Here is a 60868-nt window from a genome sequence, read left to right on the forward strand (position 1 = left end):
CTAGTGTCCAGATATAAGTGAGTATATACCATTTGACTCTTTCTGCTTCTGGGTGAACTCACTCATGATAATTTCTAGTTCAATCCATTTGCCCACAAATTTTGGGAATTCCTTGTTTTTAATAGTATTCCATAGTATAAATGTACCCCAATTTCTTTATCCAAGTTTTCACATCACATTAAAAATTAGGATTTTAGGGCCGTGCGGTGGAGGTCCATGCCTTTAATCCCAACACTTGGGAGGCAGAGGCAGGGAGATCTCTGAGTTCAAGGCCAACCTGGTCTACAAAGCCAGTCCAGGACAGCCAGGGTGACACAGAGAAACTCTGACTTTTAGTTCATCAGTTACTCTTTTGTTTTGTTTTTGGGGTTTTTGTTTGTTTGTTTGTTTGTTTGAGACAGGGTTTCTCTTGTAGCCTTGGCTGTCCTGGACATACTTTGTAGAACAGACTGGCCTCGAACTCACAGTGATCCTTCTGCCTCTGCCTCCCGAGTGCTGGGATTAAAGGCGTGTGCCACCACACCAGGCTTCAACAGTTACTTTTATCTAAAGAGATTAGGACAGAAGGTGATTTTTTTCCCCCAGTATTTTTCTTGAGGCCCTCATAAATCTGATTTCCTTTGTGAAGTTTCCCAGTAACAATTGAAGTGAGTGAGTGAGTTTTTTTTTTTTTTTTTTTTTTTTTTTTTTTTTTTTTTTTTTTTTTTTTTTTTTGGTTTTTCGAGACAGGGTCTCTCTGTGTAGCCTTGGCCATCCTGGACTCACTTTGTAGACCAGGCTGGCCTCGAACTCACAGCGATTCGCCTGCCTCTGCCTCCCGAGTGCTGGGATTAAAGGCGTGCGCCACCACACCCAGCTGAAGTGAGTGAGTTTTGAGCTGACTAGATTTTAAGGGTTTTGCTGGTTTTGGTGGTGGTGCTGTTGGAGACAGAGTCTCAATAATTTCTCAGTATCCTCTACACATTTCTAATTTACTGTTGTGTGGCATCAGTTCTCCTTACAGTACAAAAGGAAATGCACATATTTACAGAGCCCTCACTAGGTACCAGGTGCAGTCCATGACTTTTTGTTTTTTGTTTGTTTTTGTTTTTTTTCGAGACAGAGTTTCTCTGTGTATCCTTGGCTATATCCTGGAGTCGCTTTGTAGACCAGGCTGGCCTCCAACTCACAGTGATCCGCCTGCCTCTGCCTCCTGAGTGCTGGGATTAAAGGCGATTAAAGGCGTGCGCCACCACTGCCCGGTGAGCCCATGAGTTTTACACAGACTTGTCCAGTCTTCCCCACAGCCCCACAAAGCAGATGGGGTTTCATTCTTCATGGGGAACAGTCAAGAGAGCTAGTACACAGTGAAGTGACCCAGCTGCTATGCCACTGTTCTGGAGTTTGTGTGCCACATATCCTGGACTATTCCAAGCTGAACTCCTTCTGCCTCTTGCATCCATGCTGAAGGGGTGGGAGAGAAAATATGAAGCTCACATTATTGCATGTTCCACCGCAGGTAGTTATGGAGGGGCAGCAGGGATCACCAAGCTCGTGGGTTATATCCATGTCTGTGGTGCTACTGTTCCTCCATCAGCCCCAGATGCCTGACAGGCAGCAAGCAGCATTTATTTCCCTGGTGTTATCTGCTCCTATTGAAGGGATAAACATTTCAAGTGAGGGAGGGTGGCCCCTGCCTGCTGTTTTTCTTCCAGATACAACAGACTTGCAAGAGAGTGGACACAGAAATACGCTGTGTAAGTGTCTCCAAGGCTCCATGGGACACACTGTCGAAGAGAAGCATGCCAGGCAGAGTGGCCTTCATGTGAAGCTCTGAGCGATAGGCTAAGGCACTCACAGAACATCCCCTGTTCACACACGCGTTGGCCACTCACTTCTCTGGCTGCCGCATGTTGGTGCCACTTTGAGGCCATTGTGGCCTGGGGTGCCACACCATCACTGTGACGATCTTCAGTCTTCCTGGATACACTATAGTCACCCTATGCCCCAGTCTGTCCGCTTGCCTCTGGGGAATCAGCCATGCATGCCTCCTGTGCTTGTCCTCACCGTGGCGCTATGCAGGGTCACAGTCTGCTCCCTAGCCACGTGCCCTTTACCTTTGGAGCACAGCGCTTTCCTGAGGGCTCAGGGCAGAATGGACTTTCTTTGTGTCCTCCAGGTACACCCTGGAGGCTCCTGGAGATTGGACCGGCATCACCTGAAAGTGCTCCTGCTGTCTCCCACCACTGCAGTTCTCTCCCCATGGCAAACAGCAAGCAAGGAGCATCGGGGTACACACAGCATGTAACACCCTAGGGGAGAAGATGAAATCCTCAGACAGGGGAAGACTGGGCCTATGCTTTCCCCACCCACCTCCCACAGGGAACCTTACACGAAACTCAAGCATAAGCCATCCACAGACTAGAACACAAGGAAGGAGAGGGACTTTAAATGCCAATAAAAAGGAAATTCCCCCCAGAAGAGAGAGTTCACGTTTAAGTCTCCTTTTTTTTCCCCCTCTCCTTTTAAACAATTAACTTGATGGGCTCTTCAGAGACTTGATAGAGCTTTGAGATTAGCCACCTAGGAAAATGCAAGAATGAGTGCATCTGTGTGTGTAAAAGAATGTGGTTCTTGGGCTGGAGAGATGGCTCAGAGGATAAGGGAACTGACTGCTCCTCCTGCAGCCCTGAGTTCAATTCCCAGCAACCACATGGTGGCTCACAACCATCTATAATGTGATCTGATGCCCTCTTCTGGCCTGCAGGTGTATGTGCAGCCAGAGCACTGCATACATAATAACAAATAAATATATTTTTTAATGTGGTTCTTGAAGACAATCTTTTATGTAGCCTGAGCTGGTTTGGAATCCCGTCTCAATCTTCAGAAATCTGGGCTTACTAGCAGGTGCCACCACATCTGACTAGGAAAGACTTTCTAGAAAGGACTAGAGGGAGGAGAGAGCCAAGGAGTTTACAGGGAGGCTTCTTTGTGTTGTTTTATTATTTATTTATTTTGGTTTTTCAAGACTGTATTTCTCTGTGTAGCTTTGGCTGTCCTGGACTTGCTTTGTAGACCAGGCTGGCCTTGAACTCACAGCGATCCTCCCGCCTCTACCTCCCAAGTGCTGGGATTAAAGGTGTGTACCACCACATCCAGGTGTGTGTGTGTGTGTGTGTGTGTGTGTGTGTGTGTGTGTGTGTTAGATGAGCTCTCACAGTACAGTCCAGACTGGCCTAAGTCCATTGGCCTTGGTCCCCTAAGCACTGAGAGAACAGGTGTACCCGTGACATCTAGCCTTAGCTTAGTCTCCTGACTTGGTTATTATAAAGGTGGTCTATTCTCAGGGTGAATCAGAAATGAGAAGAAAGAGAAAAGCTGCCCCTGACAGACTGGGTGAGGCCTTTGAGGGCAAGGAAGAAGAAGTCTGCAGACCTAACCCTTGAGAGTCAGCTAAAGGAGATTGGTTTGCTCTAAAAACAAGTAGCCAGTCATGGATCGCACACCTGTAGTCCCAGCATGCATGGGGGAAGTGGAGGAAGAGGTTCAAGGGCCAACCTCAACTACTCTTTAACCAATGTCAGTGAGAGTACCATTTTGTGCTCATTCATGCCACTTCCACATTTAAGATTTCTTTACCAGTCTTTGGGGGCTCTTAGTCTTTATTCCTTGCTTCTCAGCCTGTTGAGACTTGCTCTTTAAATTTCTGTGTTTTTTGTTGTTGTTCTTTGTGGGTTTTTGTTGTTGTTGTTGTTGTTGTTTTGAGACAGGGTTTCTCTGTATAGTTCTGGCTGTTCTTTGTACACCAGGCTGGCCTCCCAAGTGCTGGGATTACAGGTGTGCGCCAACCCTGCCCATTCTTGTTTCTTAAGAATGTTTCTACTGGGCTGGAGCAATGGCTCAGAGGTTAAGAGCACTGTCTGTTCTTCCAGAGGTCCTGAGTTCGATACCCAGAAACCACTTGGTGGCTCACAACCATTTATAGTGAGATCTGGTGCCCTTTTCTGGCCTGCAGGCATACATGCCTGTATAAATAATGAATAAATAAGTAGCTGTTTTAACTGAAGTGTTCTGCAAAGTTGTTACCACATGCTCTCTTCCAGGCTGCCACACACTGTGCTGTGTGAAGTCAAGCACTCTGCACGCTGTAGATGATAACCCAGCCAAGAAAGAGGCAAGCAGAGGGAAAAGTCCTGGCCCAACATGGATTATAAGGATCCATACTTTAGTCTTTCAAGCATAGTAGTTTTGGGGTTTTTTTGGGGGGGGGTTGGGGTTTTTTTTGTTTTTTCGAGACAGGGCTTCTCTGTGTAGCCTTTACTGTCCTGGACTTTCTTTGTAGACCAGGCTGGCGTCGAACTCACAGCCTCACAGCGATCCACCTGCCTCTGCCTACCAACTGCTGGGATTAAAGCATGTGCCACCACCGCCCAGCCCAAGCATAGTAGTTTATAACTCCACACATAAGGTTTTTCAGATCGAGAATGTCCCTACACCAGTCTCCTCTGTGCTGGGGCATAAGTAGTGGAAAGAGAAAAATTCGCCCTTTGATGTTCCCAGTGTAAATTCTCACTAACTGATTGCAAACTTAAAATGAGCTTTTATACCAGCCAGAGCATTTGGACAGCCTTGTCCTTGGGCAACTCCCTTGGCTTCTCTGCCCCTGAGAAGGACACTTGTTTGTCCTCTCCCAGGGCTTTGGTCAATTTAGGGAATAAGTTCTTGAATCAAAAGCCTTATTTTGAAAATAAACCATTGTGTGGGTGCTCCTGTGCCACCCACATCTGTAGATTTTTTTTTTTCGAGACAGGGTCTCTCTGTGTTCCTTAGCTGTCCTGAACTCACTTTGTAGACCAGGCTGGCCTCTCACTCATAGCGATCCACCTGCCTCTGCCTCCCGAGTGCTGGGATTAAAGGCGTGCGCCACCACACCCGGCCACATCTGTAGCTCTTATACTCCCAAGTCCAGTCCTAGATCAGTAACTTGACAGCAGATCTGTAAAGGGTAAGGTGATCCATGCCACCTCCCAGTGGACCATAGAAATCAGAGCTGTATGGGCTCAAGACAGGGTTTCTCAGGCTGTGGGGTGGATATCCTACACATCAGATACTCACATTGGCTTTCATCATAGCAAAACTGCAGTTATGAAGCAGCAATGAAATGCTTTGATGGTTGGAGGGGGGTCACCACAACTGTAGTAAGGGTCACAGCATTAGGAAGGCAGAGAACCACTGGTTTAGGTGATCTGTGAAGAATATTGGGGCTGAGGGGATGCTTTAATGGGAAAGTGCACTTTAAAAAACATTTTTTAAAAATTTGTTCACTTAAGCCGGGCGTGGTGGCGCACGCCTTTAATCCCAGCACTCAGGAGGCAGAGGCAGGCGGATCGCTGTGAGTTCGAGGCCAGCCTGGTCTACAAAGTGAGTCCAGGATGGCCAAGGCTACACAGAGAAACCCTGTCTCGAAAAACAAAACAAAACAAAACAAAAATTTGTTCACTTTACATCCCAATTGTAGCCCCCTCCCTCGGAGAAAGTGCGCTTTTTGCACAAGCTTGAAGACCTGAGTTCAAACACCCAGCACATGTTTTAAAAGCTGGATTTGGCTCCGTATATAATTTCAGTACTGTGGGGTGGCAGAGACAGGAGCGTCTCCATGGCTTCCTGGCTGCCAGCCTAGCTTCAGGTTCAGGAAGAGACCTGCCTCTAAGGAAAGAGGTGGAAATGAAAGGGCAGACACTTGGCATTGTTCTCTGGCCCCCCAGTAGCATATACTCCGAGCCATGTCCATATACTGTACTCGCGCGCATGCGCGCACACACACACACACAATCAATGTTACCTCTCGTGTTAGATTTGGGTTTGCTAAATGGAGCTGAAGTTTCTTTTTTGAGACAGGGACTCACTCGGAGATACCAGAAGAACTAAAATTGGATTTCAGGGTAACTGGGGCAAAGGTTAAGAAACAGGCCTACAAGAGATAATCTGCCCAGCTGCAAAGAGCAGCCTCACCAGAGATAGTGTTGCTTAGTGACTGACCCAAAGGGTCCCACTGCAGAGAGAGTTGATAAGAGACCCAGTTTTATGGCCACATTCCTTCCTGCCCTAGCAACCGACTTATCCTGTCGGGGAGAACAAAAGAAGTTAGGCCATGGGTGGTCTTGGCACCCTTTTCTGCTTAAAGGACATTGAGAGGATGAAAGGACCTCACATCACAGCCTCATGCGCTCCTGAGACCCAGCATTTGAGGCATTGGGTGCAACCCAGCTCAGAGATGAATAAAAGATTCCTCTTGTATTTTACAGCGGTTTCATGTGTTTTCTGGTTTTTTTTGGGGGGGAGGAATCAATCTGGGCATAGCAACTTGTAGTCAGGAACTCACTCTGTAGACCAGGCTGGCCTCAAACTCACAGAGATCCACCTGTCTCTGCCTCCCAAGTACTGGGATTAAAGGTGTGTGCCGTCACTGCCTGGCCACATCACGCCCACCTTTTTTTTTTTTTAATACTTAAAACATTTAAAAATTTTTTCTTTTATACAGTATTCTGTCTGCATGTGTGCCTGCACACCAGAAGAGGGCACCAGATCTCATTATAGATGGTTGTAAGCCATTTCTCCATCTGAGCCATCTCTCCAGCACACACAACCAGCACTCTCCTCCCTTGTCTTTTTGCTGTTGTTGTTGTTGTTTTAATATTATTTGTGTGATTGTTTAAGTGTACCATGACCATGTCTGGTGCCAGAAGAGACCAGAAGAGGGCATCAGGTACCTAGGTCTGGAGTTACAGAGAGTTGTGAGCTGCCATATGGATGTTGGGAATTGAATCTGGGCTCCCAGGAAAAGCAGCCAGTGCTCTTAATCACCAAACCATCTTTCCAGCACTCAATCGCCCCTCCCCCTCCTTCTTTTGTCTTTGAGAAAGGGTCACTCTTTCTTGGAACTATGTAGACCAGGTTTGCCCCTGCCTCCCCAGTGCTAGAATTAAAGACATGTGCTGCTGCACGCGCCTTCCAGCTCCATTCTTGCAACATTTTAAATGTAGTAACTTCTTCAGTGTTCTAGTTTCATTCCTCTTGCTGTGATAAAAATACCCTGACTGAAAACAATTTAGAGAAGGGTTTATTTTAGTTTACAATTACAGATTATGGCCTTTCATACGGAAGTTGAGGCAACTAATTTTTGAACTATCTGTCAACTTCTTTATTTTACTTAGATGGTCTAGATAATGCCCAGGCCGGCCTAGAATTCAAGCTTCTGCCTCTGCCTCCTGAGTGCTAGGATCACAGGCCTGTACCTCCACACCGGACACCGCAGATTATTTATTTATTTATTTTCCTTTTTTGGTTTTTCCAGGCAGGGTGTCTGCGTAGTTCTGGCTGTCCTGGAACCTGCTGTACAGACAGGCTAGGCTGAATTTAGAGATCCACCTGCCTCAGCTTCCCGAGTGCTGGGTTAAAGGCCAACACCATCACGCCTGGCTATTTGATTACATTTCTGAGGTGCACGTGCATACATACACAGGTTCAGGAGTACACGTTTAGAGACTCGGGAATCTACGCCTGCGCTCAAGCAAAATACATTAACTAAAGAAGAATGAAAAGTAAAAAAACCAAAAACGAGCGCGGTGCTCGAGGCCACGCCCTGGGGACTGCGGAAGAGGACATAAGGCCACCCCGCCTCCTATCTTAATTCACCAGCTTCCATTCCATCGCAAGGCCACCCGCAAACGAGCACCCAAATTCTCTACTTCCGCTTCCGGATTCCTGGGCGCGGCTTCTTTGCGTCAGAGGCGAGGCTTCCGGCCTCCGGGGCGGGGCTTCCGGCCGTCAGTGGAGGCCGGCAGAAAGCTGAAGCTGCTGCCTCTCTGGGACCGTGGGGCGTGCCATGGCGGTGAACCTGAGCCGGAACGGGCCGGCGCTGCAGGAGGCCTACGCGCGTGTGGTCAACGAGAAATCCCCGACCGACTGGTAGGCAGTGAGGCGGGTCCGGAGAGACGCCGGAGCGGGAAGGTGGGGTCGCGGCGTGGCCGTGGAATTACAGGATCACCTACCTGTCCACTTCTCCGCAGCCTAACGAGATGCTGCCCTACCCTCGCCACCGCTGTCCCCCAGCGAGTACCCCCCCCAGGTCTCTTCCCTGCCACCTAGTGGTCGGCCCTGCCCTGGCCGTCCCTTGAAGGTCTCTTATCTGGTTGTGCTTGCTGTCCTCCAGGCTCCCTCCATTTCTCGGACTTTGCTGGACAAAGGGGTCCCGCGCAGCTCTCCAACTCGCTAGAAAGCTCTCCAAACTCTCACGCCCGGGTCTTCTGAACCCTGAGTTCAGGAAGAGGCCTTGAAAATGGTAGAACAGTGGGGTCGAGGTCATGAGCGCAAGGATGTTCAGCCGTCCGGGTCCCTGGTTCTCTGATCACGTTTCTGCATTATAGGAAGGGGACTGAAAACGGTGTACTGTCACCTGTTTGAGAAAAGACTCTATCTTCTCCCCACCCTAGGACACCCTCTGCTAGGCTCATTGTATAGGTTTCATCCTGCTTTTTTTTTTTTTTAACCCGAGCTTTACAGTACTGGATCTGAAGTTTCTGGAGTGACCTGCCGAGCCCTTCCTCTCTTCAGCTTTCTGCTGCATGCATACTTGTTTATAGTAATTCTCTTTGACTTTCCTATGTGCTTAAATTGTTTCCATTAGCCAGTTAGCGCTTCTATTTCAGAGAAATCTATTAAGTGTGGCAGGTGAACAAGTTCTGGGCAGTACAAGCCGGACCTTGGAGATGGAGCTCTGGTGGGACTACCACTACCCTGTGGTCAGCACTGAGGGACACCATTACTGAGTCTGCCTGTGTCGAGTCTTCCCTGGGGACTTGCCCCATTGCATGACTCTGACCAACTGTCTCTTCTCTACAGCATTGTTTCCCCTCCTCAATCTCCTGGCCCCTCAGTCTCCTCAGGAACCCACTGTTTGGGGAGTGGTACCCCACAGCCTAGCTAGCAATGCACTTCTTCCATCCTTCAAATTCTTCACTGAGCTAGCTAGCTTGCTTGCTTTTGAGACAAAGCCTCAGTATGTAGCTCTGGCTGGCCTGGAGCTCACTGTGTAGACCAGGTTGGCCTTGATCTCATTTGTCTCTCGCTCCCAGGTGCTCACTGAGCCTCTTACTAGAATCATCTGTTCCACTTTGGTCTGACACTGTCCTGCCTCAGCAGCTCACTGTCCCTTCCGAGGGTGCAGAGCCTTCTCTTTCCACACAGTTCTCATCTGCCCAGGCAGCCACGCTACTGCCCAGCTTCCCAGAGTACTGCAGACCATGCCGCTCCAGTTGAACGAGCCTCCACCCTCATCGTCACAGCCATTTCAGTAGTTCCTCAGCAAGCCTGTGTGGCAGGTCCCCACTCGCTAGCTGAGAAAATATCTGGGCCATCTAACTTCCCTGCCCAGAACTGCAGTGGCTTCCTGTTGCACTTTGAGTGAAGACCAGACTCTCGCCTGCCTGACCTGGATCCTGTTGACCCTCCTCCTTACCAGTCTGGCCCCACCTGTTGACAGCTCTTGTACCAAAGTCTTTCTCTTCCTCAAAACTGCAAGCTAGTTCCTCATCGGAGCCCTCGACCTTGCTTCTTCCTTGCATGGAACATACTTCTACATCATCTTGGTGGCTTCTTGTCCTTCATGGCTCTGTGCTGGGGTTGTCCTCTCAGGCCTCCGGAATTCCTGTACATGGACCACGTGCAAGCCTGGTGCCTTCAGAGGCTGGAAGAGGATGTGTGTGTGTGTGTGTGTGGGTCCCCTGAAACTAAAGTTACAGTCACCTTGTCATCTCTCCCACTTTCACTTCCTCGCTGGGAACCCTCATGGATTGTGTGCCTGTGCGTGTCCTTACCTCTTCCGTACCACGGTGGGGCAGGCCTGTTTCTGTCCCTAGCGCCTAACTGTTGTGTTCTGGGTGGATGGATTAAGCCGTGTAGAAAAAGGAAGAGATTGTCAAAAATGAAGTAGTCTTCAGTGTGAACAAACAGTTTGCACAGCGCTGGTCCCGAGGCACTGTAGGCCAGAGCCATAGCTTTAGTTTCTCATGTATAATGTAGCATCAGCCTCCTCCAGAGAGTGTGGCAGGACCTGTGCTCATCCGGTTCCTGGCAGTACTTTAGCAGCATGTGTTTGTCTCTCCCGTTGGAAGGTGAGCTCTGTGGGTAGGAGCTTTCAGGGACCAATCATAGCTGTAGTCCTGTCAGCAGACACATATCTGCAGAATGACTGGGTGGTGCTTTCTTGCTGTACAAAGCCCGGTGCACCATGCTTTTTTCACATTGATTTGAAAGAAGGGTAGAACTCTGTTGAAGGTAAGAAAAAGCCTCTGAATTGGACATTTTATTTTGGGGTGGTGTGTGTGTGTGTGTGTGTGTGTGTGTGTGTGTGTGTGTGTGTGTGTACGTGTGTAGATGCATTCACAGGTACATACAGGTGTAAGTGTGTGTGGAGGCGAGAGGTCAATGTCAGTCTTTCTCAGTCATTCTCTGCCTTACCTTTTTTTTTTTTAAGATTTATTTTCTGTGTATGAGTGTTTGCTTACATTTATGTATATGCCCCATGTGCGTGCCTGTGCCTATGAAAGCCAGAAGAGGGTGTGGGGTCCCCTAGAACTGAATATACAGACAGTTGTGAGTCACCATGTACGTAATGGGAAACAAACATGGGTTCTTTGCAAGAGCAGAACGGGCTCTTAGCCACTGAGTCATCTCTCCAGTCCTACTTTTGTTTTTAGGAGGAGATAGGGTCTCATTCAACTTGGATCTCACTAATTTGCTAGGCTGGGTAACCAGGAAGCTCCAAGACCCATCTGTCAGCCTTGCCAGCACTGGGGTTATGAGCACTGTGCCTGGCTTGTACGTGGGCACAGTTCTTCATGCTTTGCGTAGCAAGCACTTGAGTCACCTCCCCAGTCTTGATATTTTATTGTTTTGTTTGAGCCAGAATCTCACCATGTAGTCCAGGCTGGTCTTGAACTTGTGGTGACCGTGCCTCGCCTCCTAATGCTGGGATTACCAAGCATGTGGCACTATGCCTAGCTTGAACTGAAAAACATTCTTTTATTTTTTTGAGTCAGGGTTTCTCTGTGTATCCCTGGCTGTTCTAGAACTCACTCTGTAGACCAGGCTGGCTTCAAACTCACAGAGATCCACCTGCCTCTGCCTCCCGAGTGCTGGGATTAAAGGCATGCGCCACCACGCCTGGCTCCTGAAAAACATCCCTGAATGTGGTTTCGAATAGAACACAGGAGAAAGTGAGGTGGGTTGGAGGTCCAGTCTTGACACCAAGCAGGAGGGCTTTTCTTTGCTGCCCGCTCCCTTCTGTTCTCTGCTGTTTGTCCCAGCCCCTGCCCTGACAGCCAGGGCTCACCACAGTCAAGAGGAAGGGACTTGTCTCTTCCTGAGAGCTCTACCAACTCAGGCTGAATGCAAAGGTGCCTCCCAAGGCACTGTCCTCGTTGGCTCTGGGCCTCACTATAGGAGCCTCTGTCCTGGGAAGCAGCATCTCCTGTGTGTCTCACTGACTCTGGGACATGCCTGCTCACAGTGCTGACGACCTCTTAGAATCTAGCCTGGAGCTTCTGTGAGACAGTGGACAGCTTTGCTGTCACTTGGGTCAGTCCCTGTACCTCGTGCCTGTTGGCCCTGCTGAGGTTGTTAGTGTTGGTGCAAAGTTCCTGCTAATGTCAGGGCTCCATGTTGTGCCCCTAAGGTGTGCTTGCCTGTGCCAGACCCCCTCTTCCGGTTGTCCTCTTTCAGTGGCCTTTCTTCTGGCCAGTTGTCTCCCATAGCCCAGACTAAGCAGACTCACTGTACTTCCTCACTGCTGCTAGAGAGCAAATGTACTGACATTAGCATGTCCGTTGGCTTTCTCTCTTACAGGGAGTCCCCGTAGCTAGCCTCAGAGTAGCCTGTTGAGCAGAGCAGGACACAGTGGAGCCTGTGCCTGCCGTGGTAGGTGCAGAGAAGGCACAGAGCCCTGGGTGCTGGTCGCTGAGCCCACTTATGTTTCCTTTCAGGGCTCTGTTTACCTATGAAGGCAACAGCAATGACATCCGTGTGGCTGGCACAGGGGGTGAGTATGAATCTAAACAGGCTCTCAGAACCCAAACGGTATAGAGTGTTAGACCCAAAGGGGAGAGGTGTGACTAGAGCAGGCCATCGCAGCTGACAGGGGACTGAGGCACACAGGCGTCTCCTTCCTCAGTTCAGCTACAGTGACCCTTCGCCCAGTTGAGTTTTCCTGCAGACCTTTTATCAAATCAGCTCCCTTAAGCGCTCCTCCTGATCTGAACGTGGACCATCATCAACTAGGATGAGGAGCAGTGCCATGTCAGCCACAGCACACTGATGCATTCCACATATTTGTTAGTGAAAACATTCTCTGGCCAGGCTAGGGCAGTGGTGCTAAGAAGCAGCTGCCCTCCAACTCCAGGGCTGCCCCTGTCCAGGGCACTGCACGTTGAGAATGCCAGCCTTGAAGCTGGCCCAGGTGAAGACCCACATGTGTATTCTTTGATTCTGGGCAGCCACATGCAAGGGCCTAACCCTCAGTAGGGAGAGGCAGTGTGGCTGCAGGTGGCCATGAGGACCTGGCTTTGGTGGTCAGCATGTCTGCGCAGACATACCAGCTTTTGGTCACCACTGGGAGCCAAGATGCTTGTGGTATGGGGCACACTTGTCAGCCGAAACCCTGACTTCTTCCATGCTCAAGGCTGGCATGACTGTCCGTGGGGGCCTTCCTGACACCCTCTACTCACAGCTCCAAGTGAGAGCCTGGAGCGTGCTCCCTGCTCAGGCAAATGAGAGTGTGGCTTTAGTTACTATTGTTGATAGAACAATCCCTTTTCACTACGAGCTATTCTTGCTGATGCATCCTCTTTCCAGAATTGTCACCAAATAGTCATTTCATATGACACAACAGGAGCCTGCAAGTTGCAGATATCAGCATTCTGAGCTTTCTGCTGGACCCTGTTGCCACCAGAATGCTGACTGCCCTGGGTTCTGTGGAGCCCGGGAGCTAGAATGCCTGGCCCAGCTCCTCCTATGACTTGGGAAGTTTAGAGATCACAGTGACAGGAAGAATGGCTTAGGGCAGCTCGTCCTGACCCCAGCTTTGACAGTTGACCTAATTCTTCAGTTTTGCAGTGTTCCCAAATGTCTGACTCTGGTGGCCCTGGAGTCTGAGTGGACATGTCATTGGTGACAAGGAAACACTAGTAGCCTATTGTTCCAGGCCTTCCTTGGTACAATTGCCATAGAGATCTTCCATTCAGAAATCTGGTGATAGGCAGGTAAAGTGGTGCACACCTTTAATCCCAGCACTCAAGAGACAGGGGGAGGCAAATCTCTGAGTTTGAGGCCAGCCTGGTCTACAGAGTGAGCTTCAGGACAGCCAGAGCTATATAGAAAGACCTGTCTCAAAAACAAAAAAGAAGAAGAAAAGGTAAATATAGTAAAAATAGCAATAAAAAAATTTTTTTTCCAAGCCAGGCGAGGTGGTACACACCTTTAATCTCGGGCAGAGGCAGGTGGATCGCTGTGAGTTCAAAGCCAGCCTGGTCTACAAAGTGAGTCCAAGACAGCCAAGGCTACACAGTGAAACCTTGTCTTGAAAAACCAGAAAAAAAAAGAAGAAAAAACTTCTATTTCCTTTCTTAGTTTAGAGAAGTGGTTTTTTGTTTTGTTTTTAGTCACCTAACATGCTTGTCAGCAGTGTACTTTCTTGGGTCCCACCAGCTCTACTAACTCACCTGAGTGAAGTTGGGTCCCAAGAACCTGGTCATTTATATTCTGTTTATTTATTTGCTTATTATTTTTGCGGTGCTGGAAATTGAACCAGGACCTGATGCATGCTAGCCAGGTGCTCTGCCATTGTGCGCACTCATGCTCAGGAGTTTGATTTTAAACTTGGGTCTGAGGTAGGTGGGGTGAGCACTGATGGAGAGGTGGACCAGACACTGGTGGGCAGGGGTGCAGGCTGCCTCTGACCCTCCCTGTAACTCTGCAGACGGAGGCCTGGAGGAGCTGGTGGAGGAGCTCAACAGTGGGAAGGTGATGTATGCCTTCTGCAGGGTGAAGGACCCCAACTCCGGCCTGCCCAAGTTTGTCCTCATCAACTGGGTATGTGGATCCATCGCTTCTAATCCCATTGGGGAAATCCCTTGTCTGCTTTCCTGCACGCTGTTCACTACGTCAGTAGAACTGGGAGCTGTAAGTGGTGGAATGAGCAGAGTAGACTGACCGTTCATTCACTGTGGACCGAGGAGTAAACGGCTTTGCTTGGAATCCACCCTCCAAGCCCAGAATGATCCCTGCAGAATGGTGTAGGAGTGATTACAGGGAAATCCTCACCCTGTCCCCTTCTTAGTGATGGCTCTGATGAAGTGGGGGGGTGGGGTGGAGGGGGGGCTGAGGTTCAGGGGCCTGGGGAGTACAGGGATAGGAGCGCCAACAGAATAGATCTCCTAGTTGGGAACCAGAAATGCTTGAGCAATGCTCCCATGTGGGAAGCCAGCAGCCTTCTTCTCAAAGAACGTCCTGAGCGCCTTGGAAAGTATGAGGACTGATCTCATCTATGTGAGTCATTGGGAGAGTGGCTCTGGCTCTGGCTTGGAGTCAGGAAGAGGGAGCATCTCTTAGGAGAGCTAGGGGAACTGTTGGGTTCCTGGGACATGGGGGCCAGGCAGTGGCTTTGGAGGAGGCCTGGATCATGCTGTCTGTGCTTGTGTTGCAGACAGGCGAGGGTGTGAATGATGTGAGGAAGGGAGCATGCGCCAACCACGTCAGTACCATGGCCAACTTCCTGAAGGTAAGAGCCGAGCCAGGCCTTGCAAGGGTCTTGCAAGATCCAATACTATAGACTCCTGAGTCCAGGTGACTTGGAAAGGAGCTGGAATAAGGAGCAACCCCGTGATTAATGTTCTGTCTGGCCAGCGGTATGAGCAGAGCCACCTCAGGCTGGCTTCATGGGGCAAAACGAGCACCACTCCAGCACTGATCCAGGGGAGGCCCGAGGCCCGGCTTCTGTTTTGTTACGGTTGCTCTGTCTGAATGCTGTAGCAGCATCTGGCACTGTGATTCCTGCCTTTAGTCCCAGCACTCAGGAGACTGAGGCAGGCAGATTCTTTGAGTTTGAGGCCAGCTAGGGCTACACAGTGAGACCTGTCTCATAAAACTAAAAACGAAACAAGCAAACAAAAACCAGAAGAGTTAGGCAGCCACAGCAGGACTTGGAGGAAGGAACAGGCTGCTGCTGCCCTGCCCCGTGCCGCTGCATCCCTTTCCTGCCCACTAATGCAAATGTCCTTGTCACTTATCCTGCAGCCGTAATTTTTTCCAATTTCAGAGACATTTCCACCAAAGTTAATTTATAACTCAGTTGTCAACTGGCTTTTCACATTCCCAAGGTTCCTGGCAAGGAGACTTGGGACTGGTTTCCATTTCTGCCAACATGACTTGAGGCATACCTTAGTTTTTCATCTGCTGGGTGCAAGGAGCTTCTAAGCTTTTAAGATTTTTGCAGTGCTGAGATCAAAGATAGCTTCTCACCTGCTATGCAAGTACTGAGTTTATGTCCTCAGCGAGCTTCCAAGCACAGTAGATGTATAACAGCAGTTAGTGAGGTCACAGGTCAGCTACTGAGGAAGGGATCAGTGAGTTTTCACTGACTAGATGGAAGGTGCCCGAGTATCTGAGTGTTGAACTGTAGCAGCAACTGTACAGCAACCATGGCAGGGGAGACAGGGGCCCTGGTATGTCCTGACACGTGTCTTGTGTGCAGCAGTGGCCTTCACTGTGTGCACAGGTTCGGCGTGTATTCTCCTAAGCGTGCTGCTTCTGCTTTAGGGCGCCCATGTGACCATCAACGCACGGGCTGAGGAAGATGTGGAGCCTGAGTGTATCATGGAGAAGGTTGCCAAGGCCTCTGGGGCCAATTACAGCTTCCATAGGGAAAGCAGCTGCTTCCAGGATGCGGGGCCTCAGGCCCCAGTGGTGAGTGCTGCCCATCTGTTACCTTTCTCATGCCTAAGAGCAGGGACCAGAAATACAGTTCCCAGTGTCTAGGTGACTAATTCTTCCTGCTTGGCATGTTTAGATGCACAACCCCACTGGCTTGGCTGTTGTAGAGCCAGCTGTGGCAAAGGCCCTTCAGCAACTGTCTCCAGCGGTGATGGTCTAGAAGCCCCAAGGGCCACAGGGTCAGCATGACTTAGATGGTCCCTGGGAGTTGCTGTTGTGGAGAACTTCCAGCGGCTTCATTGCAGAGCCTGAAACCACATTGGTTGTGGCTCTGCCATCCTGCGGATCTCATGGCTGCAAACCACTTACTTATTGGTTTAGAACTGCCAAGAGTCTAGGATAAAAATCCTCTCCTGTGCCCATCAACAAGGACCAGCTGCACCATACACACAAATGTATATATGAACATACCCGGTGTTCTCAGGGTGCCATGTCTTTGCGGGTGGGTTCCCTGGGCTTTTTTGTTTTTCTTTTGGTTTTGTTTGTTTGTTTTTGTTTTTAAGATTTATTTCTTTATTATTATGTATGCAGTGTTCTGCCTACACACCTGGAGAGGAGCCCACATCTCATTATAGATGGCTGTGAGCCACCATGTGGTTGCTGGGAATTGAACTTAGGACCTTTGGAAAAGCAGAAAAGCAGTCAGTGCTCTTAACCTCTGAGCCATCTCTCCAGCCCCCCTCCCCCCCCCTTTTTAAGACAGGGTCTCTCTGTGTAGCCTTGGCTGTCCTGGACTTGCTTTGTAGACCAGGCTGGCCTCGAACTCACAGTGATCCATGTGCCTCTGCCTCCCAAGTGCTGGGATTAAAGGTGTGCGCCACACCGCCTGGCTTTTCTTTTGTTTTAAAGATGTATTTTATGTGTATGGGTGTTTCGCCTGTATGTATGTCTGTGCACTACCTGTGTGCGGTGCCCGTAGAGAACAGAAAAGGGCACCAGATCCTCCGTAACTGGAGTTACCGAGGCTACTCCATGTGGGTGCTGAGAAACGAGCCTTGTCCTCTGCAAGAGCAACAAGTGCTCTTAGCAGCGGAGCCGTCCTCCAGCCCTTGTTTTGTTTTTTAAGACAGGGTCTTGCTCTGTAGTCCAGGTTGTCCTTGAACTCAAGAACCTTCTGCATCTGCCTCCTGGGTACCCCTAGACTTTTTTCTGGACATCTTGCTGTGTCTCTTTGTGGGTGGTAGGTCAGGTCCCTTGAGCCTACTCTAGAGCTGGCAAATCCCCTTTACCCTGCCCCATCGCATGCCTGACCTTCCACACGGGCCCAGACCTCTAGCATGTACTATGTCGCCTCTAGGGCTCTGTGTACCAGAAGACCAACGCCATATCTGAGATCAAGAGAGTTGGCAAAGATAGCTTCTGGGCCAAAGCTGAGGTGAGTGCTGCAGTAGTGGGAAGCATACTGACAGGCCTCCTTTCAGGGCATTCCCTCTTACAGCTAGTTAAACTGAAGGCCCACATGAGTTAAGTCATGGAGCGTGAAGGGCTGTAGTGGGTTGTAGTGTCCCTCCCTGGCAGGGGTTGAGGCCGCAGGGGTTGAGGCCCTGGGGGCTGGCTGTACATGGCTGAGTGAGCAGCTCCTCCTGCAGAAGGAAGAGGAGAACCGCCGCCTGGAGGAGAAGCGGCGAGCTGAAGAGGAGCGGCAGCGCCTGGAGGAGGAGCGCCGTGAGCGAGAGCTGCAGGAGGCTGCCCGCCGTGAGCAACGCTACCAGGAGCAGCACACATCAGCTGGACCCCCAAGGTTAGCCCACCTTGTCCTGGGGCAGGTGGTTGTGGCTGCAAGTGCTTGCCTGTTCTGAGAGGCAGGAACCCTGAGGGGACAGCATGCCAGCCTCAGCTCTTCTAATCTCGGCCCTTCCAGCAGGACCTGTGAGCTGGAGCAAGAAGTGGTCTCAAGGAACAGACAGGAATGGGTAAGTTTGAGGCTTCTCTTTGCAGACCTGGGAACTTGCTGGTTTGGATTTGTCTTAGCACTTGGTGAAATCCTTGATCTTGGATTGAAGGCTTAGCCCAGACCTCTGCAGTCAGCCTGAGGTGCGTCTCTGCACATCAGAGAACAAATCAGGAAAGAGCCAGGGCGGAAGCTTTTGGGCAAGGGCCAGTTGTCGGTTCCTCTGCTTCCTACTCCCCGTTCTCCCCCACGCTCTACCCGAACTTAACACAGCTTTGAGGGCCTGCTTTTTGAGCTAGGAACAGTCGGGAGGAGCCTCTGGGTCAAAGCATGCTTCTGTACTTCTCCTAGGAGTCTGCGGGGCAGCAGGCCCGACACCCACGAGACATTTTCAAGCAGAAGGAAAGGGCTATGTCCACCACCTCTATCTCCAGCTCTCAGCCAGGTGAGACCTCTGGGCCTGGCCACAAAGCAGGGGGAGCTGAGGGGAAGCCTAGAGGCCAGGTGTTCCCCTCTTGTCCTGCATTAGTAACTGTCCTATACCTCTGACCCCTAAGGGACATAGAGCTCTACTGCCCCCAGATTTACCAGACAGCCTCAAACCCTGGGGGCCATCTGTACTTTGCTAGCCAGGGCCCTACTTCAGGCACACCTGGGCGTGTCTGCGCTGCAGGCGCTGAAGTGTGCCTGAGGTGGACCATGTGGTATTTGCTGGATTTTTCAGGCAAGCTGAAGAGCCCCTTCCTGCAGAAGCAGCTCACTCAACCAGAAGCCTCCTATAGCAGAGAGCCCACTCCTCCTGTCCCACAGCCTGGAGCAGGCAAGATCCTGATGACCCAGCCCTGGAAGGGAGTGGTGCCTGAGAGGGACTGTTGTGGGAAGAAGGTCACAGCCTGCTTGTCCCTTTGCTGCAGGTGTCTGTGAGGAGCCTGCACCAAGCACTCTGCCTTCGGCCCAGACGGAAGAAGAACCCACATATGAAGAACCCCCAGAGCAGGGCGCCCTCTATGAGGAGCCACCAGTGGTGAGTCCCTGATGGAAGTGGGGTGGTGGTGGACATAGGCCTGGGGTTCTTGTGGCAGGGTTTTGGTTTTTACTACTTGTTTTCATTTCGTGTGTATGAGCGTTTGGCCTGCATATCATGTGTGTGTGGTGCCTGTGGGGGCCACAAGAGAGTATCAGATGCCCTGGAATTGGAGTTGGAGATGTGAGCTGTCATGTGGGTCCTGAGAACCAAACTTGTGTCCTCTGCGAGAGCAGCAAGTGTTCTTAACTACTGAACTGTCACTCTGGCCCCTTTCCTGCTTCTGAAGGCTAGGCTCTCACTGTGTGGCCTTCAACTGGAGATCCCCTTGACACAGCTGCCTTTGGTGCAGAATTGCCACCATGCACAGCCTAGTTTTGTTTGTTTTGTGGCATGGATGGTAGAATCCAAGGCCTTGAGCATGGCAGGCAAGCAGCCTGCCAGTGAGTATCCTCTGACTTGGAGCTGTGCTGTGTGTGGGCCGGCACTCCTGCGTGATCGCTGGTAGATGCCCAGAGCTCCTTGCAGTCCTTGGCTGGAGGGATTTGTGTGCTTCTTTGAGCTTCTCTACCTTGGAGATGGGAGCTGCGCTGCAGGTATATCGGGCAGCAATGGCCCCTGGCCCCAAAGGCCCTCCTGCATTCTGTGCCCTTTGCCTCAGCCTCCAGCTTAAGCTGACCTCAGAGGAAGGCTGAGTCACGGGTAAAGTACTCTTTCTCACTTCTAACAGGTACAGCACCAAGAGGCCGGCTCTGTACACATCGACAGCTACATGCAGGGCCAGGGCCTCAGTGGACAAGGGCTGTGTGCCCGGGCTTTGTATGACTACCAGGCAGGTAAGATCCTCAACCTGACCATCACAGGTCACGGATCCTGAGACTAGGGAACGAGAATGTGTACAGGGCCTTCATGGTGGTCAGCTCAGGGGACGCCTGAAAGGAGAGATGCAAGGTGGAAAGCCCCTGCAGTGGCAATGCCCATGGCCTTGAGCTCCAGCCTTGAGCACGAGCCTCTAGTTAGCTGGCCACCATGCCCTGCTGGGAATCCCAGTAGCCATCCTTATTGCAGACCTGCAGGTCTGATCAGAGAGGCGAGGCCTCGGGGAACAGGCTGGGGCTTGTGGGGCTACCTTTCGCAGGAGTGCTCTGGAAGACGGACGCTGTGCCTTGAGAGGTGGCCACTGCAGTTACAGTCACAAGGGTGCCTTTAGGCTGCGTGGCAGTGGGCTGGCTTTGAGGAGGAAGTAAGGAGTTTCTGACCTTTAGAGCAGAAAAGGCAGGGCTCCCTGGGGACAGGGGAGGGGTGCAGCAAGGCCCTGAGATGCCATGCCTCGGCTTCCCTTCCCACAGCTGACGACACAGAGATCTCCTTTGACCCTGAGAACCTAATCACGGGCATCGAGGTGATTGATGAAGGCTGGTGGCGTGGCTACGGGCCTGATGGTCACTTTGGCATGTTTCCTGCCAACTACGTGGAGCTCATAGAGTGAGGCTGAGACCTGTCTTCCTTCTCCACCCAAGTGGCTTCCTTGCTGCTACAGGAGGGGGCCTAAGAGTTAGTGTTTGGCACTCTACAGGAAGGGAGCGTCAGTGGGGATAAGATTCGCTTTGCCTTGAGTGCTCCGTGACCCTACATGTAGCAGTGTCCCACTGCTCCCCCAAATGCTTACCACAATCTCCAGGCCCTTCTACCCCACACTTGACCCCAGTGGGAATGGCATACTGAGCCAAGCTTAACTTGGGTCCAGCTCTGGGTAATCTCTGTCCAAGGACAGTAGCACTGAGAAGGTGGTCTCAGAGCAGGGACATCTGGGGCTACATTCTGCACTTGCCTTTATTTCTCTGTGTGGCTTCTGAGGGGTGGTAGCTGCAGCTGTCTTGAAAAGCCCTTGGGAATCATGAACTTAAGAGAATTGCTTTTAACGAAATCTTGACCAAAGTCAGAGTAGACCATAACGGTTTGATAGCAGGGAGGTTTTCTTACTAGAGGCTTCCCTACCTCACTTCATTTCTATCCGCCTGTCTGTGCCGTGGGAAGGAGGGATGGGATGACCAAGGCCCCATCTCTGGGAATATGAAAAATCAAAGACATGACATGCATCATGTGGTTCACTCAGTATCTTCTGGCTCAGCCCATCTGCCTGATAAACCTAAGGACTGTGCTGGGGCACAGCTCATCTGCCCCACTTCTGGCCAAATGCTCCCATGTGGTGGGAGACATTCCAACCTCGGGTCTGTATCTGCACTGTACCAGAGAGAGAGAGAGAGAGAACACGAACAAACACATATGTGCTCTCAGACAGACTCTAGCTGTTTAGCCTCTTACAAGAAGCACAAGCATGGTGGTGCATGCCTTGAACCCCAACACTCAGGAGGCCGAGGCAGGTGGATCTCTCCTGAGTTCAAGGCCACAAGGCCACCCTGGTCTTCATAGTTCCTGGACAGCCAGGGTTACATGGAGACCTGGTCTCAAAAGGAGGGATTGACGCTGTATACATGATAGCGCAACTGATGCTGGAGCCTTCGTGCATTTCTAGAAGAGGCCACTGCTGCGCTTTCCTCATGAGCCTCTGCAGCATGGTCCCCCATCTTCCACAGATGCTGCGTGGACATGCTTGACTCCCAGACTTACCCACTGGTGGCCTGGAGTAGAAGTGCACAAGGAAGCCCCTGACCTCAGGCAATGGGCAAGCCTACGTCCTCCTCAGCTTCTGGTGGCAGCAGCAAGCCATGGACGACCTATGAGCTTAAGCCGTTGCAAGTCTAGTCCCATAGGCTTGTCCGGGCCTGGAAGTACACTTTTACAATTTAAGAGATCACAGGGAGCTGGGTGGTGGTAGGGACACACCTTTAATCTCAGCACTCTAGAGACAGAGGCAGGTGGATCTCTGTGAGTTCATGGCCAGCCTGGGCTAGTACACAAAGAAAAAGATCACAGGGATAGCAGAAAGCCACCCTGAAGGAAGCTGGTCAGGAGTCCCACTTCCTGTTACTCATGGAAAGAGCCAGGCCACATTGCTTTTTCCCTAATATAGCCAAGTGGCTCTAAAGCTCCAGAGTCACTGCAGAGGGGGTGTGTGGCCTTGCTCTAGCCTCCAGCAACCAGGGCATGAGTGCTAGGCTCCTGCCTTCATAGATGCTGACCTGGGGGTAGCTGCAGCCTGGACCCAGGAGGTCCATGACTAGTGAGTCAAGCCTGGCAGACCACGCTAGCCGTGCTAAACTTGGCACTGTTGCAGAAGTAACTTTATTGCCCGTGTCCACCCTTACTTTGCCTTTCCCTGGGCGGCAACAGCTTCCATGGCCTTCCGAACTGTCTCTTCATCTCCCAGGAACCTCATGGGCTTGGTAGGCTTCAGCGCCTGGTCCAGCTCGTACACGATTGGGATTCCAGTGGGCAGGTTCAGGTCCATGATGGCCTGGTCTGACATCCCTGGAGCAAACAACAGTGTTCTTAGCCCCTTCCACTCAATTCCTAAGCATGGCCTCTGTGGGCCATGGTACTGGGATGCTGCCGCTTAGCCCATCCCTGAAAGCAAATGTGTTTAAAGGTCAAGGCAGACCTGCCTACAGAAATAGCCCAGCAGCAAGACAAGAACATGTCCCACGAATAGCTGTGACCCGAGTGGTGGCACGCATGCTCTCAGCCCAGTTTGTGAATTGGCCTGGCTGAAGAGGGTTCAGACGAATGTCATTTGGTTTCTGGAGGTTCTACATTCTGAACGGGAGGAACAGGAAACCTGACCCACTGCCTGCTCCTGCAGCCCCTGCCTGGAATAGCAGCTCAACCTTTGCTGTTGCCATCACCCCACCCTTACCAAACAGGAAGAGCTGGACGTCAGGAGCACACAGCCCAAAGAGGAGGGGCCAGGGTATCCCCTCATGTGGCACACCTGCCCATTAGTATTCTGGAGCTGGAGAAGCAGCTGCACCCCACTCCTTGGGATCCCAGCAAGCTTAAAGGTCATCCAGAATCTAATACAGACTTCTGCTGTCTGTATTAGACCCATTTGGGACATAATTGTGACCTCTCAACAGCCAGGGCCTGTTGGTCAGCCCTTGCTCGGTAGTGGGAGCACCAGGGCAAGCCTAAGGTCCATTACCTCTGCACTCAGACTGCTTTTTTGCCCAGAGAAGCTATGGGGAGGGAGACACTGGCTCAGCCTTGTGCAGTTGAGCAGGCTACTCACTGTAGCACACACCCGAGGGAAAGGAACCTCAAGTTCAAGGCCTTGTTACACATAGTGAGACTATCCGGAGAGAAAAGAAATGTAGGCAGCACCAAGAGAGACACCAGGAGTTCCATAACAGCTCAAGTGGCTTGTACTTGGGGCTGAAGACACAGAGCTCTGGCCTGTTTTCCCAATGGATGCCTGAAGCCTACACAAGCTACAGTCATCGGGGGAGGGTTGGCTCAGCTATGCTGTGCAGACTGACTGAACTCGCCACCGTTGTCCTAGGAGCCCACTGCTTACTGGGAATGGAATAGCATATGAAGTATTTCTCAGCTCTCTTAGCTCAATCTACTTTTGAAACCCTCACAGCTGTAAAATAGCTGTGAGACAAGCCAGGGCTGCCACCCTCTCTGGTTTCTGTCTCACATCTTCCTGAGGGTGGGCCTCACCTTCTAGATGTTTCACAATGCCTCGAAGACTGTTCCCATGGGCTGCAATAAGCACTCTCTTGCCAGCCTTAATCTTCGGTGCGATCTCCTCATTCCAGAAGGGCAGGGCCCGGGCAATGGTGTCCTTGAGGCTCTCACAGGTAGGCAGCTCCCCAGGCTTCAAGTTTGCATAACGCCGTTCCTGGGGAGAGGGGCACAGGAACAGTTGTGTTTGTCCCCTGGGGTAGCCCTCCCACCCAGGCTCACACCAGTACATCTTCCCAACACCTGGCCCACCTTGCTGATGGCAGTGTAGTAGGGGTGCTTCTCATCCATGGGGGGTGGTGGGATGTCGAAGGACCGCCTCCAGATCTTCACCTGCTCCTCCCCGTGCTTTGCTGCGGTCTCAGCCTTATTAAGGCCCGTGAGGCCTCCATAGTGCCGTTCATTGAGGCGCCAGGTACGCACCACAGGCAGCCACATTTGGTCCGTAACATCCAGGATGGTCCAAAGGGTGCGGATGGCCCGCTTCAGCACCGACGTGTAGCAGATGTCAAACTCTATCTTGGCCTCTTTGATGGCAAGGGCCCCCCGCTTGGCCTCCTCAGCCCCCTTCTCGCTCAGTTCTGCATCAAACCAGCCACAGAAGCGGTTCTCTTGGTTCCATGCGCTCTCACCGTGGCGAACCATTACCAGGCAGTGGGTGGCCATGGTGGCAGGGGACACAGCCCTAGATGACAGCTGCTTGCTTAGCTCTTTCAGCTTTATAACAGTTTTCCCAGCCCCCACCCCAGCCCTAACTGCCAGTAAGCATTCCAGAAGGGGCTGGTGGAGGCAGGCAACCAGTAGCATGGCTGGGGGTTGGGTATACAGCCCAAGGAGCTAGATTTAAAAATAGCCCTACAAAACCATGGGCTCTGCCTGGGCTCAGATGACAAGTCCATAACCAGCTGGCACCTAGGCCAAACTGGGTGGGGCTGCTGAACTGGACCAAGCTGAAGGGCAGAAGTCAAACCCCAGGGTGTTCTCCAGGTGGGAATGTTCTTCCCTTTCCTGGCCTGGCTGAAACAACTATTCCAGGCCCACTACTGATACATGTAGATACAGATATGGTTTAACTATGTGATTCAGGCTACAATCTGTTGGCTCTGTTTTTTAACAATTAAACTTTATTATACAACCCAACTAGCTTACACAAGAAAGAAAAAAGGTTAAAGAGACAAAAGAGTGAACCTTCCGGTATCCGTTCCAAGGGACGGGTCCTTAGGTGTCTCTCTGGCCCGCGTGCTGGTCTGACCTGTTCGCTGCTCCACACGCGCCCAAGCCCGGGCTGAACCTGTTGTTCTCTCCTCCCTACCTGCCTGAGTCACATGGGAAGGGCAGTCTCCTCCTCCCGTTGAGGGTCAATTAGAAAAACAATAGCCCAGTTGGGGTTCCCAGGGCTGCTTCCTGAATTCCAGGCCCAGGATGGTACCACTCAGTCTATCACAAGGTATTCATGGGGTGCCCCAAGGGTAAAGCCCGCCAAGATTGCTTCCACCTGTGACAAAGCTTAATCTTTCCCACAGCAATCTCCCTGCCTCAGCCTCTTAACACAGTAAGACAAGCTCAAGCCAATCTCAGCAAGGAATCTAAGCGTCATGTCAAGGTAAAGTGGGTGTAAAGGATAGCCATACATAAATACATAAAAAGTGTGTCTGCAGGGGATGACAATTCTCCATCCAGCAGCCTGTCTCACCGTACATGTCCTGTCTGTTGTCCTTCCTGCTCGGATGGAAAGGCATCCTGGGACTTAGAAGCCCAGAGATCACACAGCTCTGAGGGGAGAAGGCATCCCAATGGAAGCACATCCTGAGATGTGGGGGCCCAGAAACCACACAGCTCGCATAGGAGGCTTCCTCAGGAGCCCCAGCCCTGCTTCATTTCTTCTCTTCATTGCTTCTTGGCTTCTTCCAGTGAGAGTCACACCAGGCAGCAAATGTCATTAAAAGATTTACTGGGAGGGTCCAGGGTGTGGAGGGACAAGGGGTAGGCTGCCCCGGTTCCCAGGAGCGGACAGCAGGTTATTAAACAAAGGGCAGGGCTTATATAGGATTTCTTAGTGGGCAGAGCTTTTCAGGGCAGAAATGAAAAGAGTGAAGATTGGTGGGATTTCAAGTCCTGAGCTTGGGGAACGCAGGGATTGGTGGAGTTTTGTGGGAAGATGAGGGTTTGCTAGGTTTTCCTGCTCAGGGATTGGTGGTTTTTGTCACCCACCTTTCCCTGCATCAGGCACATAGGTTAGGTTGGGAAGACCTTCCCAGCCGCAGGTGGCTTTGACTTTGGCTAAGGCACCATCACTTCTAGAGGAGGCTGGAAAGGCGCTGCCACCGCGGACAGCCTCTGTGGCGGGACCTTTTACAACAGCAGCAGGCAGAGGAGGTGCTGCTGGTTTTGACAGATGCTGTCATTTTGACATCCTGTGGCTGTAAGATCGGGAACTACAAGCCGGGCATGGTGGTGCACGCCTTTAATTCCAGCACTGGGAAGGCAGAGGCAGGTGGATCGCTGTGAGTCTGAGGCCAGCCTGGTCTACAAAGTGAGTCCAGGACAGCTAAGGCTATCACAGAGAGACCCTGTCTTGAAAAAGAAAGAAAGAAAGAAAAAGATCAGGAACTACATTGTCTGCCTTAGTGTGCTATGGCACCACTCCCCCTCCCCCGCTCCGCCACCACCCAAGTGGCTTTGCTGTGCTCCAATTAATAGGGAGTTGTTTAGAGTGGATGCCCTCCTCCAGCTCCTGAGCACCCATCTCCCTGGCAGGGCCCTCTCCTTCCTTCCACAGGCAGCCAAGCAAGGAGGGTAGACAGAAAAGGAGGATAAGTCATGGTAGAAACAGCAGGTACAAGGCTTTGGCTTTGGGGAGAGTGAAGCCTTGTGGACGACGGCACCGCACAGCTGAAGCGGGAGCTGAGACACCCTCTTGGATTGGGTTCCAGAAAAGAAAAGGACTCTCCTCTCCTCTGGGTTCCCTTGTTGAATCTGAGCTGCCATCCAAGCCATGCTCATCCATCCCTCCGAGCTGAGACCACCTTGGGAAAGAAAATAGGGTTTTCATGGTTTCGTGGCACCTGCAAGCCTCCACCTTCTAGGGACAGGACAGCACTGAATTGTAGCTGTTAGTTATAGGGGATGCACGTCCCTTCTCAGGGACACCCAGGGATAGGTTGAGACAGACAATTAGCAGAGTGGCACCTAGAACATCTGCATTTGAGCTTAGGAGGCACAGTCCTACCTCTCCCACCTAGAATGAGAATGAGTTAGTGGTTGGAGCCGAGCCTTATATGCAGGGGACCCCTCCATATTGGTACCAACCCACACAGAAGGCCCTATGGACCAAGGCTGACCCAAGAATCCTAACAGGCAGAGTTAGAACTTGTGCAGATTTCAGGGCTCACAGGTGACCCCATCCCTCTGTGATGACACACTCAGGTCTCATTTCTTATCTCTCCTAAGCCAAGTCTGGTGTCTCTGCACTTGGCCACGCTGGATTAACTGGCTGTGACCCTGAAGGTCAAGGTGATACCACAGCTGGACAAGCCTGCTGTGACTAGCACCAGGTGCTAGGAAGAAAAGGGTGTGATAGGATAGGGAGGAGGAGAGGAGCACTGCTTTGAGGGGTGCAGGGAAGAGATGGCTCCCCAGATGATGCTCAGATGAAAGAGCAAAACACAGAGGACTTTGCTGTGAGCCCCACAGGAAGGACATACCAGACTGAGGTGCCAGTAAAAACCAGAGATCCCTAGAGGGCTGGAGACGTGGCTCCACAGTTGACACTTCCAGAGGACCCAGATCCAATCTCCAGCACCCACGTCAGGCAGCTCCAGCCCCAGGAGCATCCAACAGGGCTCAGTGGCTATCTGCACTAATGCACACATCTCCCACACACAATTAGAAATAATACAGATAAACATTTTAGAACCCATTGCGGCTGTGCACACTTTTAATCCTGGAGCAGGTGAGACAGGGCTGGATGGAGGAATGGCAGAGCCGCCAGACTGGGGAGCCACTGACTTTGCTGTGACCCCCTTAGGGTGTTGAGATGTCAGAGGAGCCCCAAGCCCAGATTGTCTTTGATCCAACAGGATTCTGGTACTCAAGTGTGTGGTTCTCCTGATCCCTAGCAGGGCTGCTGGCCACCAGTCCACCAAGGCGGGAGGAGCAGAAGAGGAAGTGTAAGCCCCAACAGAGATCAAACGCTCCAGGAACCGCATCAGGAGCTAGTTCAACTTTACTCAGTGAGAACAAAGGCTATAGCCCTTGGGGAGTGGGTGTGTGGCTTCCAGGATAGATGCTCATAAGTGGTTGGAACCAGGCACTTTAAGGATGCTTATTTTGCATTTGGCAGCACACTCCTAACATAGGAACGGGAACACAGCACCTGATTATCCTATAGGGCCAGGGAGGGGAGAGTTGGCAGGGGGCTGTGTCAAGGGTCATAGATCAAGTGTGGTTAGGGGCATCTATGTGTAAAGACACTGTCCAGATGGAGTCAGGCAGAGAGCAGGAGGCCTTGCTTGGGAGAGGGAGTCCTGCACCTAACACTGAGCTCAAAATGGCTATCTGGGAGCCGGGTGTAGTGGCGCACACCTTTAATCCCAGCACTCAGGAGGCAGAGGCAGGTGGACTACTATGAGTTCGAGGCCAGCCTTGTCTACAAAGCGAGTCCAGGACAGCCAAGGCTACACAGAGAAACCCTGTCTCGAAAAAAACCAACCAAACAACCAAACGAAAAAAACCAGAATGGCTCTCGGGAGGACTGCAACCTCAAAAGCAGGGTCCTTCCAACAAAGTGTACATGGTACAGTGGTAAGAGCATCAGGGGACAGGAGAACAGGGCTGTGAAGCTACGGAGTCCCCAGCAGTCCTGGAAGGGCAGGCTGACCCTGGATAGACCCAGCAGCAGCACTTGAGGTAGGATTAGGTAGAAAAGACCAATTATTAGATCCTGGCTCCTTGATGTATTTAGTGAATTATTTAAAGCACTTCCTACTTGCCAGGCATGATTTTACTTACTGTCTGGAAAAGAATGACCCGAAGGAAGAACTAACCCGGCGGTCAACACCAGGTTAACAGCCTGCCCACTGCCATGTAAGCTTCGGTAAAATCCTGCTTGCCCTGCCCCACCTTGTGGATTTATTCTGTAAGATGAGAGTACACACTGGCCCCTGCCTCGAACCCTCTCAGGAGCTGTCCTGGCCGCCGTCCCCTGGTGACGTCTCCCTTCCACACTCACTGGTGTCAGAGTGTTTATTCCAGAAAGAGCTTATTCCTGCACACTTCCAGGGCTCTGAAAAAAATCAGGCAGCAAGAGGCAAACAAAAGGAAATGAGGTTCAAAGTCCCACAGAACTGTAAGGATCTCTTCCCTTCTCTCCCCTCCCCTTTCCTTCCCTTTCCTTTCTCAAGATAAAATCTCACTATGTAGCTCTGGCTGTCCTGAAACTCACTCTAGAGACCAGGCTTGGTCTACAACATGAGTCCAGGACTACACAGAGTCAAGGCTACACAGAGAAACTTGGTCTTGAAAAACTGAAAAATAAGATAAGCCTTCCTGCCTCTCCAGTGCTGGGATAAAAAGTGTAAAAAATATACCAATGTATTTTTTAATTAATTAAGTTATTATTATTATTGAGACAGGGTCTGTCTGTGTAGCTTTTTTTTTTTTTCTTTTTTGGTATTTTGAGGCAGGGTTTCTCTGTGTAGCCTTGGTTGTCCTAGACCCGCTTTGTAGACCAGGCTGGCCTCAAACTACAGCGATCCACCTGCCTCTGCCTCCCGAGTGCTGGGATTATAGGCGTGCGCCACCACGCCCGGCTGCTTTAGCATTCTTGGAACTTGCTGGGAGTAAAAGCATGCAGCACCAACGCCCAGATGTATTGTTTTAAAGACAGAGTCTGAAGTAACCCAGGTTGGTCTCAGGCTTACCTTTTGCCAAGAATAACTTTTTTTTTTTTTAAGATATATTTATTTATTATTATGTATACAGTGCTCTGCTTGCATGTACTCCTGAAAGCCAGAAGAGGGCGCCATATCACATTACCGATGGTTATGAGCTACCATATGGTTGCTGGGGATGAACTCAGGACCTTTGGAAGAGCAGATGGCGCTCTTAACCACTGAGCCATCTCTCCAGCCCGCCAAGAATAACTTTTAATTGCATTTTGTTTGGTTTGTTTTGTTTCGTTTTGAGACAGGGTCTCACCATGTAGCTTCAGCTAGCCTGAACTTGCTAAGTAGACCAGGCTGACCTGGTACTCACAGAGATCTATAAAGGGGTACATTACCATGCCTGGCTCTGACCAGTGTATTTTGTAGGCTACTTAAAAGCACAGGAGCTAGAGCAAGCTATGTGGTTAAGAGCCTGTACTGCTCTTGCAAAAAACTCAAGTCCAATTCCTAGCTCTCAGATCAGACAGTTCACAACTATCTGTGACTCAAGTTCCAGGAGATCTGATGTCCTCTTCTGGTCTCAAAAGACACTGCATTCATGTGTACAAACCCACACTCATATACATATAGCTAAAAAATTAAAATATATATTCACACAGCATCTATCAAAATGTTTTGATACGTAGCAAAAAAAAAAAAAAAAATACCACTACCTAATATATGCAGAAAATACATTTTACAAATCTAACACTTTTTCATAGTGAAAGCACTTACAGGGTAGGAATAAAAGGAAACGTTGACCTCTGTTCTCTGGACACCATGGAGGAAGGTTATAACAGGCTAGGAAGCAGGAGCCTCCTCGCCTTACATCCTTTACCAAACATGGTCAAGTTGTCTGTCATTTCTGGTAAAGGCTATCCTCGACAAACAAACGGTGACAACTAACATCAGACTTAACAATGAAGACCGAGATAAGAAGCAAGGTCCTCACACTCCCTACCTGTAGACAACACGGCACTGAGGTGCAAGCCAGGATGGTAAGAAGGCATTTGGTTGAAAGGAGAAAGTACAATTGTTTCTGTGTGCAGATAGCATGGCTGCATTTACAGAAAATCCCAGGACTCGAGCAGAAGAACAAGAAGTGAGTTTGCCAAGGTGGCGGGAACGCAAAAAGTCAATTGTATTTCCACATACTGGCAATGAGTAATCCGAAAATGAGATTAACAAAAATAAATTCCAGCTAAGGCTGCATTTAATGAATAAGAAACATAGCCAGGTGTGGTGGCGCACACCTTTAATCCCAGCACTCGGGAGGCAGAGGCAGGTGGATGGCTGTGAGTCCGAGGCCAGCCTGTCTACAAAGTAAATCCAGGGCAGCCAAGGCTACACAGAGAAACCCTGTCTCAAAAAACAAAAAACAAAAAACAACAACAAAAAAAAAGATACATGGGCTTTTCTCATCTTTGAGAGGGCTACTGGGCTGGTTTTAAACATCCGGTTTATTTATTTATTTATTTATTATGTATACAGTATTCTGTCTGCATGCCAGAAGAGAGCACCAGATGTCATTATAGATGGTTGTGAGCCACCATATAGTTGCTGGGAATTGAACTCAGGACCTTTGGAAAAGCAGTCAGTGCTCTTCACCTCAGAGCCATCTCTCCAGCCCCTAAACACCAGGTCTTGATCATTTCCCATAAATAATAGGACTACAGGGGTGATCCCACACTGTGTATAGAAAATGTATACTCTAAGCCCTGAAACCGGCCCCGCTGGATGACTCAGCAGGTAAAGGCGAAGCTAACAAGCCAGCCAAACAGAGTTTGAGCCTCAGACTCCACATAGGACAGAAATGACTTCTACAAGTTGGCTTTTGACCTCCACGTGTACGTTTACAGCTAGTGTGCATGCACATACATGCAGAGATGAACACACACACACACACAAATGGAAATTGGAAAAACCATAAAACCAGCTGGAGAGATGGCTCAAGTATTACATGCATTTGCCACTTTTGCAGAGGACCCAAGTTTGGTTCCTAACACCCACATGGTGGCTCACAAACATCCATGACTCCAATTCCAGGGGACATGACACCCTCTTCTGACTTCTGTAGGCACCAGGCACACACGTGGTATACACACATATATACAGGGAAAACACATAAATCTTAAAATAAAAACTATAAAACATAGAAGAACCTAAAGGCTACCTAAATAACCCTGTGTTGTTTTTGTTTTTGTTTTAAACTAACCCCATGTTTATAGATTAGAAGACACCATTGTGCTGGGTGTGGTGGTGCATGTCTTGTTTTTGTTTGATTGTTCTGTTGTTTTTTGGTTTTTTTTTTTTTTTTTTTTTTTTTGGTTTTTCGAGACAGGGTTTCTCTGTGTAGTGTTTTTTGGTTTTTAAGACAGAGTTTCTCTGTGTAGCCTTGGCTGTCCTGGACTCACTTTGTAGACCAGGCTGGCCTCGAACTCAGAGCGATCCGTCTGCCTCTGCCTCCTGAGTGCTGGGATTTAAAGGCGTGCACCACCATGCCCTGTTGAAGAAAGTCTTTTTGCCTTGTTTGTTCTTGTTCTTTATGGCAAATCCATTCCTTCATGGGTATTAGAGCCTATTTCTTCAGGATTTTGGTATCTACCGAAGACCAACTGAGACACCCAGCCTCCTGGACTAAGCAACTACTGGATGTTTGGAACTTCTGTTGATAGCTAATCATTGTTGGACTAGCTAGGCCACAGCCTGTCAGCCATTTTAAGCTCCTTTTTCTATATAATAATATAGATGAGCCGGGTGGTGGTGGCGCACGCCTTTAATCCCAGCGCTCGGGAGGCAGAGGCAGGTGGATCCCTATGAGTTTGAGGCCAGCCCTGTCTACAAAGCAAGTCCAGGACAGCCAAGGCTACACAGAGAAACCCTGTCTAGAAAAACCAAACCAAACCAAACAAAAAATAATATAGGTGATAGATAGAAATATTGGCACTAGAAGGGATTCTCGAGTGACAGATGTATAAGGAAGAATTTTTCGAAGTATCTGGAAGAGGCTCTCCAGTTTTCCAGCGCCTATCTGAGAGCATTGAAAGCCCATGGCATGAACTAGTTTACACACTTTAGGAGACAAATGCATTTGATTATCCTGGCTCACTAATTGTGCGATGCACCTTTTGCTCATTTGAAAACTAAAGAGAATGATTCTTATGAGTCCGGTGGTGTGGGGCAGGCAGAGAGAGATATATATGTTATTATACTTGCCACCAGCAAGAAAGAACTACAGTGTTTAGCCGGCCTATTTTGATTCTAGAGACAGCTTGTTCCTCACTCGGGTGTGTTACTCCGGCCCATATAGCAAGTGACTTGGAAAGCTGCTAGCTTTGAGTGGGGCCTACAACAGGAGAAGGCTCTTCAGCAGGTCCAGGCTGCCATGTAGGCTGCTCTACCACTTGGACCACATGACCCAGCAGACCTGATGGTATCTGAGGTGCCAGTGGCAGATAGGGTGCTGTTTGGAGCCTTTGGCAGGCTCCTATAGGCGAATAACAGAAGGGACGTTTAGGACTTTGGAGCAAGGCTCTACCATCATCTGCAGACAACTATTCTCCCTTTGAGTGACAGCTCTTGGACCTTAGTGGAAACTGAGTGTTTGACAATGAGCTGCCAAGTGACCATGTGACCTGAGCTGAGTGTTGTCTGACCAACAAGCCATAAAGTGGGACATGAACAGCAGCAATCTATTGTTATATGCTGGAGAGATGGCTCAGAGGTTAAGAGCACTGACTGCTCTTCCAGAGGTCCTGAGTTCAATTCCCAGCAACCACATGGTGGCTCAGAATCATCTATAATGTGATCTGATGCCCTCTTCTGGCCTGCAGGTGTACATGCAGGCAGAGCACTGCATACATAATGATAAATAAATATTAAAAAAAATTTAAAAGAAAGTGATACATATGCTTAAGCAGGTCCTAAAGGCACAAGCAAGTTACATGAAGAATGTACCCAGATGGCTTCTACTTCTGCTACAATGCTGTGTGCTGCCACACATGTGCCTGTAGCCTTATAGGGTGTGCCAGATCAGCTGACCATGGAAGAGACTAGGGCCTGGTTTACTGATGGTTCTGCATGCTATGCAGGCACCACACGGAAGTGGTCAGCTGCAGTCTCACACCCCTTCCCGAAATGACCCTGAAAGACACTGGTGAAGGGAAATCTTCACTGTGGGCCAGAACTTGGGGCAGCACACATGATCATAGATTTTCTTCGGAAGGAGAAATGGCCAGATGTGCAATTGTTCACTGACTCACGGACTGTAGCTAATGGGTTAGCTGGATGGTCAGGGACTTGGAAAGATCGTGTGTGGAAACTTGGTGAGGAAGACATCGGGAGAAGTATGTGGACAGATCTCCCCAAATGGCTGAAGGACGTGACGATACCTGTGTCCCGTACGTAAATGCATAAAGACTAGCTGAGCACACACACTCATCTCCGCTGCCTGGTGAAAGCAACAACGTGACCGGCTCCCTCAAGTCCCATGCCTTTCAGGCCATGATGGATTGAACTGTGCTCCTGCCAGGGCATCTTACCCCAGCAACAGGAAAAGTAACTCTTATGGCGCTGTTCACACAGAGACACTTCAGTGCATGCCCACAGCAGCTCTAGTGGCTGTCGTGAAGCCAGTGGGCAGTGGGCATGCATGTAGCAACAAGAGACATAAACTTGATATATGCAACAATGGCAAGACCTCAAGAGCATTTGCTAAGGGAGCGGCCAGCAAGAGCTCAAAGTTCTGCTGCACACCTATGACACATTTGTAGGGACAAAGCCAAATGAGTAAGGGAGCCTGTCACCGTTAACGGTATGATATAAGCTAAAGTTCTAGGGGCACAGCTGGTGGCAGAAGTGGCCATTCTGTGTGTGTATGTGCATGTGTGTGTTAAAACTCATAAAACTCAAAAAGCCGGGTGTGGTGGTGCACGCCTTTAATCCCAGCACTCGGGAGGCAGAGGCAGGCGGATCGCTGTGAGTTCGAGGCCAGCCTGGTCTACAAAGTGAGTCCAGGATAGCCAAGGCTATACAGAGAAACCCTGTCTCGAAAAACCAAAAAAAAAAAAAAAAAAAAAAAACTCATAAAACTCTACTCCAAAAGAATCCATTTTGCCGGGTATGGTGGCACACTCCTTTAATCCCAGCACTGGGGAGGCAGAGGCGGGTGGATCGCTGTGAGTTCGAGGCCAGCCTGGTCTACAAAGTAAGTCCAGGACAGCCAAGGCTACACAGAGAAACCCTGTCTTGAAAAACAAACAAACGAAAAGAATCCATTTTATTGAATGTTAATCTTTAAAATACTTGTTAACACGGTGATTGATCTAGGAGGCCTTTGTCCACCAGGTCCTGAAGAAGTAGGGACAGTGGACACTAAGTGGACAGTGAGGCAAGGAAGGGCCTTTTGAGCCCTTGGTGCATGGGGATATGGGGACATTGTGTGACGAACCCACTTTAGTGCTTCTGGCTCCAGAGAAGGTGAAGGAGTTGGTCGTACAGAGTCTGCAAACAGGGCCTGGAAGTGACCTGGTTAAGTGTGTGTGTATGTGGGGGTGGGGTGCGGGTTGTAACTGGGGGAATCCAGCTGAGACTGCAGAAACGCCCAGGGCCTGCATGAGGACCGCAGGTTGAGAACTGATGCAGAGCTGTCAAAGAGTGGCAGAGCCACACATCTTTTCAGAGACAGGCACGGGGCGCCTGCCCCTCACAGGCTCAGGATGGATAGGAAGAGCACTCAGCTGCTGACCACTGATCTTGCTTCAGTGTTGCTGCCAGGCTGGGCTGTACAGTCTCTGTCCTGGGAACCAGCCCTTCCCAGAATGCACTGCTGGGGCTGTGGGTACGCAGGGGATTGTGGGTGGGCAAGCCAGGCTCAGCCAAGGCTGGATTGTGGGAGAGGCCCTGATGCTAGAGCTGCGCTGCTTATGACGTATGTATGGTACAGGCTGGTACCCAGCTCTGCAGGTGGGGGTGTCCACCGACAGCCGCGGCACTGGACATTCCTGTCCTGGGCCGCCTCCTTCTCCAGATACCTCAGCACAGCACTCAGTCAGGCTTCCTGCTTCTGTGTGGCACCTCCCAGCAGAATGATACTTGCCCTATCAGCTCAAGCCCAGGGCAGGGGCATGTGCATCTTTTCTGGCACGCTGAAGGGGGCACTCTGCAGCAGACACAGCAACCACAGCTGGACTGATCCAACGCTCACACCAGGATCAGAACCAGTTCCACGACATATGGACTGCTCAGAGGTCCTGACCCCGAGGAGTGTGGAGGGTGAAAGTTGACCTGACTCGGGGTCACGCCTTGCCAATGTCCCAGCATGTGAAAGCTCCATTTACACAAGTGAGGCCAGCGGGTGGAAATGTACCTTCTGCCTAGAAACACTCCCGAGTCATGCATGAGGCAGCCCCTCACATTTTTGTGGATGGGTGGGTGTGTCGGCCAGCAGGCGGGATCAGGCATTTCTCTGCTCTGGAGGAAGGTACTTGAGGCCCAGAAGTCTGAAAATGTCTTCCTCAGAAGTGGCATGGAAAAATGTCTTCTGCAAAGAATAAGAACAATAGCAATGGGGTTGGAGAGATGGCTCAGAGGTGAAGAGCACTGTGTATTCTTCCTAAAGGTCCTGAGTTCAAATCCCAGCAACCACATGGTGGCTCACAACCACCTCTAATGAGATTTGGTGCCCTCTTCTGGCCTACCGCATACATGTGGGCAGAATGCTGTATAAATAATAAATAAATCTTTAAAAAAAAAAAAGAACAATAGCAACTTGGGCCCAGATCATGCCTCCATGCAGCATAGCTGGTACCCAGGCCAGGCCATGCTTCCACGCAGTGTGGCTGGGCCCATGCTATGCACCATGAAGTGTAGCTGGTACCCAGGCCACGTTACTGTACATAGTGTGGTTGGGATCATGACATGTTGTTTGGAGCGTGCATCACTTTAGAGACTGCGGACCAGATTCGGGTTATGGGAACTGTTTCTTACCCTAGTTCCTTGCAACTTACCCGCTCAGGATCAAACAGCCCATGGCTGTTCAGCCACAGCCCCTTCTCTTGGCGGCTGAAACGCCGTAGCTCCCGCTCAAAAAGCTGGGGAGACAGGGAAAGGACAACTGCCCTTAGTTGGGCTGGCCCACCCCAGGCCCAGGCCCACCAAGGAACACAGGACTTACACAGACTTACCTGGGAGCCAGTCCAGCCGAGAAGAGCAAAGGGGAACTGGCTGTTGGGGGTGACCACAAGATCTACCCTCACAGCTCTCTTGGGGGTTGGGCAGGGATGCCGGGCCCCCTCTAAAGCTGCCTGTATGGGTTGTGGCAAGGACAAGATGCAGAAGCTCCTCTCAAAAGCATCCATGGTGGAGTTCTGCCGGAGAAGGTGGGCGGAGTCTGCCAAGTGGCTGCGATGGTACTGGTGATACAGGACAAGACCCTGGGAGAGGGGAGGCAGGTGTGGCCCGGCGTGCCATGGCTCTGGGAGGGCAGAAGGCTGGTCAGGGGTTGTTCTTGGGCAGGGCCCTGGAGGCCCTCACCTGGCTCTGTAGGTAGCCCATCAGCCTGGGCAGCAGCCCCACTTCTTGGCCCTCCTCAGGGTGTGTGATAAGGAAGTCCACGTCATGGCCTTGTAACTTCCCCCTGAAAGAGACAGTTTGGTTCTCTGGCCTCAACACAAAGCCATGTTCCCTTCAAGGGGTGTCTATCACTCAAGTCCCTACCTTAGGGAAGAGCCTGGAGTGTAGTCAGAAGGTATGGTGGGCCCTCTTACCTCCGGAAACCGCCGGTCAGTGTGACAGTGGCTCCGGGCATGATCTGTCTCACGGCTGCCTCTATCAACTGTTGCAGAGCCTCGGCATCAGCTCGCCCAACCGGAGTGCTCAGGTCCTGGGAGTACTGGAGCCCTGTGGGGAGCACGGCCTGTCTTTCCCGTGGAGCCCCACTCCCTCCACCCCCAGCACACAGTAGCCACCACCACAGCTGAGGGGCTGTAGGAAAGGCAGAAGGACGGAGCCAGAGAGAGATCCTACAAATGCTTCACCTCTTTTAAACTTAAATACTTATTCTGAGATAATGGTAGATTCACATGCAGATGAAAAAAACAAGATCCCTGGTACCCTTTACCTAACTCCCCCGCAAACATACTATCTTATAAAACTTCAGCAAGTGAGCTTGAGACCAGCATGGCCTATATATAGAGTTTCAGGCCAGCCAGGGCGACACACAGAGCAGCTGGGGCAGAGAGTTTGTTTACCACGGGCCTTATAAAGCCCTACGTCCAATCCCCAACACTACAGCAAAACAACATGAGAGAACGAAGTTAACACAGGGCACGGGCGAGACACATCTAGCCCTTTTAAGGTTTCAGAGTCTCCCTTAATCAAAGGCAACCAAAAGGTGGTTAAAAAAAAAAAAAAAAAAAAAAGATGTGCTTGGGCTGTAGAGCTGGCTCAGAAGTTAAGAGCACTGACTGCTTTTTCCAGAGGTCCTGAGTTCAATTCCCAGCAACCACATGGTGGCTCACAACCATCTATAATGGGATCTGATGCCCTCTTCTGGCCTGCAGGTATACATGCAGACAGAACACTGTATACATGCTAACAAATAAATCTTGTGTTAATTAGAATTAACACTTCAGTTAAAAAAAAAAAAAAAGGTTGTGCTGAAGATAGGTCTGCCACTGGCCACCTCTCCTTTGGCCAAAGGGGCTCCACTGTGCCCTCCATGCTCAGTTAAGGAGGTTTAAGCCCAAGGAATGGTAACACCTAGCACACAGCAAGCTGCTGGCCATCTGTCTGCCCAGCCCCGGGGAGAGGCAACTGAGGCAGGCAGTACCCTGGGGAGGCCACTGGCAGGCCATGGCACCCTTCAGCAGGGACTCCAGCCAGGACCACTAGCACAACCAGGAGGCTACACAGACCAAAACGTCTGCTCATCACCCGCCAGCTTCCATGGGCACTCAGGAGTTTCGCGCTATCATTCCTCTGTGTTTCCCAGAGAAAGTAGCCTCGTCTCAGAGAGGTAAGTCTGAAAGCCATGGTCACATACCAAGCAAATAGAGGAGTGGGCTCAAACCAGGCGCAATAAACCCAAGGTCTGTTATTTTCACTCATGGAGCCATAGGTACCACAAGGCCACACACACCAGACGCTACATAGCCCAGACCAAGGCTGTCCCTAACATGAACTGAAATCAAACAGGAAGAAACATGAGGCCCAGGCGCCGTGGCAATGCTATGACAACAATCACTGAGAAAGGGCCATGGTGGACCCTGGCTACAGGGAGGAAGCCATAGGGAGCTCGCCTCATCGCGGCCAGGATCCCTCTGCACCGGCTGGTCCCCGGAGTCAACGCATTACACGTGAGAACTAAGGGCATCGCTGTGTAGCTTCTAGGTCCAGGGGACGCTGGGAAGGCCACCTGCTTTCTGCTGCTGGGTCAGTCTCTGGGGCTGCTCTCTGAGCTCATCCAGGGTTCGTAGTCCTTCCTGGTACCACCGGTTGGCAGTCTTCACCCCAACCCCGAAGACTTGGGTGAAGAGCTACGTGGAAGGAGGAAGAATGGCTAGTCAGGAGCAGCCCGCGGAGGACACCCCTGAGAGAGTTGCCTTCACACCCAGTGCCACAGGACAAGGACTCAGTCCTGGAGTCTAGCCTGCCCAGCCACTCTCACAGGGGACTGAACCCACAAACCCAGAGAGTAGCCCTACTAATGACAGCATATTTCTGCTGCCCAACTGCGAAAAAACCTTCAGTAAGCTCTCTTTGCCCCTTTATGAAGGTCTGTCTCCTTAACGCATAGGCCGAGCCTGTGCTTACAACAGACATTGAAGAGTTACCCTAATATGCAGGCTCACCAGGTTTTTCATTCCCTGGGAAAACCTACCACCACACCTGCAGCTTATTTGTGCTTTCTTTTCTTTCTTTCTTTTTTTTTTTTTTTTGAGACAGGGTCTCTCTGTGTAGCCTTGGCTGTCCTGGACTCTGTAGACCAGGCTGGCCTCGAACTCACAGCGATCCACCAGCCTCTGCCTCCCAAATGCTGGGATTAAAGGTGCGTGCCACCACGCCCACCCCTTGTGCTTTCCTTTCGACAGCAAAAATAAGGAAGAGTGACCAAGGGTGGTGTCAACAGAAACACTGGAGGCCTGACCAGTGTCTCCACAGTGGGTGTGGAGAACTTGTTCTCAGGGGTTCAAATGCCAAATCCGTGGATCTCTGCAGTAAGCATGTTGCCTGCTTTGGGCCAACCACTCAAGAGACTCTCCTCAGGAATTTTACAATGAGACCAAGGACAGTCCCCAGATAGCCCAAACGCTTCAGTGGCTATGTTTCCTAGCAGTGGAGGACACCGATGCGTGTCCAGAAGATGGAGGCCAGGTGCGGCCTGCATGCCTACAATCCCAGCACTCAGGAGAGAGACGCAGAAAGACCTTGAATTCTAAGGCAGCCTTGAATTATAAGCAAGACCCTGACCACAAACCAACCAACCAGAGCTGCCTTGTAGGAGAGCCGAGGCAAAAAGAGCTTTCTTAGCTCTCCCCTTCCAGGGCTTTCCTCAGCCCGGTTTCCCCTGACTCTCTGAACTCCGTGTAAGACAGAGCACTGTCACTGCAATCAACAGAACCTGGCTTTCAAAATCTGGTACTAGCTGGGCGTGGTGGCGCACACCTTTAATACCATCACTAGGGAGGCAGAGGCAGGCAGATCTCTGAGTTCCAGGCCAGCCTGGTCTACAGAGCAAGTTCCAGGCCAGCCAGGGCTGCACAGAGAAACCCTGTCTCGAACAAAACAAAACATCTGATACCAGGGCTGTTGAGATAACTCAGTGATTAAGCTTAAGTGGCACTCATGCAGAGGGCCTGTGGTTAAATCCAAGCACCCCTGTCAGGTAGCTCACACCTGCCTATATCTCCAGGGGATCTGCCACCTGTGGCCACCTCACTCAGCACACACTCATGCACGTATGTAATTTAAATAAATGTATAAAGAAACTGACATGATTTGAATGTAGCATGGCACTCTGGTATCTCAGCATCTGGAAGGTGAAGGCAGGAAAAGGCCTCAGTTACAGTGTGTTCCAGCCTGGGCTGTGTGAGGCGTGGTCCTCCAAACCAAAACCAACCCTTGCAAGCTATCCTCGAACCTCCACATGTGTGCCATGGTGTGCTTTCCCTCAAATAAATAAATAAACAAACTATTTTTTAAATTAAATTTAAAAAATGAGTAAAATACTGAGATAACAACAATATTATTTCTTTTTAAAAGTGGGAGGGAGGGCCTCATGCCTATAATCTCAGCACTTGGAAAGCAGAGGCAGAGGGTTTTTAGTTTGAGGCCAGCCTCAGCTTCAGTCTGAGAAAGTCTCAATCTGCTACTCTGAAAAAAAACAAACAAACAAACAAACTACACACACACACACTTCTAATTACTAAGATAATTTCCTGCTGGCATGGATGTTTTCTAGACTTTGGGGTGCCCAGGAGGCAGAGTGGAGAAGAGACACCTCCGACATCTTCCAGTGACTCCTCCTCTTCTGGCCAGGAACCCCTCGTCAGGGCTGGGGCTGACGGAGAAACCATTCCTTTACTGATGTCAACATGAAGGTCACCCCAGCTCAGGCCCCATGTCTGATCCACCCAGCGCGGCCACAGCCAGGCCTCTTAGCTGGAGGACTCTCTTTCAAGCCCTCCCTGCCACTCTGACAGTATTCTGTTCTGTACAGTGTCCCACAGCACCCTCCCAGGAGGCCACAAATCTCAGGCCACAGACCTGACAATCTCCAGCTACAAAAGGAAAGGCAGCCGGTGTCAGAGCAGATAGAAGCAAAGCACCTAGGTGGCCTCCATATCATGTTAGCAGTGAGGAGGCGCAGGTGTAAGTGCCTCATGGAGACAGGCAGGCCCACAGCACTGAGAAGGATGCCCCAGACCACAGAGGTGGAGCAATGCAAGGTGGTTGACTGTAGCGTGTAGCATGGACAGGCGCAAACATGGGCTCACAGGCATACACACACACACACACACACACACACACACACACACACACACACCCTAGTGCACACATTTTGTTCAGTATGCTCTTTATTTTTGTTGTTGGTTTGTTTTTGTTTTTGTTTTGTTTTGTTTTGTTTTTTTTGGTTTTTCGAGACAAGGTCTCTCTGTGTAGCCTTGGCTGTCCTAGACTCACTTTGTAGACCAGGCTGGCCTCGAACTCACAGCCATCCACCTGCCTCTGCCTCCCGAGTGCTGGGATTAAAGGCATGCGCCACCACGCCCGGCTTGTTTTGATTTTTAAAATGTATTTATTATATACTAAGTGCTCTGCCTGCATGTACATCTGCAGGCCAGAAAAGGGCACCAGATCTCATTATAGATGGTTGTGAGCCACCATGTGGTTGCTGAGAATTGAACTCTGGATCTTTAGAAGAACAGCCAGGACTCTTAACCTCTGAGCCATCTCTCCAGTCCTGGTTTTTGTTTTTTGAGACATGGTTTCTTTTTGTAGACTTGGCTATCCTGGGACTCACAGAGATTCACCTGCCTCAGCCTCCCGAGTGCTGGGAATAAAGGTGTTCGCCACCACACCTGGCTCAGTGTGCTCTTTAATATGTATTCATGAAACCAGATGGTGCTCAGTGATGTAGAAATTTCCCTACACTCAAAACAGGCTCTGCCGGCATGTCTCCACTTGGCAGGCTGGTGCCTATCAGGTGTCAGTTGAGCTGCCGTTCCTTAGTGACCTTCCATGACCCCAGGGCTGAGTGAAAAGGCCTTTGCTGGCTGTTTGCTCATGATGCGGGCTGAGTTGTGCACCCCAGCCAGGGTCCCATCTGTCCCGTCCCCCGACACACACCTTCATGGTCTGGTGCCTTTCTGAGCATCGGACTTGCTCCACCTCCTCACATGTTCCATGTTCCAGCAACTCCTGGGACGGAAGACAAAACACCACTCTGAGCCCAAGGCAGTTCTGTCTGTACCCTTCAGAAAGGGGCTCTGTGTTGTCGGGAGAAAGAGACACTATGCTGAGGGAGGTAACCAAAGCTGCACGACACAGCTGGGGTGCCAGGGGCTCTAGCCATTAAGCTCTCCAGGGCTGGAATAACAACAATCAATGGGACCTGTGATGTGGTCCCCTCCTTTAGAAACATGTATGACTTGATCTAAAAGCGGCTTTTGCCACTATGGGTTCTTGAAGAAAAAATATCCAAAAGGCTGGCTCAAGGTCAGGTCCCCCAAAAAAGCATGTTAGGGTGCTTTCTTATATTACCCCAGACATCCAGGGACTGCTAACGATGACACCAATGCCAGGAGCAACCTCCACTAAACTTATTCATCCACCCTAGGGCAGGGGAAGAACTCAGGTACCAGGAATCTGTGCCAAAGATGGCTTATGTGGCCGCACAGCAGCAGCCCGCACAAGCGCGTATTTCCAGGACTGGCAATGAACTAAATCCCCTGCTGTGCCACCAGGTCCAGGACTCCTTGCTCCACTCAGTCAGTGTGACCAGCACCTACCTGGACTACTCTAGAGGAATGTTCTCCAAAGTGAGGCAGCCCCTGCAGCTGGCTCAGCGATATGACAGGGCAGGAAAGAGACTTGAGCACCGAGGCTGCTCGGTAGAAGGAGAGAAGACGGCCCTCGTTGCTTTCAAAACCTGCTGCCTCTGCCAGCGTCTCCAGAGCCTCCTGTGGGGAGGGCGCTCGGTTAAGGTACAAGGTACCCTGCCTCCACCTTTTAGCGACTAATCAGCTGTATCCATGTCCCACTCTCCCGGGGTGCGGGGGGGGGGGGCGGAGAGCATCTGCTCAGATGCAGCTTACTGTGAGGAGAGTGTTGTGGTGTGTGAGAGGTGTGGGGCGCTGACAGGCATAAGCTGGCATCGTCACTGAGCTTGGGGACTCCTTTCTGGGTTCAGCTACCTGCAAAAGGAGAAGGCACAGGTCATCATGAGGCTGCAGGACTGGCATATACGCTACCCCCTCAACTCTAGATACGTGGGATGGGGACTGAGGTCTCTAAAGTCAGGCAACTTGCCTCCTGTCTCCTAGCAGCCTGGCCTCAGAGCATCCCAAGATCAGAACCCTACCAACTCAGTTCATCCTCAAGAACCCGCTAAGGAAGAAACTCCTAGAAATACTAAAAGTAAGTAAGTCCCAAATGGTTAGACCAGAAGGTGTGATGGTGCAGCGCCCCACACCCCCAAATCCCTGCTGTGAACTTTATTGGTTTCCCAGGGGCCTCTGCAGTCTAGGGAGAGCCCTCACTCCCCACCTCCTCCCGAGGACACAGAGGACCTGCTACCCAGTCATCCATGCCATCTGAGCTAGTCCTTCAGTTGCTCACCTCCAGGCGGTGCCGGACCTCCTCAGGGACAGGCTGCCCAGCTGCCATGCTCTCGGTAAACCAGCTGATGTCCAGTAGTGCTGGCTGGGGGCAGCTTGGAAGACGAGCATCCATGCTCTCCCGCCAGCAGATGGCCTCCTTGGCTGAGGTCTGCTCCATCACCACATGTGTTACCTCTGAGCTGGGGGAGAGAGGGGGAGAAGGAAACCCAGGGGCTCTTGTTGTTCTGCTCCTAAAATCCCACAGCGCCCTCTGCACTTTGTCAGCCACCCTCTGCCTAAGAGAAAGGGGGGTGCCTTAGGGGTCAGGGCCAGGTGGCTCTGACCTCCACACTAATGGCTGTTTGGAGACTTGCTTGGTCGGCCAGGCTGACCTGGAACTCTAGCACCCTTGCACCAGAATTACAGGCAGCCATCACACTCCGCTAAGATTTTAAGACATGAGAGTCTTGCCCTGTTTATTCCAAATCCAGCAGGCAAACGCTTTCTAGGTGTCCTTGGGAAAGCTTGGTATCTATGTTTCTTTTACATTGGAGAAATCCAACGCAAACTATCTTGTCAGGCTGTTGTAAAAAACGTAAAGCCATGTACAATCCAAATTGTTATCTCCACTTATTCAAGTGAGTCCGATGCATTATTTGGGGGTGGGGGAGAGGTGTGGCAAAGAAGCTAGCCAATTACAAGGACACAGGCTCCAAGTTCCTTTATTATCCTCGATCTCAAAGTTACTCTATTGCCTTGGTCATGTTCTCTACAGGAGCTGGTTGGTGACTTAAACTCAAGACATCCTTGACCGCTGGCTCACTGGGAGGGAGGGCAGCTAGCAAACACTGCTCATCAAATACTCTTCCTTGTATGGCTCTTTAAGAAGAAGCCTCTCACTTGATAGCATCCTTTCAAAAAGAGTAACTCCGGGTTGGAGAACTGTACCGCAACTGCCAAGTACCAACTGGCTTGGAACTGGCCGTCACAGGCATCTGCGCGCCCTCCCCCGATCTGGGCCACAGTTAGGTCCATACACTGGGGTGACGGGCATAATTATACCAGCCCACCTCGAGGTTGGCACCCTACCACCATCGGGAGCCGCACACCTGTAGGCATCTAGGATGCGGAAACCTTTGGACCGCGCCAGGCGCGTGAGGAAGGCCCGGCGGCTGCGGCCCATGCGCGGCTCGGCCAGGTAGATGGCCACACTCGGGAAGAGCGCCTTAGGCGGCGCGGAGAAGGCAATGGTGCTGTGTGGGGACCCCGCTCGCGCTCGCCGTCGCTTCGGAAGCATCTGGGCACGGAAAGCCGCGGAACTAGAAAGCCGAGGTCTGGGAAGAAGGCGGAGGGAGAGCGAAGAAACCTGCGGGGAGAGGAAGTGGTGTCTGGTTCGCAGAGGAGGGTGGGAAGGCTCTATGCAAATAATGCCCTCTGGGATGGCTTAGGCTCCTCCCCGGGGCCATTTATGCAAATAACTACTCCCCGGGAAAGCCCCGTTGGCTTCGCAGACCCTGGAGGAAGAAGCCTGGGCCTGTGGGCGTGGCTTCACTTGGGCGGGCATTTTCCTTCCTTCGGGGGCGGAGTCTCGGCCTTCTCTCCCCAGCCCCGCCCCCCGAGGGCGGCGTCTCGGTTATCCTAGACCACAGGCGAACTGCTGGCCCACCCCTCAGCTGCCTGTACTGGTGACGCGGTGCCTGCGCGGCATCCCCTGGGTATGCAAAAGAGCACAGATTCGTGGTCTGTGAGTGAGCTGGTGGAGCATGAAAATGTTTTCCAGTCCAACGGTATTAGGACAGCTGGCCGTCCATTTGGAAAAACAGAAATTGGGCACGTCACTGCTTAACATCAAGTAGAACAAACATCCAATTCTGAAAAAGAAACCAAAACTGTACTTGCAGAAATTTTATTTTTAAAAATGTTTACTAGATTTATTTAATTTTGTGTGTATATGTGTTTTGCTTGCATGTGTAGTTGCATACTACGTGCATGCCTAGTGCCCACCGAGGGAGAAGGTCTCATATCCCTGGAATTGGAGTATGAGCCCCTGCCCCTGTAAATGCAGGGAACTTAATTCAGGTCCTCTGTAAGAGCAACAAGTGCTAAGCTATCTCTCTAGTCCCTTAAAAATAAAACCAAGGCCGGGCGTGGTGGCGCATGCCTTTAATCCCAGCACTCGGGAGGCAGAGGCAGGCGGATCGCTGTGAGTTCGAGGCCAGCCTGGTCTACAAAGTGAGTCCAGGACAGCCAAGGCTAGCACAGAGAAACCCTGTCTCGAAAAAAAACAAAAACAAAAAAAAAAAAAGAAAGAAAGAAAGAAAGAAGAGCAAGTGGAACTTCATGTAAATTTAAAATTTGTCCTGGCAAGGTGGTATCCTGTGGGGCCAGGGAGCCAGAGGGTTGGGGAAGCAGGCCTGAGGTTGAGGTGTGTCCAAACCCCAAAAGTCTTGAGACAGGCAGGAGTAGGACTGGTCCCTCCTTGCCTTGGGCCTGCATGTCCCAGTGCACATAGCCTTGAGCCCCGCACCTCCGCCACCCCTGAGGTGGTCACGTAGCCTGCCCGGCAAGTTCCACGTTAAACTTCTCTCCTTATACGGTCATGTCCAGCAAGCACCTGGAATCCCTCTTCATGCAAATAAGGCGTTCCCAGTACCTTGGCCCTGGCCAATGATGTACCCTCACCCCCTGAAAGGTTTAAATGGACTTTGTTCCCCTCAAACGATTTGTCTTGCTGAAGCTGTCTCCTGAGAAGGCTGTTTCTCACATATTCACTGACAGAGATTCTGCCTTGCTCCCCTCCCTCCAGTCCAGCCCAACAGGCAATGAGCCTGTGTACCCTGAGTGGAAGTGGACATGGGGTGGCAGTGTACTTCTGTGCTGCCGGCACTCCTCCATTTTGAGAGTATTTTGGGTTAGCTGTGCTAAATGTATTTGTGTGCCTATAGGAGTCCCAGGACAGACCAAAGAGCTGGTGGGTGGTCCTCCTGTGACAGGCAGAGAAGGGAAGGCATCTCCTGGAGTGCTGAGACTTTGCCTGGGACTGGAGGTGCCTTTTGCTGGAGGCCTAGCAGTAGGATACAGAGTTACCTCACAAGGTCCAGGCCCCAGTGTGACTAAGATGTGCTTGAAAGGAGTTGCCCTTCCTGGAGGGTAGGTAGTCTGTAGCAAAGACCCTGCAGAATGGATACCTCAGACTCCTAGACGGAGCATTGTCTTTTGACTTCATCACCCCACACAGTTGCGCTGTGGTAGTCATTGGAGGAAGGTGGTGAGGAGTGAGGCTGAGAAGGGAAAGATCTGCCTCAGGGGCAGTAGTGAGGCATGCCATCTCCTCTGCGTGTATGCAATACTCTGTATCCTTAAGATAAAAAGGGGTGTGTGAGATAAGCCTGGATGAGTCTAGAGACCCTGGATGCTAAGTAGAAAGGACCATGCCACATGGGCTCCCTCGGCCTAGATATATACCCCAGGAGCACAGGCCCAGAGAAGTTCCTTAACTGAGAGCAGGTGGCCTCAGGAGACTCTGGCCTTCTCTTTCAGAACCCTCAGGCTACTCTGGGGCCTCTTGGGAAATAGTGACGTCAGGCTGACTTTGGTGGTCCGTTCTAGTACAGTTAGCTCAGGGATTCCCGTCTAAGTCTGAGCCCTTCCTCTCTCCAAGACCCTCCCCACCCACACACACACATGAGAAAGCCTGAACAGACTTTCTCATGTCCAGGCTCCTTCAGCTGCCCGAGGCTCGAGGCTTGCTGGCTTCTCCCCACTCTCCAGCCTGTCTAGTTCTGTCCACCTCAAACTTCTGTTTGGATTGCTTTTGCCCAGATGTATGAACTTATGTTTTTCCAAGATGTATATCCTGTTTTAGCCTCTAGCTAAAAACAAACAAACAAACAAACAAAACAAACAAAACAAAACCAAAAAACCCTGCTGTGTGTGTGTATGTGTGTGTGTGTGTGTGTTTTGTGGGGCACAGGGATGGGGGACTACTCAGTTCTGGAAACCTTCCCAAAGCTACACTCACATCCCAGCCCCTACCCCAGCACCTGTCTTCAGGTTGCCTTTGGTGTCATTTACTCTCGTGTGAAGGGCTAGGCGTCAGCTCAGCTCCAGCCCTTGGCCCTCCTGTCTTGATCCCTTTTCCCCTACAGGCCTCTTGCCAGGAGCACTGGCCCGAACTCTTAAGCTCTTTGACACACTGTAGTCATTAATCTCTGGTGTGCCTGTCCCATGACTGCTATAACACATTGTCACAAATTGGGCAGCTTTAACCAAAAGAAACATATTCTCTCCTAATTTTAAGGGAAGAAGTTTAAAAAAAAAAATCCAGTGTCGAGCATGGTGGCGGCCCCCCTTTTAATCCCAGCACTCGGAAGTTCAAGGCCAGCCTGGTCTACAAAGTGAGTCCAGGACAGCCAAGGATACACAGAGAAACCCTGTCTCGAGGGGGGGGGGGATATATATATATATATATCTCCAGGGTTTCTTAAATCTGTAGTTGAGGCCCCTGTCTGCTGCCTGCCTCCTCCAGTCAGTGGCGGCACAGGTCTAGTCTCTGCTGTCACCTTCAGTGACAGCCTTGCCTCTGTGCTCTTCTGTGTGTCCTCCTCTTCCCTTAGAATGATACTGGTCAAGAAACATTGTTCTAACTCAGGAGGGGAATCATCTCAAGGTTCTCACCCTAATTATATCAGCAAGGGCTCTTATTCCTCCCCAAAAAGTGTCTGGAAGGACATGGAAGTAGGGTGCTGCTTTTTAATCTGCTACCCTGAGTCTAGCTTTTCCACTGTCTCTAACCTGTCAGAACCTCAAGGTTTATGTCATTTCATTTTTTGAGACAGGTCTCACTATGTAGCCCAGACTGGCCTCAAACTCCCAACATCCCGCGCCCCCCACCCACCCCTCAGCGTCCTCACTGGGATTATGGAGGCGTGCCACCGTGCCTGGCTTACATTTGGATCTTTGGCAGTTGATGTACTAGTGTGCTGGGGCTGGGCCTTGCCAGGGCCTGGATGGTTATGTAACAAGTGTAGAGGCTTTATTTGTGAGAAACATTTGCTGCCTTTTAAGGAAGATTTGCATCTCTCCTTCTGGACAAGGCACCGTGCAGGAACCCTGTGAGCAGTTGGTGGCCCAGGATGGGACCTCACTGGGATATGGGGGTGGGGGTGGGGGGGAATCAAGAAGCACTGGGACCCTTTTTGTCAAATGGGATTGGGCCAGAGAATTCTTACAAAAGGAAGTACCCTTAAAATGATTTGATTAACCAACCCAGGCATAGCTGGCAATGAGGGAGTGCCTCGAGGGCCCAGAAGGACAGACAGACAAGGATGCTTACAGAGACCTGAGCTCCACTGCAAATTAAAAATCCAAGATGGCTGGGTGTGGTAGACCAAGCCTTTAATCCTGACATACAAGAGGCAGAGGCGGGAATATCTCTGTGAGTTCAAGGACAACTGGTCTCTACAGAGAGTTCCAGTCCAGCTAAGGCTACACACTGAGGCTCTGTCTCAACCAAACAAAAGTCCAAAGATGATTTCATTCCCACTACTGCTGAAGCTCACCCTATTTCATTCTTTAGTAATCAGACCCAAAGCTGTTTGGTTATTTTCTCATTTACTGTAATTACTATTGAAGTAAGACACAGATACAGATACTGGGGTGTGGTAGAGGGGGGAGGCCCCTGGTTTTACTGACACAGAGTTAGGAAATCTTGCTTCTTTCCTGGTTTCTGACCATGGTGTGGAGAGGCTGGAGAGGGAGGCAGCAAGCTACCGCTGAGGAGCACCGAGCCAAGGTTGAGGGAAAAAGAGGAGACAACAGCTGGAAAGGTTTGTAGGAAGACCCTGGACTCCTAGACAGGGATAGGGCCTGCACCAGAAGACCAGTGGTACCCAGATAGACACGGGTGAGAAGTGACACTGGCACGTAAGTGGAGGCTTGGGGGCTGGAGAGATGGCTCAGCGGTTAAGAGCACTGTCGGCTCTTTTCAGAGGTCCTGAGTTCAATTCCCAGAAACCATAAATGGAGGCTTGGAGGCAGCTATGTGCCATGCTAATGGCTTACTGAGTTTTATTTTCTTTCTGAATGTGTTGACTGGGTTGTAGAGGTTTCTTGACCTCTATGGGGCTATGTACCATAAGCCTCTGGCAACTTGGAAGTCTTAGGGGTCGAGAATTGATTAGACACGCTGGCTGCAGAGCCCGGAAGCAGAGCATTACAGCACGCTGCAGGCCCGCGGCTCTTTCACGCCTGGTCAGTGGCCATCGCTGCTTTCATAAAATACTGAACATCACTTGTCTGGGAAAAGATACAAATTCAAGGTGTAATTTCAACCGGACACAGTTGTTTTTTCACACCACTGTAACCTTGAAACTGTATAAGCCAGACCGTCAGAAGCTGAGACCCATCCACTCTCTGTTGGCGGTGGTTTTAGTGTATCTATCTGTAGACCAGGCTGGCCTTGAACTCAGAGATCTGCCTGCCTCTGCCTCTGCCTCCGGAGCGCTGGGATTGAAGGCTTGTCCCACCATGTCCAGCTTGGCTTTACTTTTATAGTTTTTCTTAGTGTGCATAAGTGTATGTGTGCTCATAATGTGCAGGCGCTGCCTTCTGAGGGTAATAGAGGGTGCTGGATCCGCTGGAACTATAGGTACAGCCATATATGCCATATGGGTGCTGGGAACAGAGCCTGCGTTTCCTGCCAGAGCAATACGTGGTCTTAGCCACCGAGCCATCGCTCTAGCCCCTGCTGCTGCTGTTTTGACAAAGCCTTGTTGTGCGGCCCAGGGCCGGAGCTCTCTCGACCTTCTTGCCTTTGCTTCCAGGATGCTGTAAGGGGAGGTGCCAGCCACCATACCTGCTTTCACTACCATTTCCCAACTGTAGCGAGTGTCGCAGGTTTAGAGCTTAAATAACGTTTCGCAGGATGCTGTAGCCATGGAGGCAGAAACACACACACACACACACACACACACACACACACACACACACACACACACACACGTACGTATAGAAACAATAACTTAAATTTGGGGCAGGGGATGTGGCTCAGTGTTAAAGCACTTGTCTGTCATGTCTGAGACTTGGTCACAACAAGAGCCTAATCCTCAGCAAAACAAACACTCACTCACTCGCTAACTAGCTAACTAGCTATTTAACTTTAGAGCTACCCTTGCAACCATTCACTCAACAAACACACAGCCTGCTGTGTAAGCACGTGGAATACAGTATATGTGGCATAGAGAAGACACTGCCCACATGGTGTGAGACAGTCAGGGAGAATGTACTAGGTATCTAACTCAGGGTGCCTGGCGTGGGGGAGAGTGCCTTTGCCAACAGCCATCTCACTGGCCCCAGTTGATTATAAGTAAGCTGGTCCCGACACTTGCTTTGGCCAACAGAATGCAGAAGAAGTGACCACGTGACCCTGTGGACTTATACTGACGAGGGCTTACAACTGCCATGTCAAGAGGCTGGTGCATTAATGGGGGACAGGATGCCATAAAGACAAAACCAAACAAGCTAGCTAAACAAGAACCACAGCTCCCAGCTGAGCAGGATCTCACAGAACTGAGTGTGTCAGTAGAGTTTAAAACCAAAACCAGGGTGCATGTCCAGGGCCAGAAGATGAAGGCTGAGCAACGCTCAAGTAGGCAAGCAGCCCTGGTCCTGGCAGGGAACTGGCGAGATGAGACTGTGCACTCTGCATGTTCAAGACAGCACTCAGGAGGCAGAGGCAGGTGGATCTCTGTGAGTTTCAAGGCAGCCTGGTCTACAGAGTAAGTCCCGGACAGCCAGGGATACACAGAGAAACAAAAACAAAAACAAAAACCAAAACAATGGGGCTGGAGAGATGGCTCAGTGGTTAAGAGCACCACCTGCTCTTCCAAAGGTCCTGAGTTCAATTCCCAGCAACCACGTGGTGGCTCACAACCATCTACAATGTGATACGGCGCGAGCACTGTATACATAATAATAAATAAATACGTCTTTTTTTAAAAAAAGCATTAAAAACAAAAAACAAAAAGCAAAAACAACAAAACCAAAAACAAATGAACAAACACACACATACACACACACACACACAAAGGCACACACACACACACACAAAAAAAAAAAAAAAAAAGAAGAAGAAGGAAGGAAGAAAGGAAGGAAGGAAGGAAGGAAGTACCCATGCAGTTGGAACAACGAAACAAGGAATAAGGGCAAAAAGTGGTCAGATCACTAGAGGGGACTTTGGCTTTCATTCTGCAGGAGAGGGGAGGTTTCCAACAGAGGCTCACAGCAGGACTTGACTCTTTTCAGGTTTAACATGCAGGGATAGCAGTAGGAGTGGGCAGACCACTCCAACAGGTGGCTCTCCTGCCCCAGGTGAGAAATGCAGACTATGCTATGCTCTGTTTGAAATGAACCGGCTCTCTCGATGAGAGGGAAAGCAGCAAGGATCTGCTCCAGCAGTCGAGAGGCTGGAGCTGCCAGCACCTGAGAGCAGAAAGCTCAGTGAGGAGATGAGCGATGCTCCTTGAGACCCACAGGGACACCGGGGGGGGGGGGGTCACCTTGCTAGATGAGTCACAACCTTGGAGCAGTAAGGTCTCCAGCCATAAATCAGGGGACAAGAAGCAAAGAAGGAGACATAGGTACAGAAGATGTGTAAGGACTGAGTGCAGGTTCCCGCGGAGACAGGGGACAGGCCGAGGAGATATCCAGAAGCAAGCATCTGGCTAGAGTTGGCGGCCCACGTGCCCCCGGAGGCTTTGCCAAGTTCTGCCGGAAGCTGAGGGGACAGGGAGCCTCCTGACCAGAAGCTGTCTCTGGAAGAGTAGCCTTCGTTTTCCATCTGCTTGAAGGTGCCACTTTGCCTGTCACTTAAGTTAGGTGCCAGCATCCCAGCACTTGGGAGACAGAGGCAGGCGGATCACAATGAGTTTGAGGCTAGCCTGGTCTATAAAGTGAGTCTAGGACAGCCAAGGCTACACAGAGAAACCCCGTCTCAAAAAACTAAAAAAAAAAAAAAAAAAAAAAAAAAAAAAAAAAAAAAGTTAGGTGCCTTGGTTACAATGAGGTGAGATATGGACGGCTGAGCATGCACCTCCAGACTCAAGGACTCAAGTGGCTCAAGGACCACATTATTTAACACAGCCTTCCCTTCTGATACCTTGGAGGACAAGGGAAAGGGAAGAAGGCACCTCTACAAGACTGCAACAGAGTCGGGTGCTTAAAATCAGTATGAAACCACTCAGGGAAAAGTCAGACTGAGTTTTCAACATTCTAAGCTTTGGAGTTGAATCCATGCACACAGCAAATGTCACTACGTTGCTTTGGTCGTTTGGTATAGAAAGAAGTTAGCAAAGTCCAAGCCTCGGGAAAGTTCTAGAGAAGAAATCTAGGTGCAGTAAAACACTCAAGAAAGAAAGACGAGGGGAGCTGGAGGCGGTAATCCCAGCCCGTGGGTCTTAGGCAAACCCTGGTTCAGATAAGCTATAAACTCAGGGAGCACTCAGGGAAGTCTGTGTTTGCCTGGATGTGGATTTTAATGAACTGAGATTGTGTTTTCAAGCGTGCTAATACTTGCCAGGTGTGGTGGCGCATGCCTTTAATCCCATCACTCCGGAGGCAGAGGCAGGTGGATTGCTGTGGGTTTGAGGCCAGCCTGGTCTACAAAGTAAGTTCAGGACAGCCAAGGCTACACAGAGAAACCCTGTCTCAGGAAAAAACAAAACAAAACAAACCCCCAAAAACAAAAACAAAAAAAGAGTGCTAATGTATATGTGTGTGTGTGTTTGTGTATAAAACAGTGAGAGAGAGAGAGAGAGAGAGAGAGAGAGAGCACAAGTGTGTGAGAGAGAACTCCTTGGTGGAATCACAGGATACCCTCAGGAGGAGGAGAGCGCACACAGAAGCAGATGGTCCCCAAGTCTCATTGCAGGAGCAGGCGCCAAGGCTGGCAGTCAGCTCGTGCCGATGACCGACGTTTCCACAATAAAATGTTTCTAAGGGTGTGTACAGCTACATAATGAGATTGGCCTGGCTAGTGCGCACTGCCAGACTGCTCCACACCGCACACGTCAACCCTTTAACGCACTGTCAGTGGGAGCGACATCAACGCCTGCATCTTGCCAGGAAGGGCTTGGAGTTGGAGAGGGCAAGCCTCCTGGCTGAGGCACATAGCTGGTAGACAGCAGTGATGGAATGTGAACCCCACTGCTTGGCCCCCTCCAGGTGCCAAAGTCTAAACACGTTCACAAACCTCTGGGGGACTGTAGTTGTTTTCTGAGGTGGGGGAGGGGCAGCCTGTGCTTTAATAACATGTATCAATAGTTTTGTTATTTGGCCTGACATGTTTTCTAATTTTTCTACAGTGAGTGCATAGTACTTATGCAACATAAGTCTTTTTTTTTTTTTTTTTTTTTTTTTGGTTTGGTTTTTTAGAGACAGGATTTCCCTGTGTGGCCTTGGCTGACCTGAACTTACTTTGTAGACCAGGCTCACAGCGATCCGCCTGCCTCTGCCTCGAGAGTGCTGGGATTAAAGGCGTGCACCGCTGCCACCACTGCCCGCTTAACAAGTCTTCCGCAAAGCCATAGCCAGCACTGACTAGGGTGTAGAGGGTCTTCTGCAGGGTGGAGATGCTGAACCTGGGGCTCCCACTTGATGAAAGGGGGTGTACCTGAGTTGGGCGCTGGCCAAGGCGGAGACCCACTGCGTGGCATCTACATTTTGGTGGTGGGGAGAGGGAATCAGCCATAGAGGCTCCCTACCCCATCCCTGCTCCCCGCCGGAGAAGCACTGAGCCCCTGACCACAGCCTTTCTCTGATTGAACATAACTGGCAGGGATCGAGGCCCTAAAGGGAGGTGAGGAGGCTCACCCCTCACTGGCACCAGCTCTCCACAACCATGTGGGGTGTGGTCACCAGTGGCATTTCTACACCCCTAGGCATGAGCTCATTTTGGGAAGGGGCATCGGGAGGGGCCAGGCAATGTGGGTACCTGCCACACTAGAATTCTTCCTTCCCAACCAGCTAGGGTGGGCCCATTGTCCACCCTCTGCCCACCAACAGAGGACGGCTCCCCGTCTCTAGCCAAGATTTTGCAGTCTGTCAGCTGTCTTGGAGCCATGCTGGAGTTAGGCATATTCTCCTCCCTCACCTCCTCTTCTGTCTCTGGGAGCCCACCTCTGCATTCACATTTTGCCGGCTCTGTCAATTCTTTGCCCATTTCTTGGGGCTGTATGTTTGCATCGTCCCCATCCCTCTGCTCTCTGCAGACCATTCCAGTGATTTATTTATTTATTTATTTATTTATACAGTGTTTTGCCTGCATGTACGCCTGCATTCCAGAAGAGGGCATCAGATCTCATTATAGATGGTTATGAACCACCACACCATTTTTGTTTTGGGGGAATTGAACTCAGGACCTCTGGAAGAGCAGCCAGTGTTTTTTGTTGTTATTGTTTTTAAGATTTATTTATTATGTATACTATATTCTGGCTGCATGTACACCTGCAGGCCAGAAGAGGGCACCAGATCTCATTATAGATGGTTGGGATCCACCAGGTGGTTGCTGGGAATTGAACTCGGGACCTCTGGAAGAACAGCAAACAATGCTTTTAACCTCTGAGCCATCTCTCCAGCCCCCATTCCAGTGATGTCTACCCCAGCCCAGTAAAGATCCAAGCTCAGGCTGACTTTTCACCAAATCGGACTCCTTCACCCCTTCTTTGATCCCCTCTCCAGTGGGGTGAACAGATCTGAGGTCTCTGTCCACGGTACCCCTTCTCAGCGGGCCCCACCCAGCCTTTCTTCCTAGGAGTCTGTGTTGGTCTCGCGTGTCAGGCTGCAGCCACCGACTCCTCTGCTGGAGAGAAACTCCAGGGACAGTTCTCCCACCTCGTGGGTGATCAAGTCTTCCTTCCTCATCCTGTAGAAAGGAAGATCATCGGGTTGGGGAGATGGCTCAGAGGTTAAGAGCACTGGCTGCTCTTCCAGAGGACCTGAGTTCAATCCCCAGCAACCACATGGTGGCTCACACCCATCTATAATGTGATCCGATGCCCTCTTCTGGCCTGCAGGGGTACATGCAGGCAGAGCATTGTATACATAATAAATAAATAAATAAATCGTTAAAAAAAAAAAAAAAAGAAAGAAAAAAGAAACAAAGGAAGATCACCAAGAACACTATGTATAGATGACTCATCAATTTAGGCAGGGGTACAGACAAGTATCAGGTCTGGACAAGGTACTGTTCTTGAGGTTCCAGGCCTAAAGGGAGGGGGCAAGATATAGGACAGGGTTGTTTTAGGGGCCACTGGGGTGGGACCTCCTCCCCTGTGTGGAGGCCCTCAAGTCTTTGCAATGGCTTGAAGATGGTATGTGGGGATGAGAGGAGAGAGGTGGGACAATCAAGTGCGTCAACACAGACAACAAACTCCCAGACTAGTGGGAGGCAACCGGGCCAGGGAGACTGCAGGCCTTAGAGACCCAGGCCCTCAAACCATCTGTAATGTGATCTGGCGCCCTCTTCTGGCATGTAAGTGTACATGCAGATAGAATACTCATATACATAAAAATAAAAATTAAAAGGGGGGGGGGTGGTGAGAAGTCAGAAGGAAGGCCAGGCTAGACATGCAGACCAAAAGTTGTCTGGGGTGAGGGTGTGTGGTCATGTCTGCGGGAGTGCTCCCAAGATAGAAGACAGGAAGAAAACAAAAGGCACCTACGAAGGGCTAGGTGAGTGTTTGTTTAGTGCGTGCCAGGCCCTGGGTACAACCCTCAACACTGAAGAAAAAGAAGAAAGAAAAAAGTAAAGGATGGACCAAACGATACATTGGGGAGCCCTTATTTCAGAATGAAAAAGAAAAGGGAGCCACTTGGGGCAAACCTAACTCTTCCCAGGGGAGAGGCAGTGGCTAAGAAGAACCTGCCTGGGGCTAGTGTGAACAGCTCCTTGGCCAGGAGGAGAGGGGAGAAATGGCAACCAGGCAGCTATAGGTCCTGGCATTAGATGCGAGGCACCCCAGGGTCCTGACAAGCATTCTCTCTCTGTCTCTCCCTGTCTCTCTCTGTGTCTCTGTTTCTCTCTCTGTCTCTGTCTGTCTGTCTGTCTGTCTGTCTGTCTGTCTGTCTGTCTGTCTGTCTCTCTCTCTCTCTCTCTCTCTCTCTCTCTCTCTCTCTCTCTCTCTCTCTCTCTCTCTCTCTCTCTGTTGTCAGGAGCTGGAGAGCCAGGCTGGGTACCTGCAGGGTGTCTCCCTGGCTGGAGCTGGCTACCCACTTTATGTTTCCCTTGGCTGGGCTTCTGGCTGAGTAGGCAACCCGGCAGGAATATGAGTCCCTCCACCCCACCCCAGCCCCACACATGCATCAGCTGTTGATGCTACCCCCAACTGTCTTCTCTTGCTCCCTGGGGTTGCAGCTCGCACCCTCCTCATCCACGCCTCCTTAGACTTCATGGATCTTACTAGACACAAAAGCAAGAAGCATGTCATGTGGAGCAGAGTCCTTTACGAATTCCTCAGGATCTGTCCCTTCTTTAGACACGGTCCAGGACGTCAGAAGACTCCTTTGTAATTGCCCATGGCCTGTGACACAGTTGTGATTGAAGGCCAGGGGGGTTAATGGAATGAATGTGGAGCCTTCTGGGAGCTTCCAGAGAGTGGTAGAGGATTTTGTTGTTTGTTTCCTGGTTGGTTGGTTGACTGGTTTGTGGGGGGTGTGGGGTGGGGTGGGGGGTGGAGCGCTAGACAGTTTTGCTGTATAGTACAGACTAGCCTCAAACTCTTGCTTCTTTTGCCTCTGCCCTCTGAGTGCGGGGATTGTAGATGGCAGCCACCACACCTGGCTACAAAGTGTTCTTAAGTAAAGTTTCTGCAGGCTTGGATCTTGTGAAAATGACTGAATGGTAAGCAGTTGATTTGCCTTGTGAGAGAGAATTGTATGTTGAAGATAAAGAAACAACCAGGTGGCGAGAAGGTGGTGGCACAGGCTTTTATGTGGTTTTTTTTGTTTTTGTTTTTTTGGTTTTTCGAGACAGGGTTTCTCTGTGTAGCCTTGGCCATCCTGGACTCACTTTGTAGACCAGGCTGGCCTCGAACTCACAGCGATCTGCCTGCCTCTGCCTCCCGAGTGCTGGGATTAAAGGCGTGCGCCACCACGCCCGGCTGGCACAGGCTTTTAATCCCAGCATTCAGGAGGCAGAGGGAGGAGGATCTTTGTGAGTTTGAGGCCAGCCTGGTCTGTAGAATGAGTTCCAGGACAGCCAGGGCTACAGAGAACCAAAGAAAAGAAAAGAATGAAAACAGGTGGGAGGAGCCAGTAGCCCTGACCACTGTTAACAATTATTAGATTGCTGTAGTCAGAACTCCTTGCCTAGATCTAATTTACAAGAGTAAGAATCACATTCCATCATATTTTAGTTGCTATTGCACTGTGTTACTACAGCAGGATGCACAGCGTGTGCACGCTGTGTCATACCTGTGGAGAGCAGAAGACAGCTTTCAGGAGTCAGGTTTCCTTCCACCAGATGGGTTTCAGGGATCAGACTCAGGTCAGCAGCCTGGGCAGCTGGCACCTGAGCCATCTCACTGCCTCTGTATGGAGACGTTCTTAGCTCTGAACGATTTTATATATATAAAGAAATGCTTGAGACAGGGTTTCTCTGTGTAGCCTTTGGCTGTTTTGGAACTCTCTTTGTAGACCAGGTTGGCCTCCAAGATACAGAGATCTGACTGCTATCTAAGTGCTGCATTTAAAGGCAAGTGCCACCACGCCTGCCTTGAGCTCACTTTTTTTTCTTCTTTTTCTTTTTTTTTTTTTTTGGTTTTTCGAGACAAGGTTTCTCTGTGATAGCTTTGGCTGTCCTAGACTCACTTTGTAGACCAGGCTGGCCTGGAACTCACAGCGATCCACCTGCCTCTGCCTCCCAAGTGCTGGGATTAAAGGTGTGCGCCACCACGCCCAGCTCTTGAGCTCACTTTTATTCTTTGAGTTTTGTTTTGTTTTTCTAGAACCCAGGGCTATATGTATGTTGGCTTTCTCAATAAGCTAGACATTTAAAAGGGAAGTAAAAATCAAATTAACTTAAAAATGCCCCTTCCTTTATCAAAGTAGTACTGGGCAGGCACGGACATACATACAGACAAAATGCTCACATGCATAAAATAAAATGAAGCTTTCATTCTTTCTTTTCTGAGACAAGGTTTCTCTGTGTAGCCCTGGCTGTCCTTGAACTTGTTCTGTAGACAAGACTGGCCTTGAACTCAGAGATCCTCCTTCCTCCCCAGGGCTACTGGTCAACACCACCATGTGCATTTAGAGAGAAGCACTTTTGAATTCAGGTCCAAGAAACCTAGTTTTTGCCATCAGGCCTCTGGGCCCTCACACAGTGTCCCTTCTGGACACTGGGTCTTCTTTGAGACCAAAAGATGTGTGACACCACACCTAAAAAATCTTTTTTTTTTTTTTTTTTTTTTTTAAATACTGTTTTTCAGGCTCAAATATCCAGATGTATCTCCATGGAAGCTTGAATCATGATCTAGAGATTCAATTGTGTCATTTTGCCCATTTCACAGAAGAGAGAAACTAAGTCTCCAAAATGAAGTCATAATCTCTGCATTCAGGAGGCTGAGGCAGGAGGATCATCAGTTCTTGGCTAGCCTGGACTACAGAGCAGCAACCTGTCGCAGACAGAGTGCAATGTCGCAGAATGTGACTTCAGAGCAGGTTGGTCTGAGGCCACAGCTGGTTCCTAAAACTACAGGAGACTACAGATGTTCGCTCTCTGACCTGACCTAAGAAGTGCACATTCTTTTCCACTTTGTTGTACACAGGGCCAAAGCCTGTAATACAACAACATTTTCTATCCAGGGCAAGAGATACTGACATCCTCACCCTGTCTGAAGTTAATTTTTGATGAAGGTGTGTAGGGGTGGCAAACACCCATTTTGTGTGTGAGCCCCATTTTGAAGGGTCTCCTCCTCCCTGGCTTAACACTGGGCGGATTGTTGCACTCAATTGTCACATGTCTCCTTCCCGGAGCAGCGGCAGGCTGCAGGCTTACTCACCAGTGCTGGATGCCTGCCCTGCCTCGATGTGGTGACCCCCCCATTCCAGAGTCTCCCCACAGCTGGGCCCACTGTCTGCCCTGCGGTGAGTGGAAAGAATTCCTCACGCACTCTGCTCGCTCAGCAGCCAGGCCCAGGGAGCCTGGACTATGGAAAATCACATGTGGTTTTCAAGTTGTTGGAAACAGAGAGAATTGTTCTGCCAGTTGTGGGGACGGCTAGCCTCTGCCCGGAAGACCCAGGTTCACACAGCTCAGGGAAGCACCTCACTTTGTGGGCTTGAACCCACTGGTGAGGTCCAGGTTGCAGAGTAGAAGGAATCTAGGGACTTTCACCAGGGGAAGGAAAAGTCTGTTCCTTTCCCCTCTGGTCCCTGGGGAGACCCAGTGTCTGAGAGGGAGAGTGTCTGAGATCCCAGAGGCCCGATGGCAAAAGCCAGATTTCTTGGACATCCAATTCAAAAATGCTTGTCTCCAAGTGTGGTGTTGACCAGTAGATTTGGGAGCAATTGAAGAAGAAGAGCTCTCGGGGCCATCAGTACACACGGTGTTACACTTGAGGCCTCATCCGGTCCAGACTTGATCTTCCATGAGAGGTCCACAGGCACAGTCTGGCCAACTGGTATACCGGTATTCCTTTCCTTTCCCCCAAAGCAGCTTGAGGGGTCCTTGTGTGAGCCCTTTTGTCTGGCGCCCCAGTTGCTGAGTTCCTGGATCCATCTTTTCTAGCATCAACTTTCCAAAGGAAACGTACACATCTTTGGCGGCTGCAGTTATGGCCTGAGATTTACTTATTGCAAGGGTGGTGGTGGTGGGGTGGTGGTGGTGGTGGTGGGTGTGGTAGTGGGTGTGGTGGTGGTGGAGATGGTGGTGGGTGGCGGGGGTGGGTGGTGGTGGGTGTGGTGGTGATGGTAGTGTGGTGTGGGGGTGGGGGTGGTAGGGGCGGTGGGGGTGGGTGTGGTGGGTGTGGGTGTGGTGGTG

The 60868-nt window shown here is 50.6% G+C and overlaps 3 protein-coding genes across 6 annotated transcripts; 1 reads left to right on the forward strand and 2 right to left on the reverse strand.

Annotated features, from left to right (window-relative positions):
• The first annotated feature begins 7779 nt into the window (after positions 1–7779).
• On the forward strand, positions 7780–21028 carry Dbnl (drebrin like). Of its 4 annotated transcripts, none has more exons than XM_051164774.1 (13): positions 7780–7947; positions 12021–12076; positions 14012–14124; positions 14738–14812; positions 15850–15996; positions 17321–17398; positions 17613–17764; positions 17885–17936; positions 18266–18359; positions 18639–18734; positions 18829–18938; positions 19669–19774; positions 20288–21028. In XM_051164774.1, exons 1-13 carry the CDS (start codon positions 7865–7867, stop codon positions 20425–20427), a joined length of 1302 nt encoding a protein of 433 aa, XP_051020731.1. In that variant the 5' UTR covers positions 7780–7864; the 3' UTR covers positions 20428–21028. The 4 variants fall into 4 exon arrangements, with proteins under 4 accessions (XP_051020731.1, XP_051020732.1, XP_051020729.1 ...); XM_051164775.1 differs by having other exon boundaries at positions 17888–17936; XM_051164772.1 differs by lacking the exon at positions 18639–18734.
• A 1143-nt stretch (positions 21029–22171) lies between these two features.
• Pgam2 (phosphoglycerate mutase 2) lies at positions 22172–24379 on the reverse strand. The gene is made up of 3 exons (XM_051164992.1): positions 23838–24379; positions 23562–23742; positions 22172–22370 (listed from the first exon to the last, which is right to left on the reverse strand). The coding sequence occupies exons 1-3, from the start codon at positions 24249–24251 to the stop codon at positions 22204–22206; spliced, it is 762 nt and encodes a 253-aa protein (XP_051020949.1). The 5' UTR covers positions 24252–24379; the 3' UTR covers positions 22172–22203.
• Positions 24380–35448: 11069 nt separating this feature from the next.
• Polm (DNA polymerase mu) lies at positions 35449–45127 on the reverse strand. Its single transcript, XM_051165125.1, has 10 exons — positions 44940–45127; positions 43850–44030; positions 43327–43425; positions 43021–43191; positions 42359–42430; positions 38925–39045; positions 37276–37408; positions 37043–37145; positions 36517–36942; positions 35449–36050 (listed from the first exon to the last, which is right to left on the reverse strand). Exons 1-10 carry the CDS (start codon positions 45125–45127, stop codon positions 35964–35966), a joined length of 1581 nt encoding a protein of 526 aa, XP_051021082.1. The 3' UTR covers positions 35449–35963.
• Positions 45128–60868: the final 15741 nt, after the last annotated feature.

Source organism: Acomys russatus, chromosome 22, assembly GCF_903995435.1.
Source record: "Acomys russatus chromosome 22, mAcoRus1.1, whole genome shotgun sequence".
Lineage (NCBI taxonomy): Eukaryota > Metazoa > Chordata > Mammalia > Rodentia > Muridae > Acomys > Acomys russatus.

Excerpts from the sequence above, each read along its gene's own strand:
- Dbnl (XM_051164774.1), top strand. The coding sequence starts at position 7,865 with ATGGCGGTGAACCTGAGCCGGAACGGGCCGGCGCTGCAGGAGGCCTAC. Across the intron at positions 14,813-15,849 it reads CCATGGCCAACTTCCTGAAG|GGCGCCCATGTGACCATCAA; the intron begins GTAAGAGCCGAG and ends CTTCTGCTTTAG. Across the intron at positions 17,937-18,265 it reads CAAGGAACAGACAGGAATGG|GAGTCTGCGGGGCAGCAGGC; the intron begins GTAAGTTTGAGG and ends TACTTCTCCTAG.
- Pgam2 (XM_051164992.1), bottom strand. The coding sequence starts at position 24,251 with ATGGCCACCCACTGCCTGGTAATGGTTCGCCACGGTGAGAGCGCATGG. Across the intron at positions 23,743-23,837 it reads ACTACACTGCCATCAGCAAG|GAACGGCGTTATGCAAACTT; the intron begins GTGGGCCAGGTG and ends CCCTCTCCCCAG. Across the intron at positions 22,371-23,561 it reads CATTGTGAAACATCTAGAAG|GGATGTCAGACCAGGCCATC; the intron begins GTGAGGCCCACC and ends TGTTTGCTCCAG.
- Polm (XM_051165125.1), bottom strand. The coding sequence starts at position 45,127 with ATGCTTCCGAAGCGACGGCGAGCGCGAGCGGGGTCCCCACACAGCACC. Across the intron at positions 44,031-44,939 it reads CGCATCCTAGATGCCTACAG|CTCAGAGGTAACACATGTGG; the intron begins GTGTGCGGCTCC and ends TCTCTCCCCCAG. Across the intron at positions 37,146-37,275 it reads CTGACCGGCGGTTTCCGGAG|GGGGAAGTTACAAGGCCATG; the intron begins GTAAGAGGGCCC and ends TGTCTCTTTCAG.